The 60,349-nt window shown below is 39.0% G+C and overlaps 2 protein-coding genes across 2 annotated transcripts; both read right to left on the reverse strand.

Moving 5' to 3' along the window:
- Positions 1 to 2,595: 2,595 nt before the first annotated feature.
- LOC145787418 (ferritin heavy chain-like) lies at positions 2,596 to 16,200 on the reverse strand. The gene is made up of 8 exons (XM_082599161.1): positions 16,091 to 16,200; positions 15,786 to 15,896; positions 8,099 to 8,191; positions 7,583 to 7,729; positions 6,690 to 6,796; positions 6,269 to 6,344; positions 4,861 to 4,962; positions 2,596 to 4,190 (listed from the first exon to the last, which is right to left on the reverse strand). The coding sequence occupies exons 2-8, from the start codon at positions 15,849 to 15,851 to the stop codon at positions 4,044 to 4,046; spliced, it is 738 nt and encodes a 245-aa protein (XP_082455287.1). The 5' UTR covers positions 15,852 to 15,896; positions 16,091 to 16,200; the 3' UTR covers positions 2,596 to 4,043.
- Positions 16,201 to 20,898: 4,698 nt separating this feature from the next.
- On the reverse strand, positions 20,899 to 45,409 carry LOC145787593 (nuclear factor NF-kappa-B p105 subunit-like). The gene is made up of 27 exons (XM_082599363.1): positions 45,207 to 45,409; positions 39,006 to 39,149; positions 36,022 to 36,170; positions 35,273 to 35,409; positions 34,610 to 34,768; positions 34,332 to 34,436; positions 33,745 to 33,905; positions 33,464 to 33,536; positions 32,921 to 32,998; positions 32,299 to 32,489; positions 32,138 to 32,197; positions 31,955 to 32,008; positions 31,606 to 31,680; positions 31,028 to 31,336; positions 30,581 to 30,644; positions 30,093 to 30,379; positions 29,673 to 29,709; positions 29,266 to 29,432; positions 28,621 to 28,820; positions 27,760 to 27,925; positions 27,146 to 27,302; positions 25,181 to 25,356; positions 24,258 to 24,443; positions 23,537 to 23,612; positions 22,783 to 22,952; positions 22,232 to 22,372; positions 20,899 to 22,101 (listed from the first exon to the last, which is right to left on the reverse strand). The coding sequence occupies exons 1-27, from the start codon at positions 45,264 to 45,266 to the stop codon at positions 22,048 to 22,050; spliced, it is 3,636 nt and encodes a 1,211-aa protein (XP_082455489.1). The 5' UTR covers positions 45,267 to 45,409; the 3' UTR covers positions 20,899 to 22,047.
- Positions 45,410 to 60,349: the final 14,940 nt, after the last annotated feature.

A 60,349-nucleotide genomic window follows, 5' to 3' on the forward strand; every position in this document is an offset into this window, starting at 1 on the left:
GTTCTGATTAATGCTTGCTTGTTCAACAACAGCCCACTTATCTCACAAAAGACTTCTCAAAATTGTGATACTGTACTAAATTTTCACATCTTTGCGTTATCACTTATCACATTAAAAAATTATGGTGTATTCTTTTTATTTTTTCTAGTTTCATAAAAAACAATAAAAAAAAAATTGAAAAACAAATTGCTTTTTCGATCGTCTGTGGTGCGTCATCAAGAGTGTTGATGATCAATGTAGCCTACCGTAGATTGATTGAACATAGGGGACGCAGTAGGATGCGTGATGCGTTAGCATAGGCGTAGCCAGAAAGGGCGAAAGGGACCATGCCCTCCCCAGCAAATTTTCAAAATTAGGATTTCGAAGTTGAGCCTTTTGTTAAAAATGTAATAAAAATTTGTAGAAATTTATAGCGTTTTCCAAAACACCTGGCTATTAACACCCCAAGAACTTGTTTTAGACACACAGAAAGACACCAATGAATTTTACAAATCGCAAATCGCGCAAAATTTATGCGATTTCCGTTTCTTTTAACCAATTTGTGAAAGCAATTTCAGAATGGCTTACTCTGTTGGGTTTGTTTTGAGTTTTTGTGTAGCTGAGTTTGTGGTGTTCTGTAATTAATTTTAGCCGCAGTTTTTGCCCGTTCGTGTGTAAGAGCTACCTTTAATAAGTTAATAACTGTTTATCGACTAATAAATTTTATACAAATATTAGCCTACCCTAAAAGTGTTTCCAGAAAGCGCTATAATCCATGAGTGTAATAGTAATCCATGAGTGTAAATTAATCCATGAGTCCATATTTGGGTGTAATTTTGCAAAAAATTTTCTGGGGAGCATGCCCCCGGATCCCCCTAGAATACGCGTGCCTAACGGCACGCTCTAACCCCCCACCAGCTTTATTGCTTCCCTTGCTCAACCCACTAGGATACGCCACTGCACATCAGGTGGCGATGTCTTAAATCAAACACTTTGTCGTTCTCTTCAATTCATCAAATATCCAAATATTTGCCCCCCCAAAAAAATTTTCTTTCTGGCTACGCCACTGTGCGTTAGGTTTAGTTTCTCCAGACGTTTCTCCAAAGTAGGCTACCAAGGCAAAGAAAAGCCCACGAAAAACATCCTACCACGGGTAAAGCCGCGCTAGTGTGCGCTTGAGCAACGCATTCTAAGGAGTGTTCTCTATTCAGTTGCACCTAAGTTCTAATGGATGGAATAATTCCCCGGCAACAACCCTTCAACAATCGGAAAACTTCACTTTGTCAATCTCGATAACCGGCTTGCGTCAAAAGTCTTTACAGTAGAAGTATGCCAAACTACCAGGGATAACTTATCAAATCTTTGTCAGTCAGAAGACAAAGATTCAAAAACCAACCAAGCGAAGTGTGCTCTACTAGCCTCCAGCGGTGTAGAACGTTGGACCGTCGTGGAAGAGTTCGTATCGTTCGGCCACGCAGTTGAGATGAACCAAACAACGACGTGATGTTGTATCAAGCACTGAGAAAAAAATTGTTGGGAAAGCAAATGATGCTGTTTCCTAGAATAGGCTAAGAACAGAAATAATTGGTCATAGCCTGACTAAATTGAAAAATTCTTGCAACTAAAGGAACCAAAACCAACCTTTATTATTTGCAAGACAGCCAGAAGAACCAATAACGAACTCGTGGTTGTAAGTTAAATTTTTTGTTCAAATTTTAGAGAAGAACATTTCTGACACCAAATGATAACATGGTCGAAATATAAATCAAAGGTAGGTAATAAAACCAGTAGCATCAAAGCAATCTTAATGGTCCATCTTGCCTGGAAACCGGACTTCCAAAGAGTTCTTACTTGAACCAGAATCGATCAACCCAGGCTACTAATATCAAAATAAGACTCCACTCAATGGAGATTCCACCTCAAAGAATAACGGACCGCCAATAACAATAATTCCATTCAGTCTACTTTTTTAATTTATAATCTACAGTAACCTAAGTGTTCTGGCGGCTCGACTGCCCTCTTTTGGGTTTGGAAGTTATTTTTCCATTATCTCGCGTTTGTTTTCACGGACGTGGCAGGCATTTCTACTCTAATTATTGTATTTGTTGCCTGCCAAAGACCGTTATATGTCCAAGAAGCCATGTTTCTTTGTGCTGGTAAACAGTGGCGTAGCTAGGGAATGCTAGGGAATGTGCCGCCCGGGGCGGATTCAGATTTTGCCGCCCCTTCAAGAAAAAGCATGTGAAAATGAAATGCGTTTTTTTATCAGATTCGTCCCCGATCAGATTATAATCAAAATCAAAAATCGTAGTCTGAAAGTGCCTCCCCCAGACGTGTTGCCCGGGGCGGTCCGCCCCCCCCTCCCCCTAGCTACGCCACTGCTGGTAAGTCAGCATTTCCAAAGGATTTGTTGGAATGAGCTGCTGCCAGGACGACTTTCCGAGAAAAAAGAACTGGCCACTCTAGTCTAACTAATACTGAAAGCTTATAGTGAGAACCTGGATGGGACCTAACCTGCTGTATGTTTGAAAATTGTTCAAACGTTTGTCGATCTCTTCATGAGTTGTTTAATTTTGGAGCGACATAATTAGCAATATAAATTGCGCACCTTTCAAGACAGTTTTATTGTTTTATTTATGGACAACGTGCTCGAAAACTATCCAAATTAAAAGTTGAAATACTATCTACCCCACTGTATTCCTTTAAGCAACGTTTCTAAGTTAACCTTAAAATAACCAAGGAGCAGGGTTGGAAGTCGTTAGTCAAAAAGCAATGGCTGTTTCACTATTCGATAGTGCTCAAAAAAGCAATGACTTTCCGCTATCGATACTTTAAAAAAAACAATGAATAACAATTACTAAAAATAATTTTAAAAAAATAACAAGCAACCCGCAAACTCAAAAAAAAAATGCAAACTCGAAAAAAAACAAGCCCTAACTTGCGGGAAAACCAAAAGGTTGGCAACACTAGGGTAGCAATTGACTAGTAGACCGTATGGTCGTCTCGTTGTCTCCCTGTCGGTATGGGAACTTGTGCAACTTTAGCATTATGTATATGCATATTTCAAACATGTACTATGTTCCTGTTACTGACAAATAAACTATTGATTGATTGACTGTTAACGACTCTCACTGGCATGGTTTTTCTGAACTATGTTGCCGCAAAATTTTCCTAACTCTTTTAAAGTTCGATAACCTTTAGGGAACTAGATTGGATAGTAATTCGAAAACTAAATCTCGTAAATTCGTTTTGACGACGAAGTAAGTGAACAACAAAAAAATGATTCAGCAGTTCTCCTAAATGTCGATTAGTGAAAAACGAATAGGCCCAATGCTTTCGTTGCTTGCATAAAAAAGCAGTGAATAACGCGCATTCGATATTTATTTTTAAAAGGAATAGGTATAAGCATTCGATATTCAGAAAGCAACAAATAACGCTATCGAATAGTGACAAATAGTCGTAACTTCCAACCCTGCCAAGGAGCAAACCAAAGGCTAACTTCAAGACAGTTAGATTAAGAGCTGATCTAAGTGATCTTAATAAATAAACAGTCTTGTTGCTGCGTCGCTCAAGCGCACACCGCGAGAGTTGAGCCAGCTTGATCTTGAAGCTTCTTCGTTCACAAAGTCAAGCGCTAACCAAGTGAGCTATAGGGGCGAACAATGGATAATTTCATCTGACCTTTTTTGGGAAGCTTCTTTTAAAGCGTTTCCAAATTTTGCAACGTTAAAAAAACGATGCGTGTTTGTTGGATAGATGATCAAAGAACAATCTCATTTCATATTAAGTTGCATCACTTAAGAAAACTTTAGAAAAACTACAGATTGGTAGGCTACATTCTTACGTCTCTTCAATGGTGAGTGAATCGTCCCTCAAGGTTGCTTAAGGACTTTAAAATCTAAAATTGAAATTCTCCTTAAGCAACCTTGAGGGGCGGTCAAGTAAGAAGAGAGCAGTTTTCGACGCACAATTAAATCATACAAAATTTACTGTAGCTAAATGTCATCGTAAGGTTTTCATTTCATGTGGACGCTTTGAAGACGTCGACTATCCGTTGCAATTGTTCACAAATCAAAATTCTTATCCGCCAAGAAACTTCCCAATTTTTCATTTTCACTTCTAAATCCTTTGAGCGTAGCTTCAAAGTTTGCAAGCTCTTTAGTGTCTTCAATTTGATGTCCCAAAAACTCGTGGGATATCATCTCAGCAAGCTGAAACAAAGTGGTGATAGTTGACTCTTTGATGAATAAATAGAAAGCTCGTTTCAGGGTTGGTAGTCGTTCCCTCAATCCCCACGTAAAGGACTCATAAAATGACACGAAATTTTGATCTTACTTAAATAACCCTATTGATAAAGTAAATTGTTAGTAGCTGGTCGACTAACATATTTTGGAAGCCTAGAACATGTTTTGGCAAGCGATGCACATATGGCCGGCTTAAAAATAAACATATTCTTATATCTTGACAGATTGAACTTTTGATGAAGTGTTTACAATAGGCTATTCTCACTAGGAGTATAGTAAAACAAATACAACATAAAAAAATATAAAAAATAAAAACGATTGCTTTTTATCAGGATAGCCTACTGTGTCACCGAAAGATTGCCGCACGTAAACTGCAAAAAAGAGCTTTTATATTTTAATGTAGGCCTAATTGGTGCAAGTGCGTAGGCTACGTTGCCTAGTTTTACCGCACAATTTATCAAGTTAAAATCAAAGACGAATATCATACCGTTAGTCCACAGAAGTCAAAGTCGAAAATCATGCACCACCTTTTAAGTGTTGTGGTGGACATAGATAAGCTATTGAGCATAACGTGTTGCAGTGAAACGTGTGTACGTTCCTAAATATTACACTAACGTTGCAAATAAAAATTCCAAACCTCAACATATTCGACTTTATCGAAAGTTGGTGCAGCGCAGGAGGTTTCGTACAGATGCTCCGTAATTGTTAGCTCACCTTTTCGGTAGGTCACAACGATGGGCTGTGAAAAAAATTCTTAACATCAATCGGTTTCAGAAGGTGAAGGGTGTAATATAAACAAGACCACTGAGGAGATAATTTGGCCGGTACTAAGGAAATTCTCGGTCACACAATCAAGATCCTTTTAAGAAAACCTCACTAAGCTACATTTAAAGTACATCTAAGTCAGTGACGATCGGTGAGGGAAAGCAAGGAAAGCAGTGTTTACCTGAGCGAAAACTATGCAAAATATAATGACTGAATTCTAGGTTTAACTTCTTATTATTTTTATCACGTCTATTTTAACTTGAAAATTACTGTGTTCGTGACTAGAATTACTCGTAACGCTTGTGAGTAGTCTAAGTCCTCACCAAACCGCATGTCTTGCCTATAAATGCCAATTAACGCAAACGCTCCTGTCAGAAACAACCACTGAGGCTTCAGGGAAATCAACTTGCAAAGTTGCTTTCCCCACGTCCAAAAACGTCAAAAAACGCCTTCGTTTTATCCAATCCTCACTCGTTTTGCAAAACGTCACCAGCTGCTTAGCCAATCAGATGTGTTATGGTTAGAGTTGCTTTCCCAGTGACGTCAATGCGTTCAATCGCTAGACTAACTGGTCATACGCACAGAATGGTCTCTCGTCTCGTCACTGTACACGCACAGCATCATAATGCCAAAAAGCTTGTTGCTGTTGTTTGATGTCTCCTCGCCATGTACTTTAGCCTACTCTACTAGCTTTCATAGTCATGCCTTTGCCCTTTTTACAGCGTTGATATAACGTTACTTCGCCAATGAACGTACAGGTGCGGATGCAATATTTAGTTCGTTAAGCTTCTATACGCAAGAGGCAAACTTATCCAGCTTTTTGTACAAATTGCTTGCGGTTGTAATGTTTAGGCCTAAGCGTTAGTTTTTGTAGTGTAGGCCTAACTGAATATCTGAGAATGAACATTCATGACGAATTAAATATTTAGACAACTATTATTCCATGTCCAACACTGGATTTTGGTCCTGCAACGTTAAAATTAAGATTGTTTATGACTTCTAAACATTAAATGAATGTATGATCACGACATAGGCGAAGCACAATTTGACAGATTTTTATTTTTGATTTGTTTTGGAAATGCTCTCAGAGCGCACCAAATTGGAAGTGTTTTTCAAAAACTTCTGGGGGAGGCCCCCCAGACCCCCCACTGGAAGGCCTAGCTAGCGTTTTATATCCACTACTCTATAAATAGACAAATACAAATAAACAACTACAAAATAACAAATAACTACAAATAAACAATTCATCAAATCGAAAAACGGTATCAAAGGCAGCTAACCTGTGCTAGAATAAGGTCTCTTAGAGAATGAGAAAGATTGCTGCAGTTTTCAAGTTTGGTCACGTCAGTCACATCACTGCAAGTAAAAAGAAATTGAAGCGGACTTACTTTTAGTAGTTACATACCAACAAATTACATGATTAACTAAGCAACTTACCCTGACGGTATTTCATACGTTTTAGCATTGAATGTCAAAACTTGTTCAAATAATTTATTCAAAATAAATGATGTTTCAGAACTTTATAAATAAAAATTTTCAGAACTTTATCAAAGTAAAGTACGGCATTCCCATTCAATATGTTATGGAAAATTACAATATTGTTAAAAACCAAGGAAATATTAAATTCACGGATCAATGCCCCCTTGTTTACGCCACTGTTAGTGAGACTGGCATGCGCATACGCGGGCCACACTTTGTTACCTGAGTAACTTGGTCAAAGCTCGAGTGACGTCCATTTCAAGTTCCTTTGCACAAGAAAATCCTTGTTTTAAGGTGCGGACGTTGGAACAATGGCCATCAGTTTTTCGCTAATAGAAAATCAAGATAAATGTTGCAGACTTGGTTAAACAATACAAGTTGTAAATTTACAAAAAAAAAGATTTTATTTGCTCTGTAGCCTATTACATAATCTAATTTTGGTGAAAAAAAGTCAGTTTGAACTTTGTGACAATTATTCGGAGATAGTCAAGTGCCATGTTGAATCGTTTTCAACAATTTCGTTCAAAACAGAACAGCACTCAGATTAACAACTTACTAATATAATTCTAATCATCTTTTCATAAAAGTTGGGATATTTTTGTTGGTAGGCTATAAGCCTATAAGTAAATAACCATGGCGTACTTTATACACAGGCTATGACAAGGTGCAGCTTAAAATTTCATTAAAGGCCGATCTGTTAGTAGCCAAAATCACTAGTATAAGTTTATAGTTTGTTAGTTAATAAATATAGTTTTTGTGTAGGCTATATTTTGTGCGATTTTCAGTCACTTTAGTGCTATTGCTACGATTCAATTAACGTAGGCTACTAAGTTTTGGTACTTATGCTGGAAATCCAAAAAACGTCTGGCAGCACTGGTAATTGAGAAAAAATTTGTCATTTTTTTCAACGTTAAATTAGGAGTTTTGTAGTGATTTGAGATTCAATGATCACACTTCGGCAATTAGGATTGTCAAAACTGTCGTTTTTATAAAGTAAATTTAGCTTAGAGTTCAAAATTGAATAAGTACATCGGCCTTCAGTCAGGCAGGCTTGCAGTTCGCAGGTTGTGAAGGTCTGTGAAAATACACCGCTATGGCAATAACATTTTACTCACATCTACTGGTCCAACATCGAACGTTCCGCCTCGCTGATTTTGATACGTAATAAATCTTTCAGCATGCTGCATTTCTTCATCTGACTTTTCTCGAAAGTATTTCGATACTTTTGGGTAATATCGATCTACTTGCAAGAAACGGTACGACTGAAACAAAGGACAAACAACTTGCTTTCAATGTCATAATAAAACCATAAAGGTGTTTTTGGACAAACTCTGGTAGGTCTATTGCCCAGCAACAACTTAAAAATTAGAAGTTACGGAAATCGACTCTCTGATTTGCATTGTATTGTAGCTCAGAATTGAATTGCATTGTAGGCCACCTTAATGAGTTTACATATCAACAACATTCTCTGTTTGCTACTGAGCCTACAACTGTTTTTATTATTATTTAAAATTATTTTTATTATTAGTAATAGTGTGCATCAGACAAGATTGCCATATTGGTACAGCACCAAAAAAAAAGCATCGGTAACAAATAGCCGTAGAATAAAAGCGCTAGCATATTGCGCTTACCAAATATAGATAGGTGTAGTGACCTTTCAACTCTACTCCAATCTGATCGTTTACAAGCTTATTGACTTGATTCTCATAGCACTTGATCTTATCCTGTATGATGCATGAACCATAAATTGAGATGATAGCTGTGAAAACTAATTTGCAAAAGGTTTATGGTATTGATATAGGATCATTAGCTAGTTGACCTGAAATTATTTATAAGTTTAGTTCAGACTATGATTTTCAAAATATTGTAGGCTAGTGGGCATTTGGACAGTAGGCTATACGTATTTTCGAAGCATCATAATATAATAGTCTTCGAAGTGTAGATAGGATGACAGTGACACACAGCCAAGAATTAACATTTTTGCGTTATAAAAACTTTCGAAACACTCTATAGCAGTGCTTCCCAACCTTTTTCAGTTCGCGACCCACTATTAATGCAAGTTTTATTGTGCGACCCACAATGAGATATGACATCTTTATTATGGCATCTTTACTACTGGCGTACTTACTGAAATAGTTAATGCGACACAACACGTCTAATTGTTACATATTTGTTACCTCGTTGCATAATTATTACGTAATGATAATGCAATAATTTCCCGATCTAATAGAAAACAGGGTGCACAATTTATGAAAATGGAATGTCAACAAGTAAAGCGAAGATAAGAGTAGCGATGGCGAAAGCGCAGTGCTGTTCAAGACCAAACTGCGGCTTGTGAGATCCATAGTAATGTTGGTATTTTTTTTAGAACATCTTAACATTCATTAACATTTTAAAATGCTTCGCGACCCACCGGTTGGGAAGCACTGCTCTAGCCTCTAGAGTTTAGTTCCTATCGGACTCGGGAACCAATTGGACAGCATATAGACTATCACCAGCACCAGTGATGGGCATTATCGGCGATAATTTACCGGCGATAATTATCGGCGATAAATTTTTATCGCTTATCGTTATTGCTCAATTATTTTTTCAGTTATCGTTTATCGTTATCGCCAAAGGCAATATTTGATTATCGCCGATAATTAATCGCCGATAAATTTTATTTCGGATCAACACACAAGTGGAAAGACCATGAAAAGTAATATTTTTACTAGCCACCTAGTTAATGAAACTAAAATTAAAACCAGTTCTTCTTTAGTGCCTGAAGTGTATGTGCACAGGTCGTTGTCAAGGGAGGGGGCACGCCCCCCTGCAGCGACGGCCCTGACAACACAATAATTTTTAGAGTTGCAAATTGCAATGCAATGAAATGCATGCAACAAGTCTCTTGTGGTTTTGCTGCAATCGGCAATCGCGAGTGAATTTTACAATTGAAATGTAAGCGCACAGACAGTACAGATTCCTTTGAAGCGAAGCGAAAGAAATTGGCAAGTGGTTTGTGAAAGTGTCGCAATACGAGGCCGCTTTTACATCGGAAACACAGTCTTTCGCGCCACCTCACGATCAACTATTTTATTCTTGTGTTTTCTTTTTTCGTTAGAAGTGTTAGTTTTTAGTGATTGTCGTAAAAAAATAAAATCCCTCGCGTCAAAACATGAAACTTACTGTTTTAAGCGCATTAAATCTTTAGATGAGTAGATTAACTAAAATTACAAGAACTTGCCTTGAGACGTGCGGTTACGTCACAAACTCAGATTAAAAGACAAAATTCACACACAATAACAACACAAGATCGGTTATAGACTATAAGATCGATTTGTTTCTAGCTCGGCGATATAACTTTAATCCAAAAATAATAACCAAATTCGTAAGTGCCATTTAACTTAAAAAGTTAACCCATTTGTACCGAAAGTGAAATACTTAAAAAAATTTTCGGAAAATTTAAATATTGCATAATTATGACCTAATTATGATCACAAATGCAGAAGTTTTGAACCAAGTACATCAAGATAAGGAACTATTGAACAACATAACTCAAAGGCAACTCAAATTTCTCGGTCACATTATCAGAAAGGAAGATTTCGAAAATCTCTGTCTAAGCGGCCGCCTTCTCGGGAAACGTGCTCGTGGCAGACAAAGAACAACATTTATATCCAATTTCAATACATCAATCAGCCAACCAAGAACACTTTGGGACACTGCGCGACAAAGGGAACACTGGAAAAATTTACGAACTGAGCATCTAGTTCATCAAAGGCCGCATCGGCTATGATACTGTTGATGATGATGACCTAAAGAACATATCACAATTATTTTTTTCCTCGTTGTGTTTGTACTTTTTGAGAAAAAAAAACGTCCTATATATCAGACGCTAGGCAAATCCGTTATCAAATTTCACAAGTTTCTTGTGCGTAATGCTTAAGCGTTATTACATTTTACTTATCGCTCAAAGTGATAAATGGGAAATGTCTTGTTCATGTCGTGACAGGAAGATTGCCCGTCGGAAAATTGCCCGCCGGAAAATTGCCCGTGTGGGAATATTGCCTGCCGGAAACTTGCCCGTGTGGGAAGATTGCCGTCGAGAAAATTGCCACCCGGAAAATTGCCCGTCTTTGAGTAAGAAATAGCTGCAAAAAAATTCAGTTGTGAGTCTGTATTGAACCATTGTTCTTCAAATAGTCTAAACTTAGCACCCTTGCAACCAGATTGGTGCGACGAGATTTAATTATCACGTTTTGACACTGATCTTTGTCATGTATTAGGCGAAATTCATGAAGTAGCCTACTTTAATCTGTAGCAAACTTGAAAATGTACATTAGATAATTCGCAGTAATAAAGGCACATCACATCATAAATTTATCATTTAGACATTGAAAGTAGCAACAACTTTCATGCGGGAATGACAAGTATGGGAAAGGTTTAATTGATATCAGAAATTTACATGATTACTATTGTTGCTCATGTGTTAACCAAAGCGATCATACAGAAGGCAAATAATGAGAATACATCCATCAATTCATTTACAAGAAAGTCTTTTCCGCGCTCACTTTTTATGACGGTTACCATTTTGGGGTGACAAAATTTGAGACAATAGCTTAATCTGAAAGAAGACTGTCCTCAGAACTCAGTGTAAAGCTGTATACTTTTGTCGGTATGAGATAGAGAGTTGATATTTATATTCCCCAGAAGCATTTTTTCATTTAGTTTTGCATTTGCAGATTAAAATTTATCACGCCTTTTATCACAGCTGGGTGCTAAGTTTAAACTATTTGAGGAACAATGGTTCAATACAGGCTCCAGCTGGACTTTTTTTCGCAGCTATTTTCTTACTCAAAGACGGGCAATTTCCGGGTGGCAATTTTCCGGGTGGCAATTTTCTCGACGGCAATGTTCCCACACGAGCAATTTTCTGGCGGGCAATATTCCCACACGAGAAATTTTCCGGTAGGCAATTTTCCGGCGGGCAATTATCCGACGGGCAATTATCCGACGGGCAATTTTCCTAGTGCCTGTTCATGTATTGTCATGTCATTATTGTCATCGAGCATTTTATTAAAATAAAAGTTCAAAAAATATGAAGATGAAAATTAGCAAAGTAACACAATATCACTGAAACAAGTCATTGCGGAATATGATATTGCTTGAAGCATTTGACATGCAGACCGACATCACATTTGTTGCATCTTGTAGTAGGTTTTGCATGACAATAGGCGCATCGAGTTGCGTGGTAAAATTATGCTAAATACAGTATAACCTTTCTCATTTACCTATGCGACCTAGCCTACCTCAATCAAATATTTTTATTCCCACTAATACAGTGCCTATATTGTAATTCTTATCTCAACAACTCAGCGTTCTGCCATTGCTTTAATGATGGTGTTCACAAAGAAAACAAAAAGATTATCTAAAATTATCAGTAAATTACGATAACTATGTTATTTTTCTAAAACGAACACGACTAATTTGACAAGCTTGATGGATTTCACAGTATGCACATTTTTACTACCAATAACGCTTAAGATTACTGATAAATTTTCAAGCATTTTGCGTTTTTTGGAATTTTTTCAACTATTGCTGACTTTGCTGTAAACAGCCCTTTAAGCAGAAAGCAAAATACAAAGTTTGGAATTTTTTATGGTATTTTCATTTGATTTAATTATTTTTCCTACTGCACGTAAGCGGCAGTGTAACTCAATTGATAAAAGCATCCAACTGGTATCTGAAGGTGTAATTATAAGCACGGCGGTTACCTCAGTGGTTTGATTCTGGATCAAGAGGTTGAAGATTCGATACCTACTGCCGCTGTTGCGATTCTATTCATGCATAACTTACAAAAAGTTTTGTCCCTTTACAGTATATTATGTTCGATTTTTCGTCATGTTGATGAAAACAGTTCGTGCTGCATGGGATGGGGCAGCGCTAATCAAGAAAAAAAATTATCGTTATCGGACATTATCGGCGCTAATTTATCGCTTATCGTTATCGCTTAACTTTTTTTTGATTTATCGTTATCGCTTTAGCCATTTTTCGTTTATCGATTATCGTTATCGCTTAACTAAAAAATACACCAACGATCAGCCGATAGATCAACACACTAAGCGGTTTATATACGCCGATGATCTATGCATAACATCACAAGAAAAGACCTTTGTTGCTATAGAACAAAACCTTACAAAGTCGCTCGAGGAGTTAACACAATATCACACCAACAATCACCTCAAAGCTAACCCTTCAAAGACACAAGTATGTTCTTTCCACCTAAAAAACAGAGAAGCTACAAGGACCCTCAAAATCTCCTGGTCGGGAACAGAGCTGGAACATTGCCCTAACCCCGTCTACCTTGGAGTGACACTGGACCGTACTCTCAGCTACAAAAAGCACATTGAAAACACAAAGGCTAAGGTTAACACCAGAAACAATATCCTGAGAAAGCTTACCAACTCTGGGTGGGGCACTAATCCACAAACCCTCAGAATGACCGCATTGGCTCTGTGCTACTCCACAGCAGAATATGCATGCCCTGTTTGGAACAGGTCCTGTCACTCATCGAAGCTTAACTCTGTACTCAATCATTCTTGTCGTCTTATTACTGGGTGTCTGAAGCCCACAAATACCAACAAACTTTATCTGCTTGCTGGTATTGCACCACCATACATAAGAAGAGACGTTAGCAGTCAAGCTGAAAGGCTAAAACAAATATGTGATGAAAAACATCCTCTATATGGAAAAACTGCTGCACAAACCCGGTTGAAATCAAGAAAAAGCTTCCTAACAGACGTTCAGCCACTAACCTCAACAAAAGAAGAAACAAGACTTAAGCAATGGAAACAACAATTCGAAAACGACCCATCATACACTGAAATGAAGATCCCACCATCAGAGTCCCTCCCCCCAGGAGCAAACGCTCCTTGGGCAAAGTGGAAAACATTAAATCGACTCCGAACCGGTGTTGGACGTACTAAGTCTGCAATGGTGGAGTGGGGCTACGACACGGGCCCTGCTGTATGTATCTGTGGCACCGAGCCCCAAACAGCGGACCACCTTCTTGTTTGCCCTCGGCTTGCCACCCGGTGCAGTAGGTGGGACCTGTCAGTGTACAACTCCGTTGCGAAAGAATGTGTCAATCTGTGGTGTATCAACAAACTTTAGAAGACTCGATAGAAGAAGAACTGAAAAATGAGTTCTCGCGCCCAACACTGACCAGCACCCGTGGCTCAGTGGTTATCGTCTTCGGCTTTGGTGCTGGACTGCTGGTAGCCCTGGGTTCAATTCCAGGTCGGGTCATACCAAAGACTTAAAAAAGGGTACCGATTGTGTTCTTTCTTGCATAACGCAGTGAGGATAAATCGGGTACTAATCTGGTGATATATCACCCTCTTCCAATCTGCCTTGAGCCAGCATGGAAGCAGTACGGCTCATAAAATCACATGGAACCCTGTCAAGTAACCCATGTTGATGCGCAATCTGCTGCAAGCGGAGATAGCGAATGATTGTTAAGTGTTTCCCAAACTTTTTTTTAATAGCGCCCCCCTGGACAACGAACAGAGTATCAAACGCCCCCTTTGACAAAAAAAGTAGAACCAAAGTTATTTTCCATTCATCACAACTTAAAGTCCAACTCTGATGAGACAGATGAGGTTGGTGCAATGTCATCAGCCTCTTGATATCGAGTTTCAGTTTGGATAGGAACAATTTTAAGTCTCCCCGTCTAACTATGTCAAGACGGTTTCTTTTGTTATCCAGAAGCGTTGTCACGGCACTGAAAGCACGCTCCACCAAGTATGAGCTGGGAAAGGCAATGATAGAAACTTTGACCCGATTCTACACGTGAGCGCATTTCTCTTTGATTTGGTTCTGTAGCCAGAACAATTGATACGAGATATTGAACTTCGGTTTGAGTGCAAAATCGCTTTGCAATGTTATCAGTTCCTCCTCAAGAATTCCATGTTCGAAAATTTCACAGAATGGGTGGATTATCCAGTCATGGATTACTAACTGGAATACATCCTGGAATCGAACTCCCATGCCTTTGTGTACTTCTTGAAGATGATTGCTGTACGTCTCTACATCAACATCAGATATGCCTTTGTCAAATTCTCGTTTAGCTAAATTTCGCTGATAGGCTTACAACACGAGATTTCGTTACCCTGAAGGGATAATTTCAATTCATTAAATTTGAAAAATATGTCTGACAAGTAGGCGATATCATTTCTCACAACCAGGACGTCATTCGCAAGGCCAGGGTCACAACTTTGTAGAAATTCCACGACAGTTTCAAACAGCGAATAAAATCGTGCAAGGCAATTTCTCTTGGAAAGTCATCGTGCTTCGGTGTGGAGTAGTAAGCGCTCAAAAGCTTCATCATTCTCATTGCACAATCGTTTGAATAAGCGTATATTCAGAGCGTGCGCTTTAGTTTTATTTACTGCTTTGATGACAGACTTCAAAGATAGATTAAGACGAACGCTAAATCAAAATACTCTCAGATTGTAAGATGGAATTTGCGTAATGGGAGTGCTTCAAATTGTCATGCGTTACGTTACGACCTCAACTAACTTGTGAGGCACTGCGAAACGACGTTGCCAACATAATTGCCACAATATCTGCCACAGAGCTCTTATAACCACCGTCTTTTGTATTTTTTTGAAGCAAAACATGACAAAAAAATGCTTTGCAATGCTCTTCTCGTAACTGCCCCGATTTACTATCAGCGCCCCCGAATCGCCCACTTTATAGTTAGCGCCCCCCTCATGGTCGCAAACGCCCCCAGGGGGGCGCTGGCGCCCACTTTGGGAACCACTGTAGCCTATTAGACTATCATCTCATCGATGGTTATTTTGAGTCAATATTTTTGTCACGAAACTCAGGTTTCGCTTTTTACCAGACCACGTGTCTTTATCACAGCGGCAGGGCACGTAACCAAGTGATCCTAGATCCAAACGTTACTGACAGTGACAGAACTACAGAAGACTTCATATAAGCCCCGTGTTTTTGACTTGCTTCGAACCAAGAACCTTCAGAGTGTAGAGTGTGGGTAGAGTGTAGAGATTCAGAGTGTAGAGATTAAAACATTTGAAATAAAGGACCAATTCAATTCAATTTATTTTTCTTTATCAGAATGCAGAAGAAACGATATTGTGGAAATGAATTACAGCAAACAAAAGGAAAAGGTGGAAAACTTTAATGTTTAAAAAGAAGAATGCCTCCAAGTTAGGCCGACTTAATCGGAAAACGGCGAAAATGATTTACAAGACACAAAACACAATTCAGCTACAGCCTACAGTTAAAGTTGAACAAAAAGAAATCGTCAATACTCACGTGACAGTCAGCTGAGACGGTAGAAACCCACACAAACAGCAAAACACAGGAAAAAGCCAACTTCATCGTTGCAACTAGCGTTTTTGTAAACAATTAGCCTAGGGACGGTTCCTGCATTTAAATAAACTGTGTTTAACTTAGGCTACAAAGCTCATCAAAACCATTGCTTTTAACAATCACTTTTAACACTTTTTAGTTTTTTCGCCATAACTATGCGTTGTTGTTCTTTCCAACAAATTCATGTTTCAGTACCAATGGCTGACGCTTATTGCTATATCAGTGCTGACACTGGCAGCAAAACTTACCTCAGCAAATAGCTCACTGCTGCGGTATTGGCATGTCAAAAACAATTCAAGCGAACTTTGCGGTGGATTGATGCAGCCACTGTTTCTCAAAATTGGCGCATCACGGTCACCGCACTTGCGAAATTGCATTTCGTTCTCGCAGTCATGCAACTTACATGCTGACCAGACCACAAGTGAAAAAGGCAGATTTATTGCTGATGTCTATTGCCACCATCCGTTTGCGTTTGCGAAAAGTTTAATAACAGTTGATAAGCTTGCTGACGCCAACCCTAGCGAATAAAGTCCGTCGTTTTTACATTGATTGAACGTTTGCAGATATAAAAACGACAAATGTTTCAAGCTAGAATATCTAACACACAAGATGAGTTTTGTACATTGCACTGTGAAGCAATTTATTATTTACTCAGCAGCAATTGTTTGTTTACGACTTGCTTACACAGCGAAATGTTGCACAACAGCACAAGGATGATTGCGAAAGACTTTAATGCACAATACGCCAGCCAGGCACATAGTTAAGGATCATGTTCTTGCTAGATTAGACCAACTTTAAATCCTTTTCCTAATCAGGGGGTACTTTTAGACCCGGGGTGATTTTAGGGGGCTGTAACCTTTTCAAGGGGCCCAGAAACTTGAAGAAATCACCGCGGATTCTTTGGATTAAAGCATTTTTCAAAAGTGTCTTGATTTTAGCTGCGAGGATTTCATTGGTACCGTCCAAAATTATTCTCTCAATGGCCCTGTATGCATTGGCATCCACTATTATGATGTGTCACTAAACATTGATCTTGATTTTAGATTGAATTCCTTTGCCATATAATTCTGTGGGCTGTCTTTAAATATAGTAAGCTTAGTTATTCATAGCATCCTACACTTCATCACCAGCCAGGAAGGGAACTCCTTTCATGCTTTCCTTGCTGAGTGAAGGGCTTGATTGTAAAGAATGCGTGTTAAAAGTGCCGTCCAGCCTAAATCTTCAACTTTGGCACGGGCATTTGTTGTTGTGGTGGCCTTGCATTGCAGTGATGAATCACAATTGCCGACTAAAATCTTTTTGTTTGCAACCCGGAAGTAGGGAATGGGATTGGATAGAATGGAAAGCAGATTATGGGATGGACGATGGAAAAACTCAAGGATGGAAATTGGAAAGGGATGGAAGATTAGGATGACTGGGTGGAACAGTCTTCCATCATTAACTTTCTAACACATAGTTAAGACATAGGCTACAAAATTTGTAAAATAAGATGAGTAAAAGGTTTCTGTTTGATTACGTTTCTTAAACTGAAACAATTCGACAACGAGGAGTCGACCACATTCACGCCTTTATAAGCTACATTGCAAAAAAGTAGTAGCCTATATCAAACACATAGGCTAATTTTTATCCATATGGAATCTACACCGTGGAGGCAACGAAAGAAAAATGCGGTTACTCAAATCAAGGTGCCCCCACAAATTTCAATAAAGCTCAAGCGATAGAAGGCTTAAGCTTGCCTCGCTACAAACTCCAAAACACATGGATACAAATCAGCGCAAAAACAGAACATCCAAACGCAGCAACTCACATAAACGCAACCACTCCCACATTTCACCAACTGCAAAAATATGTCAACGATACACCCAGGGCCGGATTAAGGCGGGGGCTGATGGTGCTGCAGCCCCAAGCCCACCAAAAAAATAGGCCCATCGATAACAACTTACTAAGAGCAACTGACATGCTTATTGTCATGATCTAAAGAATAAAGGACGAGAATCATACAACGAATGCTAACTGTGTAAACCAGTGGTTCTTAACCAGGGGGCATGCCTCCCCAGGAGGTGTCAGCTAATTTCCAAGGGAGGTGCGAGACCTAACCGTTAATTTAATTGAGTTATGGTCGTGCATAATGGAACGGTTTCATAAAACTAGTCTGGCACTGCAGGATGGCAAAACTACTTTGAATAAGGCAACAAATTTTCTTCTTGATCTCCACGACTTTGTTCTAACATCAAGATCCCAATTTCAAGAATTCGAAGAAAAGGGTAGGGTATTAAGTGGTTGTCATCATTATATTGAAGAAATTTCAAGAAAGGAAAGAAGAAAAGTATGCTTGAATAGCGGAGGTGGATCTGAAGACACATCACTTGATCCATCGAGCAGATTCAAAGTTAACTCATATTTGCCAAACATAGCCCAAATTATTTTGTGTATGAAATCCCGAATTGCAGCATACGATCGTCTTCAAATAATATTTTCGTTTCTGGCGGAATTAAACACCATGTCTAACTGAAACATTGAAGAGAGTGCAAAAACATTGCTTCACAATTATCCAGATGATCTAGAAGAATCACTGCCTGGAGAGATGATTCATTTTTCTTCATTGCTAAAACAACACCATTTTAACAGCGAATGCAGGAAAGAAACTCAAGTGTTTAGATTTATCAATGAAAATGAGTTCATGTGTGCATTTCCTAACATATCTGTTGTCGTAAGATTATTGTTTAGGTTGGTTTGGAAAAGATACTTGAAACAACTCAGACACTACTACATCCTTCATCGGCACTACCAAAGAGTCTCCACCTCTCATTAGCGATACCAAAAACACTCCATCCCTCACTGATGCTATAAAAGATGATTCAACTCTTATTGGCAATACCAAAAACACGCTGCTATATATACCATCATGCTTCTTATGCTTTTACATGTGCAAGAAATTAATTTAAAAAACAAAGCTTTTTTAACTATTTTATCTTGATAATGAGCTGCCATATTGTGTATTTATTCTGCAATCTATAGGCTACTTAATATCGTTGCTGCGAACACTTTATTTCTGTATAAAATCTGTAAATAATCCATGTTTTGATAGTCCATTACCTAATTACAATATGTGTGTGTGTGTGTGTGTTAGTTTGTTTTTGTGATGTTGTTAGGTTCAGTCGTGTTCTCGTTGCTTTAAGAATTGGCGCTTCAATTGTTTCAGCAACGAGGAGGCGACTGATTCTTAACTAATTCATCTAGGCTACTTGTTTTACAGTATCAGGTTTGGTGGCCGTGCTTAACTATACTTATCGATGCAAATACCGCAATATTAGATCTTTTTATGCACGTCTTAAACCATTAAGGTTTTGCCACCTTTTCCTTTTGTTGGTTTTGTTACTGTATTTCTTTTTTACAATATCATTTCTTTTTGCGTTCTGACAAAGAAAAATAAATTGAATTGAATTGAATAGCCTACTAAGAATGTATCTTTGTCTGATGATTTCTAATTGTTCAGGTGAGCGCTCATTTTCAGTGCTTAAAAGAGTAAAGAATCAACTGCGTTCAACTGCGCTCAACCATGGGCCAGAAGAGGTTGCATTCCTTAGCTCTACTCTGCATTGAAAACAAAATTTTGGAAAAAAAAATAGACACCCATGATGTTATTACCAGCTTTGCTTTGTTTAAAACTTAGAAAACATATCATTTGAATGTGTTCAATAAGTAGGCTAAATACTGTAGTTCGGGTATAATTTTTGTTATTTTATTTTAATTGTGATTGGTACAATAAGCGGAATGAAATATAATATAGGCCTCAGATTACCATATAGCCCCAGGTTCATTAAAACCTTAATCCGGCCCTGGATACACCGGCAGGCATCGAAAAAAACATACATTTATCCAAGTCAGATGCCCCTAACGTTTCAGGATTGAAAACGAACAAAGCCACTCAAACGCATTCGATCTCGCTGCGTTCCCTGCACGAGTGTTGAAGTTGCACCAAAACAAAACTACTTTCAAGACCATAGATATATTTCTTTCTTCCACTGTAGTTGTAACTTCTAACCCAAACGGAACTTAATTTTTAGAAATAAACCACTGTTAAACTTTTAGCTCAAATTTAGCCTATAGCCAAGTCTGCTTGTGGCATATAGCCTACAACGCAAAAGCCACAAATTTGCAGATGGAAGAATTTTTTTTAGATGGGATAGAAATGGGACGGAAGAAAATCTTAGATTGGAAGATGAAAACAACGTCTGCCATTCCATACCCTAAAGTGGACTATTAAAACGTTCAACTTCCCTCGGACGATTGCAAAAATTGTAGGCTTCTTCTTCGTGTGAACCCTTCCCCGCCACAGGTCGAGGGGCTCTGCCTTTTACCACCCTTGGGCAGTGCGGCGACTGGGTCTACATGTTTGGGCAGGTGTCGAGCAACAGTATGAAAATACGAAAACTGTCGAAACCTAACCTCAACCCGAAACGTTCAAAAGACTTCACGGGAACCGCTCTTTTCAAAGCGCGGCAGTTCCACTGTTGACAAGTAGCCTACCGTCGTTCCACCATCTTACAGCTGAACACCAAGGGTATCGCATTCTGTAACTGTAGGCTAATGTTAGACTTGTTTAAATTTGTGGCAACTAATTCGTCTCAAATGGTTCTTCCATCAGGTTTAGTCGTATCCACCTGCCTGAACTGCTTCTGAGGTAGGCTACACACATCCATGACCACAGGTTTCCCTCTTATGCTTACCTTTCCCGCAATTTTATTTTTTCTTGCCTTCAATCGCACTGCAGTATATAACCTGGTGAAATTTTGTTTTGTATGTTATTCGCTCTGAGGATGCGCAATGCGCATTGTCATGGTGCGCGAAACGTCAGTGAAGCAATAAACCATCTTGTTTGTTGTTAATTTTACTTTCGATTTTATCAGATGAACGTTGCAACTAGTGCTAGAAACGATGCAGGGGCCGTCGAGGTAAAACCAACGTGTCCTAGATTTGTCTTCATTGTTATGGGACATTGCCATCCAGCCAACTTCAGGCAGATGAGGCCGAAAGAACAAAAGCAACGCCACAGTTCATGATCGCGATGCTACTGGTTTATTAATATTTATACATCATTATATGCAAATACGCGTCGTAAAAGTAAATGCCGATTAAGTTTACGCAAAAACTGCCATTTTGCGTCTTTGCAGTAAACAACAAGTTGAAATCTAATTAAATTCACCAACTAGAAGAGACGACTTCCGATAAAACAAAACTATAGGCTACCCCGTTGATTCATGAGGTACAATTCGTATAAGTAAATGCCGGTTAAGTTTACGCAAAAAATGCTATTTTGCGTATTTGAAGTAAACAACAAGTTGAAATAAAAAGTATACTCTGTTGATTCATGAGGTACAAGGCAAAAAAAGCCTTAACTTGTCGCGATCCACAAGCCATCAAACCAATGACACTTGACTTCTGTAAACAATGATATTATTATGTACAAATTAAAAAGCCATCAGATAGGCAGAAAACCAGCTGCGACCGCACGAGATGAAGCAAATGGCGACGTTTCGATTCAACGGAAGTTCTGGCTCGATATGAACGCATTAAAATTCATTTAAAAAAATAACGCTCAACAACACCGCCGCTTATTTACACGATTTAGATGCAAAAACTATTATGCATCACCAACCAGAGCCGACTTATTGGCTGAAAAGAAAACAGGAGAGCATTAAATTGCTCTGATGAAGAGTTACATGGCTTTGGAAGCTCTGCAACGCATCGAACATTTCAAATGTTTTGTCAAAGTAATGGAGAAAGTTCAAAGTAATGGTGCAATGTAAACGACTTGTTTTGACATCACGAAAGGTCGGCAATGTACAACTGCAGATATTACTTTGAATATACGTGCCAATACAGTGTTATAAACGCAAAAAGTGGCAAAATTTCACACAGGAATTTTATTTTCTCACACGTTTTTCAAAAGTTCAAATCCATACCAACTCAATAAACGTTTGTGGCGTTTCTGTCTTGTTTGTACAACTACGACACAGAATCGATAGGGAACGCCACAACGCTCCTAGCGGTTTCAGATTTAATATGAAATAACCTCTTTGCTGTCATCGCCATTGGCCGGGTAACCAGGGTAATGCGCAGGCAAATAACTGGGCATGTTGCATCGAAAAAACGTCGATTTTCAGAATTTTAATTACTAGCCGTGCACGTAAAGCTCGCCGCATCATGTCTGGACGATGGGCATGCTGCCAAAAGCGCTGTCGTTTCTGTCCAGGTCCTGAAAAAAAAAGAACTTTAGCATTGTAAACAATTGTTCAGTCAGAAACGTCATTACCCAGACAGAAAATCAGTCGTATTTTAGTCTGAGTAGCAAATACAACACATGCAATCATCCAAAACAACCTCACCTCGTAACTTGCGCCGGTTTTTTTCAAGCCCTCCTGCAGATGGTCTCCCTTGTACAAGGCTCTATTGAGCACCTGTAAGGCGTCGTGACGTCCGATGTGTATCAGTGCGGAACGTAATCCATCCACTGAACCGTGACAATCCTACAAGTATGAACAACGTTGAAGCATCCAAATTTGCCGTGATTTAAAGTGCAGACCGCATACAATGTTTTAAAGAAAGTTAATGTCTTTTACAACCACAGTAGCCTACAACTGCGCAGAGGAGCTACTACACAGTGGTCATAACCCAAAACAAGCTTTGCTCAATGTCGACAAAACATGACTTAGATAGTGATTTTCATTTTCTGGCAACCGCTTGTTGCATGGTATTACACTTATTCTACACAACGTTTATAAGTTTCGAAAGATTTTAACCATTGGAACTTAGGCTTCGAGATCGAAATAGTATAAACATTAAACAATCGATTACGCACGCACGTCGCACACGTACAACAGCGTTATATTTCCACAAACATGAAGAATATCTCAGCACAACAACAAAATCTCGTTACCATATAGCTGTCAATAAGAGAGTCCGTCGGGTTGTCGGAAGTTCTCAGAAAAGATTTAAACAAGGAAAGTTGAAGACGATCAGCCAGAGCAATCCAGTCGGAACCGGTTTTTTCATTGTTGAGAAGCTTGCAGAATTTCACGCGTAAAACAGGATCGAGAAAAATCAGGTCTAACCAATCAAAATTGACAAGTTTAAATGGTTGATAGCATGAAGCTACTACTGTAGTTAAGTTAAACTAAGGACCGCAATACCCTGAACAAAGTCCTGGTCCACCAGCAACGAGATCAGATGTCAAACTGCCAGTACAACTGACATGCGACATGACTTGCGCAAGACTCAAATTTCACACTTTCGTCTGGGGCTTCAAAATCTAATGGCAAGACGATTGGTTAAAGCATGAAATGCAGCAGGATGGCCAATGGCCATGACGTGTTTCGCGTCACGCCATGCAATTATGATACTGAGTCGTGTCTTCTCGTCCCGTTAAACTACCTCGAGAGCTGAGTCTGTGATGGTAGCAAGCATGACAGAGCTATTCGACCTGCACCCCAGCCCGATGCCATTGTTACAGGCCATACCAGACTAGGGAGTAATGGGAAGTTGAGGAACATTTCCATATTTCCCGAAAATTTACAGATTTCCGACACCATAGCCTTTCCCATCGGTGGCAGTTTACGCCATCATCAACGACCTTACGCCATTACTCAGCACAACTATCAACAAAGTATCAATATTCAATATAGCTGACTCACCATTTTCATCCTTCCAACTTTCATTTAAAAATGACTCATTATCTCGACAGGTTTTGCCATGGAGTATTTCGCGAAGCTACAAAAAGTTAAAAAAATTCTAAATATTTCACAAAACCAACAGCTACATTAAGCTACAAGTCGCAGATGGTACTACTTAACTATTCTTTTTCGATCGCAGCAAATGCACATCGTTTAGAGTAGACTTCAGGTAGATCTACTGTACCAGAGTCGGATGTGCTTACTGCTTGTAAAATACATAACAAATCAAGATGCAATGCTCCAAAAAAAATTGATGCGTTGCAAAAAAAAAACAAAAAAACGCAAGGGCATTACTGGAATTAGCATATAAACACATTCTTCAATAATTTACGAAACTGATGTTTGACTAAAACTCCTATTGAACATTCTTGTTTCGTAAAATGATCCACTACATTCAAGGCAAATTGGATCAATTTACAACCGATAAGAACGGTCTATTTATGAGTAACTTGGAAAATAAACGTTGCGGTTTTAGATCCATCGCCGTTGAAACGATGTAAAAACAACAGCGTACCCAGACAGAAAATCCATCACTTTTACATTCATTTAACGTCTGCAGACTGGGTTTGTTAGCTGAGTAGCAACAGAACTCGAAATATACTGGCAAATTAATCTTTTATGACCAAATGCGCACAGTTACGTATAACATCTGGCAATGAAATCGCTCCAAGACTTCTCATACCTCATCAGATTGAGCGAGGTCAAAAGGGCTGCTGGCATCACCTTCATTGCCAGGAGGAAGGGAGCTAGCCTCTGGGTCCGCACCACAAGCCAACAGAAGGGTGGCGATCTCGCAGCAATCGTTGGCGGCGGCAAGATGGAGGGCAGTGTAACCGTCAAATGTGCTCACATCAAGGTCGGCTTCGCACTGCGGAAAAGTTTTCCGAAGGTTTAATAAAGAAAATTTGACGTCGATTTTAGAAAAAATTATTTGCAGCATAAAAGCAACAAAGAAATTACGGCTGGAGGTTCCAACGAGAAAATATTGCCAGACCTGTGATTTTTAATCATCGACTAATGCAAGCAATTATTCGCTGGAGGGGCATCTTTCTTGTTAAATTTGTACTAAACTACGTTTGTTTTATGTTGTCGAGTCATTTTCCTTAATCGCTTTTATTATTATTTTTTTTTTTCGTTTTTTTCGTTTTTTTTTGCTTTTATTAGTTTCAACTAAGAGACATAGGCTCAAGATTTCACTAACTGGTGCTGAGTCAGATACTAGCAATCAAAAGCAAAACTGAATACTGAAAAGTTTGGGTGTTCATCAGGACAATTATCGTTTCTAGCACTAGTTGCTACGTTCATCTGATGAAATTGAAAGTAAAATTAACAACAAACAAGATGGTTTATTGCTTCACTGACGTTTCGCGCACCATGACAATAACTTGGTGAAATTTTATTTTGTATGTTATTCGCTCTGAGGATGCGCATTGTCATGGTGCGCGAAACATCAGTGAAGCAATAAACCATCTTGTTTGTTGTTAATTTTACTTTCAATTTCATCAGATGAACGTAGCAACTAGTGCTAGAAACGAATCAAAAGCAAGTTATCGGTTATTTTATGTTGATTGTACGAAGTAAAATAATTTCAACTTTTAAACTTACCTCAGAAATGAGACAACCAGCTACAACAAGGTCGTTATTTTCCACAGAAACGTGAAGTGCTGTTCTTCCGCTCATCGTGTCAGGCATATTGACGTCGAAATTTCGTGTTTTCAACAGCTTCATGCATTGCCGATTGCCCTTTTTCGCTTTCGCCGCTAGGTGGTAGCATCCCCAACCTGTGACGTGACGTACAGTTTGTCAAACATAACAAAGCAAACAGAAGGCATTTCCAGACAGCAAAACTGGTCCCTTATACATTGACTCAACGTCGGCAGACGTAAAAATAAATGTAAAATCAATGTAAAAATAAACAGTTTTGCTGGTTGGGTTCTTTCAAAGTGCACCTTGTTGTTGCTTTGCACGAAAACTAGGTCATGGACTTCTAAATAGTAGTATCTGGACTGGAAACTCAGTGGGCAACATGAGGCCAAACAGTTGGTACAACAGTTGGCCAACAGGGTTAGTTACTTGGCTGTTGGCCAACTGTTGTACCAACTGTTTGGCCTCATGTTGCCCACTGAGTTTCCAGTCCAGATACTACTATTTAGAAGTCCATGACTAGGTGGCTTTAGTGCAACGGTATATGCGGCTTTTCTCGCTCGTTCAACCATTGACAAGTTTACTGATATAAGATTCATGGACGAAGCCTCACGCCGTCTACAGTGCGCGTTTGATAAAGTCTAGGGATTTTACATCAAGGTGATGTAAAACTACATCCGCTTTTGGCTTATCCTCCACACTAGATCTACGTTTTTATCTGATTTACAAAATATTTTAGCCTACTTTTTATTGATTATACAGTTTGATTGATTGATTGAATCTTTATCCTCGGACTGGGAAAGCTTCTTGCAGAGCTTAATCCTGGCAGTCTCGCATACTTGTAGAGGCTTTAAATCACTGACGCAGGCCCGGTCACCGAGATTGACAGAGTGAAGTTTCCGATTGTTGAAGTCTTGTTGCCGGGGAACTATTCTATCCATTAGATGCCGCTGAATGGAGAGCAGTCCTTAACGTGCGTTGCTCAAGCGCACACCCCGAGAGTCGAACCAGCGCCGCTTGATCTTGAAGCTTCTTCGTTCCAGAAGTAACGCGCTAACCAATTGAGCTATCGGGGCGATATAGTGAACTTAATTTTAAAGTAATTTAGTTTTTTTTGTCGAAAGCAAGCTTGTAGAAAAAATGATAAAATTAAGAATTGACCTTTCTATTTTGGTCGAAAAAGCGAGCGTCCCTCTTTGGTGAGAGTAATTTTTCAGAAAACGAATATTCCTTTTTTACCCGCACACCAAATCCATTTTTGATTTAGCAACTATTCTACACTACACGCTAAAAAAGTAAAATACACCCTTCGTAACTTTCAGCCATGTGAACAACAGACTTAACATGACGTCAAACCATCGCTTCGAAAGCACAAAATTTGGATTGTCAGAAGTTTCCATTTATCTCAATCATAGTCTCAATCGTGCATTTTGTAAACAACCTTCTTTCAATCATGCTGTTGCCTGAACGCTTCTAGAGCAAAGGGAAATTCCGTAGTGGTGCTTTCTACAATTACAAGTCGCCAAATTAAACTGGTTAATATTTAAACTGGCTGTTTTGTTAAGTAAACTTTGGGAAGTAAGGAAACATGCTTTTTATGTGAAAAGAACGTCAAAAAGCGTTGGATCGACGCAACAGTAGACAAGTCAATAGCTGTGTTCAAAATCTCATATTACGAGAAATGAGGCTGTGACAGAACGGAAAATTACAGAAAAAGATGTTCTTTTAGTCACAACGTTACTTTGCTACATGTGATATTCTGGCTCGTAAAAATTGTGCTTTTCACATTGATTCAGCGTCTGCAGACGTCGAACCAATTCAGTGATCTGGGTAGATTTTGAGTCGGTCAATTATCTTGTAATTACAATGCTAAGCTATCAAATTCAGCCCGCGGCTGCGACAGCAGCTTCAGTGTTACGAACTCACCTTTGTGATTCCTGACGTCATAGTCTCTCCCTTTGATTTGTTTCGAACTCAAGAGCTGCGCCAGGATGTCAGCATTGCCATGACGACTGGCCACGTGGATCGAGTGATTTCCATTCTTGTCGGTCACCAGCGGGTCGGCTCCAGCTTTGAGAAGATCCTGAGGAGTTTTGAATAAACGGATTGTTCGTGCAACACCGACCCAGACACCAAAATCAATAAAAAATGGCGGGCTTTGGAATCTGGGAATCTCCTACATCAACTACCAATTTACCAGCTTTACGTTATTTCAATGTCTGGCGATGTTGTTAGCCTGGATTTGACTCCAGTTCGATTCAGTTTCATTTTGGATCTGACCATCACAGCAGTTAACGCGTCACATAGGAAGGGTCAAGGAAAGGTGGTAGAAGCGACAAAATGCAAACGCTATGACGGGCGTCACAAGAATATAAGCGAATTGATAAAATCTCAACAACTTCACCGAGTTGAAAAACAATGGAGATATTAAGTGTACACTACAGGCAGTGCAAATAATTTAATGCTTCTACTAATCAGATTTTTCAGGAAAAAATGGTGCCAGAGCTTTATTGGTTGTTGTGATTCAAAGCGACACTTACGATGACAGCTTCAACGTTATCAGTGAGTGCTGCGATGTGGAGGGCGGTTTGCTGCTGCTTGTTTACGCTGTTCAGAATCTTTGAGCAGTCGTCCAACGTCACAATGATGTCCAGGAGCGACGTCAACACCTCAAGTTGGTCGTGAATCACAGCGACGTGTACCACACTGCGGGGAAAGCATAGTGTCAGGAGTCTGAAGCGATGTGAACGTAAGTTCTTTCTTGAAAAGGAACCGAAAGCGTTATTTGGAGTCGCTGAACCGTGACGACACGCAGTTAAAAAGAGCTTGTCAGGAAAATACCAAAAGCACGCAAACAAGAAATCGGTTACTGGAATTTTCGTAGTTGCAAATCAAATATCGAGGCCGTTACATTGCACTACGGTAGTTTTATTTTGCGTCATTACACCTGGGAAGAAAGCCAAACTCATCGCGTTTTTAGCACTAAAAATTGGCACGCAGTGGAATGCTGTGAAGCGTTTACTTTGCAAATGCATGAAACGGTGTTGTTGAAACTCTTTTTTCACGCAAACAGCAAGTTATGTAAAAGCAAGTCGTGTGACTGCAATTGCAACTTATAGCTACGCTTTTTCACAGACACCAAAACACTCTTTCTGTTTCTTTTCGTTATAAAAATACGAATTAACAGCAAATCGTGCAAGCAGTCAGTCCAAACAATAACGACTTGAGATTTAATTTCTGGGCTTTCCGATACAATTCAAATTATGCAAATTTTATATATGTTCTAAAATCTAAATTGTCAATCACATTAGCCTCAGCACAACAATGCCGAATTTGTGAACAGTTACAAGTGTGATGACGTCATCAAATGCAAAAGAACGTCATAATTTCGTCACACTTACGTGTCCCCGTTCTCGTCTGTGATCGAAGTGAAATGCCTTTGCAGGACAAGCAGCATGCGAACATCCCCAGTCACGGAGTAGTCATGCATAGCACATGTCGTCCTCTTCGACCATTCTAAAAGATATGACGACAGAGTCTCGAGTGCGGTTGGATCGGCCGCTTCTTTTGTTGAGTTGCTGGTGCTGTCGGCGGCTTCAACCTGCGTATATCATAGTAAGTTGTTAGTTGTAAGTTGTATGTGAAGCAGCCGGCACTCAAACGGATTGGAAGGGGAGCGTGTCTCAGATGAGGAGATCAAAGATTTGGCTGCTCTGGTAGTCTTTTAGTGCATTCTGACAAAAATGGAATTGTAATATGATAAAGCTTAGGACCCAGAGGTTCATACGTTGTTGAGTTCTGATTGTTACTACTTCAGATATGATATAGTTGGTTAAGTTTGGGTCATTGATTGTTTTGTTGAATCAAATAAAAGACTGGCACAGTAACTTTTTTCAAACCCACAATGGGGAGACCTCTTTAAAAAGTCTTAAGTTTTACAGATATAATTAAAATAACGAAAAAATCTTTAAGGCAAGTGGTCATTTCGTTGTAAATAGTCTCTAACTAGCTTGGTAGAAAAGTAAATCCTCAACTCCAAACAGCACCTTAATTGTATCTTTGGCTTGTTGTACAAACGTTGGCTTTTGCAGAGGACTTTGGACGTTTTGCTTTGGTTTTGGTGAACGTTTCTGAGGTGATGCCGATTTGGCCGACTGGTAAGACTCGTCGGTGAGCGATAGACCAGCCAGCCTGGTAGAAGTATTGATCTCATCTGGTTGATAACAAAGGTTATGTCAATACCCAGTCGGAAAATCAGTCTTTTTTACATTGATTCAACGTCTGCAGACGGTAGATTTATCAGCGGTGAAAAACTTTAAAAAACGCGAAAAAAAACAAATAAAACACGTGAATCGTTAAAATTTTGACCGTATCAAAACGGAAAATTGATTTACGTTTAGGTGATGTTAGTAAGTTGATTCATGGTTTGAAACGTATAACCTTCACCACGTACCTGATTGGACCAACCGTAACCCGCGTGATCCAGTTTCCTGCAAATAAAAAATAACAAAATAATGGTTACATTCAGGTTCAAAAACAGTCTATGAAATCAATCATGTTCAATAACTTTATTTTATTTCAGATAAAGCTTCCATCATGGTAAAGACGGCTTTATCCGTATCCTATGCAATGAAAATATAATTATTCTTTCAACATACACACATGAACTAAAAAAGAGTGATAACTAAACAGTGACGGCAAGCATTAATTTTGTATTAAACTTTCTGGCAACGGCACGTTTGTCATACTGAAAGGAGAGAAATGCTATACTACTTGACTACTTGCTGCCGCTTTAGAGGTCCTTTGTGAAGGTCATTGTAAATGATTACAATCGTAAAAGGCAAATAAATTGAATCTTCTTTGAGGGACTTACCACAGGTTTTACGGAGCCCACCAGATCGAAAGGTTCAGTCGCATCATAATCGTAGCCGGCAGCGAAGTCGACATCGTCAATGGTGTCGTCACCGACAGGAGACAGGGTGATCTTGTTCTGAACTTGTCTTGTTACACCCAAAGCATCCGATTCGATGTCGGCAAAGAAATCGTATGGATTAAACTCGCCCACGTTACAACGAGACGATAAGGCCACGGTGGATTGCAGTCCAACAGAAGCTGTCATCAGAGGATCATAGTAACTCGACAGGCCAGAACTTCCACTCCCTGTTGGTGAATAGGCAATGATCATAATCATAGGTGTTTTGATTTTCTAAAAGACTTTGTTAAAACATTTACCACAAGAGATGAAACACTGAGTTAATGAAAATCGTATGGTAAGGCAACAAATGTAAGCAGCAACGGCAACCATTTCAGCCAGAGAATCAGTGCCTTTTTGTGTTAAATCAATGTAAAAAGAATATTTACCAGGCCCAGTTAGAGTATTGATTTCGTCTAAGATTTGGCCCATCTGATCTGGATTGTTGACAGCCTGAAAATGTTTCATTGCGAATTCAAAATAAAAATATGTAGACAAGTTAAGAAGGCACACCACAGTAAAGCAGAAATGGTGTTAAAGACAGTATTGCGGGGACCCCAACTAGTAAAAGTGGTGTTTTAACATGGAAACAACATCTGTTATCATGATTGGTACTAAGCGTCTAGCAAAAAAAAAAAGCTTTACATCACCGGACTTAACAATCTAAAATAAACAAGAATTCTTACCAGTTAAAAGATTTTATTTCCACAAAAATCAAATAGTTTTTATAGCAACAGGCTACCTCAGACCATATCACCAAGTGTTAACACAACTAAAAAGCATCAAAAAATAAGTTTAATCACTTCTCGCATTCAAATAGCAGAAGCGAAACTAACTTGAAGAGGATTGTGGTTTTGGTCGAACGACTGAGGGTTGTAATGTTGTTGGGTCGTGGCGTTTCCCTGTGCGGGTAATGAGTCTGTGAAGTCGGTCGCCATAATGATGCCGCTGTCGGTCACAGAACCAACGATGGAGTCAATGTCTTCTGCTGTGAGCTTCATCGATTGCTCCGAGCGAGTCATGGTACTCTGTTGGTTGAAGATGCGCTGCTGCTGTTGTTGTTGGAATGAGATTTCTTCTTGCAAGTGGATTTCGTATTGTTTGTTCCAAACGGGGTTGCTTTGAGTGTCAATGTGAGGCTCAACCTGTTTTGAATGACAGCGAACATCAGCGAGGGGTTGATCAACATCTCGCAGTGCCTTTGTTATTTATTGATAGCCACCAAACTATATCTTGCATTTGTGGTAAAGTAATCGGATTTTGATGCATGTGACCTTGTCACGTTTATCTAGCGTTGATTGCAGTTGTATCAGTGCAAATCCATGTAAAACATGTACAAAGCTCAAATGAAACATTTCTGAAGAGGTGCTTTGTGTGTAGCCAATGGGGAAAACATATAAAAGTTTCTACTTACTTTTGGTCTAGCATGAAATAACGTTGCATTTTTGGGCTTTGGTATTTGAGTTCCGGGAAAATAGTCGGTATCCGACTGCACAAACAACATCAACAAGTTTACTCAAGTGGAAAATTGTATGAAAATACAACATGATGCGTTAATGATATCGTCTTGGCTTGAGTCGTTTAAGTTTCGCATAAAAAAGTCTCGTAATTTTCTTTCATATGGATAAAACAATATCAACTTGTTACAAAAACACTGAAAAAAAAAACAATTGGAAAAATAGCAATGATAGCACTCTCAGAAACAATATGCAATATGATACTAGGTTATTAGTAACAGGGAGAAACGTACATCTGAAACTTACCTGAGGCGATGGCACATGAGAGGAACTCCCTTCGCTCATGGGAGACGCTGAAGCCTGAAATACATGTAGAATAGACGAGTTGTTCAAAAGGTGTAGAAAGTATGGTATTTCGTAAATACAAGTCAAAAGTGAAGGCAACTGAGAACTTTTGACGCTGCTACGAAGAAATAAGCAAGAACATACCTGAGAAGAATTAAAATACGATTGCGAACTTTGTTCTCCAAAGTGTTGTGGAGGACTTTTCTAAGGAAAAAAAGTAAATATATACAGTATAAGTTGTTGTTTACTTTCGGACCTAAGTTTTCATGATTGAAAAAAAAAATTATGAACTGATCGTGGCCTACCGGTTCGTGTTTGACCGAGTTGAACATAAGTAACAGGCTTGGATCCACAGGGCCTTTTTGAGGGTTTGCTTGTGTGACTGGAGAAAGGCGTGCTTCTTTACCTTTCCCCCCTCCGCTATTTGAATTGGGGGACCCCTGAAATCGATAGCCGCCTGACATCACACTGGAACCAGTGTTTCCAAAGTTGAAACCTGTTAAAACAACACGTCTAACTATTTGCATTTTAGTCATCTGCACGAATAAACGAAACTTATACTTTCATTGGTCCTTTCAATGCGAATTATTTAAATGCCTATTTACAGTAAATGCAAATTCTGAATTGTCTATTTAAATGCAAAGTTTTTCTACACAAGTGCTGGCCTGTAACCATATTATCTAAGGAAAAACGACAGAGTTTTATGAATGAAATTCATCGTACACCGTGGTAGGCGATTAAGAGTTTGCAGGTGTAACATTGCGGTGAACACAAGCACACTTTGATCTTAGATTCTCATTGAATACGCTCCTGCATCATAAACAACACAATGTCTTGGTTTTCTTTTACTTTTCGTACTTTCCACGGTGAATTCCAACCTATAGAAATGAAGCAACAATGCAACATACATTACAAAGCACCACTCACCCTGATTGTTGGCTCCAGAGATGTGATCTAGAAAATCTGGCATCACTTTGCGCCGCTTTCTATCAATGTAGTCTAAGTCTAAAAACAAATAGTTGTTTAAAATGAAGATATTTTATCATTTTTATGTATTTTAACACACAAACTAATCAACTCGTATTGCATTTTCATTGATAATTCCTCATCGGCCTCATCAGTACCGCGCTGACGGTGGTCACCACCGTCAGCACGGTACTGATGAGACCGATGAGACAAAGCCAGAAGCAACCGTCACCAGTTACTACAAGACGGTCTTGAATAAAAATACAGAATAATTTCTTCAAACTTGCAATTACACTAACTGCAGTCACATATGTCATTGCATTAGCATACTTGTGAGCTGAACTAGCGTATTCAAAAATAAAGTTTTCATGTCACGTACGCAAGGCTACTGACTTTATCAATTACACTTTTAATCAATCGACTACATAGGCGACAAATTCAGTCCTTTTTACACTGTAATTCAATGTAATGAAGGACTGGGTTGCTGGCAGGGCAAGGACTGACCGGTTTTATTTGGTAAATATGTGAATTGTCTTGGATCTGAAACTTCCCCATCAGACTTCCGACGGAGCTGGACCTGAGTAGAACAGAGGATTGGAATAAAAACTTTCTAAAAGTCAGATATATAGATACTTAACATTAGTTTTGAATGAGAGTATTATGTGAAAGGTGCGTGTTTGGTTGTATGTTAGATGTTTGTGTGTAGTTTCACAGCAAATAGCAAGGTTGTAAATAATATCACAGTAAAACAATCACAGGAAATTAAGACTCATCAGAACACCTACATTGACAGTGACTTGCGATTTGATGCCTTGGTCTTTGTAGGCGGGAGTGCGGAATACAATGGCGAATTGTCTGTGGACATCTGTAGGACAGAACTGGCCATAACTTTCCCATATATCTCTTCCGTCCATGTCTTCTTCTACAAATCGGACTTGAATATCGTCTGAAGAGAAAAAATATCGCCTGATAGCATCTTTGTTATCGAAACTACTGTCATTAAAAGCACAACCTAACGCCATGTGAAGTTTTAAAGAGAGTTTGGAACTTCCAACCTCGACAGAACCGGAACTTAGACAATTGGAGTTTCCAGCTATTTGTTGATAATATGTAGGAGCAGATTTCTTGTGAATTTCAAATATTTTACTTTTCAATTTTCATCTCGATGTAAGGATAATTAAACCAGAAAGAATTTGACTAGAAACGAGACTGGTCGGATTAGGGAGATCTAACTTTACCCAGTCCGAAAATTAAGCTTTGTTGTATAGGTTTAGCGTCTGAAAACGTTGAATCAATATAAAAAGGAACTGATCTGTTGGAAGGGTCATGTGTAGAATGGTAGATAAACTATTAACATATCGGGTTGTTCTACCTTTTTGCACTTTGTCGCAGAGCAGATAGACTTCATCACCTCCACCAGCGCTCCCGGCATTGCAGTCCATGCGACAAATCTTTAAAGTTGCGGCATTCGGCGCTTCTGCATCATTGATGGAAGCGGTTAAGAACTTAAACTACTAACTACCCAGACAGCACATCAGTCGTTGTAAAAACCAACTGATTTGCTGACTGGGTCAGCTTACTTCTTCGCCATTGACCAATCACAACACTTCCGGTACCAGCTTTAAAAAATAATATTCAGACGCAACTTACTGCTGTCAAAAATCGCCTCGGATATCACGGGCTTTAGCATGATCGTGAAAGCTCCGTTGCTGTCAGGGAGATAAGCGATGAACATCAACCGGACCACGGAGAGGTCGATTGATTTTGCTTCACTCTGTGCTTTCGCAGCAATCCGCTTCCGGTCTTCGTCTGCACATACGGTACGCAGTTCGCAAAATGTCCTTTTTAAATTGATTCAACACCTGCAGAGCGTTGAATCAATGTAAAAAGAACGGATTTTTGTTTGCAAGTATTAAAGGTCAGGGTACAAGCAAGCAACTTAAAATTTGCATGTGATGTAGTTTCAGAATAGAAAACAAAAGTATTGCCTGACAAATCCATTCTGAGTACTTCATTAGCCTTTAAGTAAACAATCATATAACTCATTGAATGGACTGTGGAAACATTCAACGCATCAACCATTTACCCCATATACCATTTTGGAAAAAGAAACTCTGCACTAGCCATCCCACTTAGTCAAAACATAATCAAAAAATAAATATTGTCATACAAAGAACAGCTAGCCAAATTCGTTCTTTCTGGGTTGCTTCAGCGTGTTTAGATGTTTGATAGAATAGTGCATGATGTTAGGTCATGCCACAGTGCATTGAAGAAAAATGTTAGTAAAATTAAAACGATTAGGAATGCTCGAACCTTTAATGTTTCTTTGAACTTCTTGAGGAAATCCATCATTGATTGAGCTCAGTTGCATTTCAGCAGCGATATACCTTTCCTCGAGGATAGACGCTACATTTTTCTTGGTCACGTGTTGGATCCCAAGGTTAGGAAAACTGAGAACAAAACACAATTTCAAGAAATATGGTTTGAGGCAAATTCAAGTTACAACACTCAACAGTGAGTAAAACTTAGTGCTAAGTAAGGACGGAATGGCCCGTTTCGGTGAGTCCGATCCCTTAATGGGGGATTTTTTCAATTTTTTTTTAAATTATCGGGTACCGTAGCCTAATTATCATTGCCGTTTTAGGGTTAGGGGTTAGAGGTTAAAAACTCACCGAATCGGACTCACCGAATAGTAGCAGACCCAAGTAAGGAAGATGTGGGGTAGGATGAATGCTAGGATTTCAAAGATGGTCCTTAACCCACCAACAGTTGCACACACAAGATATATAACAGTGGTTAGGTTTTACAAGCAATAGGTTGTTGTGGTGTTGGAGCAAATAACATATGGTATGTGGAAATTTTGATGGAAATCCTAAAATAGATTATTGTTCAAAGCTCAAAATTCCACCCTGCCGCATGGTCTTCTACAACCATTCTTAACTTTTAAATTGTTGAATGATTTATGACTAGAACACTGAAACAGAAAAAGCATAGTAATGTTCTAGTGCTAGTGCAAACACGTTTCAACTCGATTAAAGATTAACAAACTTGTTAAAACGTACGTCGCAGTCATATCTTTTGGTCCACACTGAACAGTGCAAATACCATTTTGGCACTGTTTACCAACCAAAGAATGAGGGTGAAGTCTGGGGTTTTCTTCGTTAGTTACCAGCTGTACTACAATTCTCGCATACCCTTGATAGTTGACAATCTGTAGAAAAATTAAGATGAAAAAAAGAATCATCAACACCTTTTCTAAAAGTTTACACATAAATGGCTCACTTAAAACTGTGAAAAGTAACATAACAACACTTCACGAAGATGATGCCCATTGTCAAGTTTGACCTAGATTTAGGTCCAAACCTAATGAGTTCCCCTTGAATAGCAAGTTATAAAAAACACGGCCTCAGTACTCACTTAGTGAACTACCATAAAAACTTTATTTAACCTTTTTAACTTTCACTTTTAACGAAAAACTTAGAAACTGAAAACTAACAATTAGTTAAACATTATGATATGTCTGTTTACAGGGTCCTGCAGCTAAATTGGGACTTTTTCATTTTTGCATAATTTTCTTTTTTACTTCTCTGATCAAGGTGAAACTTTCAGCAGATGATCTTATAAAGGTGTTCTAAAAGATAGTAAAGTAATATTTAGACAAACTTTTTAAAAATTGGCAGAATTAACAAAACGGATAATCATATGCGAATTGAAATGTGCGGAGAGCATTCCTTCGGATATGATTAAGAGCACAGGCTACTAAAAACGACTGTTTATGAAGTTGTGGCCAAGTTTGATGCCTAGGGGAAGTTGAAAGAAATATCCACAACTCTTAAAAGAATCGAAAGTGAATAAAAACTTTCTGGTGGGGCTGGAAAGGTCCATAAAGGCAGACCCAATACACTGGCAATACAGTCGATGACAAAACTGGCCAAAAGAGGCCATGTCAGTCACAGTACCATCTGCAGAGCAGTCAATGAAGACCTTAGGATGTAGTCTTAGGCGAAAACACATAACAACCTCTTCACTGCTTGCTCAAGATCAATCAGGGTTGAAAGCAGGGTGGTCGGTATTTTACCCAACCCAAAAAAAACCGGGTGGGTTTTAAAAAAAAACACTTAAAAACACCCAAAAAAACCCATAAAAAACCCAGAGCATCATATTTGTCCAATTTTTATCAGAACATTGAAAAAATGAACCAAAGTACTACAAGGTACCATACTTGAAACAAACTTCAAATTAGGACTTAAGGATGTGATTGTGAAGGAAATTTCCAAGGATAAATTGAAAACACAGCGAATATTTCTGTACACAAAAATCAAGTAATGCCATTTTGTACTACACTAAAACTCATTTATGCAAGAAGGCCTCATAGTTAAACAGCCCTAGTGCATTATTTTATTGAGTTATGCCAACTGGTATGTACTGTGAGTGAGAGGCACTTCATTGGTAAAAAGTAGTATTTGAGGTGAAATAAACATGAATCTAACTTTTTTGAATCTTTTTTTTAAATAAAACCCAAAAAAACCTGGGCTTTTTTAAAAAAACCCGGGTTTTTCTCAACCCTGGTTGAAAGATGTCTAAAGTTTTTCAATCATCTCAAGAACAAAGGAGGACATATTCAAATTTTAGCGGATGAGAAAATGTTTATTGTGGACAAGGTTGCAAATCGTCAGAACACACGAGTTATTGCCCGTGACCCTTCAGAAGTTCCTCATCTGATGCAAAGCAAAAATTCTGCTACAGTGATGGTTTTTGCAGCCGTGGCAAGTGATGGCAAAGTGATGCCTCCTCATTTCATCAAAGCTGGACTTTCAACACAACGGAGTACCGGTATCTGAAGATTCTGAATAATAGTTTACTGCCCTGGATTCATAGAAACCACGATGCTACCGAAGTCATGCTTGTTTAAGACTTTGCGCCAGTGCACTGAGCAAAAACAGTCCAGACTTATCTGAAGGAGAATCTTCCCATGTTTGTCTCGAGACATTTGGCCTACTAGCTCTCCAGATCTGAATGTTTGTGACTATTGGTTATTCAGAGTGATTGAAGGACAGTCTAACTCAATTCTACACCCTTACCTCAACTCTTTCAAAGCAGCAGTTCGAAGAACATTCCGGAATCTCGATACCGATGAAGTGAAGTTATTCACGGTTTCGCCAGAAAATATCCAAAGTTATCAAAGCAAAGGGCCATCAATATTGAATAGTTTTGTTAAATAGATTGTAAGGATTACATTAATAAAGTTAAAGTGATAATTTTACTACTTTCATCCTTGAAATCTGGAAATTACGAGAAAAATGCAATTTAAGTCCCTATTTAGCTGCAGGACCTGTACTGAATAAAAGCACTTAAACTACAACTAAGTTTTAGTGCGTTTTGACCAATTTTATTTCAAAAGGCATGCATAAATTTGTAGGCATTTTAGAAGAATCAAACTTGTAGCACAACCTTTCTTGCTACCTACTATTAAAAACACTTGCAAGCCTCTGGCCTAAAAAAAACTCCAATTTGTAAATATAAACTGCTCAATGTCTAAAATGGGTACAGGTCAAACAACCTTCTAGAAATCTAGAATCATGCATTAAAGTCCAAAACTTCTCAAAAGTATGTTGAGAATCAACACAAGATAATTTCCTAATGAAAAATATGAAAACAAGTAGAGAGTAATTTCAAAAACTTGCGTACGCAACATTCTACATTACAAACATGATCAATCATAAAGGTTATTTTATTAATTTGCTTTTAATCAGAAAACCATGTATTATACATATTTATAATTGATGACATAAAAACTTTCAATAAAAAATTTTTCTGCAAGAAAAAAACTGAGAATCCATCAGTGAATAGCATTTCCAACTGTATATTACTAATTGAGATTAGTAGATCGGAATGTTGTAAAAAAAAAATCAATACAAAAAGTTAAAAACACATGTTAGTAGGCTATACAATAGGCCTACTGTTAATCGTTAGTGAAACTAACATAACTAATTAACATATTGATTTTTTTTAAAAGTTATGACACTGCCCAAATGATATGCATTACCTTTACTGCTGGAAAAGTTTTCTTATTTTTATCACTGCTAGCCCCGGGAATTCCCCCATGGGATGGGCCCTCACATGTGTAACGAAAGCGAAAGCCACGTGACTTTGGATGTTCTATAATTTCAAGTTTAGGTTCTCCTTCATTCTGCAAACAATACAATAAATTAAAATAAGTATGAAGTGTGTTTATAAAAATAGATATCCATTTTCATCATTAACATGGCCTCAGAAGAGATAGAACAGCATAACATGCAAAATATGGGAGCAAGTCTTTTAGGCGCCGGTCAAATAGGTGCGTACACTATGGCGTCTAGATATTTAGGTGCGGAGCACTGTGGCGTCCGTTCACTTAGGTGCTATTCCTAGTAAAGTCTGCAGATTGTATCAGCTTGGCAGGTAGGGCAATGCTTTTCACACAAATGTTGTATTGAACAGAAAAATATGTCATGGCTTCCGTGAGTGAAGCTGCTTAAACCAGCAATGCTTTTCACACAAAACTTGTTATATTATATGGAACAGAAAAATATATTGTATTTTAATGCGTGTGTTCGGCATTTATTTGTTGTTAGTCCAGGTTTGCATCGGCGAAAGCTTTATCAATAAATTATTCAAGTTTCCGAACATGACTGAGTTCACTTTTAGTGAGTCAAATAATAACTACACTAAACATCAGTAAAAAATATACCGTAGCCTATATTCAAGCGGGTGGTAGGCTTGAGTGAAGAGTAACTTAGTTTTCCGTCAAAACCCCGACTAGGTTTAATAACGAGCAAAGTCGCACCATTATGCTTGCAACTTGTAGCCAGAGTTCAAATGCCCTATAGAAATGTATTCATGTAATAGAGTGTTGTCTCATACGAACTCGCCACACGACCAATTCATCCCGAGTAGAAGAAATTGCAAAAGAAAACAGATTAAGTAAGATTCCATCTGGCTGCAACCTGTGTTGAGGATGCATAGCAAATGTCTTGTGGAGATGTGCTAATATCAAGAGTAGTAGAGCGTTGTTTCGTACCTCATCTCCACTAGGGTGGCTCTTATTTGGCAAAAAATGAAAAAAAATTGAATTTTGTGTGAGACACCCTTTTAAAAGGTGAGGTTGTCAGAAAAAATAACTCCTGCAAAAAATTTTTGAATTTGAAATTGATTTAGAGGTGGCCTTCCCCCCCTAAAGTTTTGCGCCCTCCTCAAAAATACCAAATCTGCATATCTCAAAAACTGTTTGAGCTAGAGATACGGTTTTTGTGTCAAAAGATGCAGAAAGCATGATTTCCTATCTGCTTTCTGAACAGTGATTGCGTCTATCTTGAGTAGAAAAGCAGTTATTTAGAAAAAACCTGTTTTCGGTATTCTAGCACAAAACAGTGCTAAACAAGTATTGTGGCCCAAGCTATTCAATAAACAAAGTTCATAAACTAACCTGTAAAACTGGTAAATCAATAAACGATATAAGTATTCCTAAACTTTTATGCATTCATGCATAGCTAAAAATGCCCATTTTTTATCATATTCCTTGGAGAAACTCCTGAGCGTGGAATCCGCTTTCAAGCTTCAGGTGATATGCATTGCGCTTGTTGGATGGCGAAGGCGATTTATGCAAAAAGCTTGGTCTGCATTTATGGTATCTGTCCGAAGAAATGGTTGGACTAGCCTTGTTTGACTCTCGATTGTCTGTGGAAAGTAAAAAGCTAATGGTGGCAACCATGTTAGATGAAACAGGAGAACGTCCACCAAGGAGACCAAGCATCAAAGTAGATGCGTTTCTTAGCAATAAGGGTCTAGAACAGTATTGCACCTCTAATTCAAAATGGCTTTTTCAGCTGTTGGATGAAGATGAAGAAATAATTATACCTTCAAAAGATCCTGCTCATTGGACTGAAGATGGTGCATTTATTCAAGCTTTACACATGGTGAAGGGACTTTCAGTAGTGAATGACAGAGCAGAGAGAGGAGTTGCTCTAAGTCTAATCCAGGATTTTAACAAAATTTTAACTGAAGATGAGTATATACCAACTTCAGTTTTTTTTGCAAGTTGTTACTGAACACAGGAAACTGTTTTCAAATTCCAACAAGAACAATATTGTCAATTCTTCTTCGTTTAAACCTTCTTTGTTACTCCAGGGGTCAAGGGCTCTGTCTTTTACCACTCTTGGGCAGTGGCGATGCGGTTTAGATGGTTGAGCAGCAATCCTTTGATTCGTCCATTGATTCGTCATCCAGTTCAAGCAGACCACGCACACCATTTGGCGCAGTTACAGATGGTGTGGTCTGTGGTTTGTTCCTCTTCGCCACACTCACAGATTGCGGATGAAGCCATCCCCAATTTGTGCATGTTGGAGCGGAATAGTCTGACTCCAGTAGGCTAGCCCAGTACGTAGGCGGTTGAGCCGCACCCAGGCCTTCCTTGGCAAATTATGCATTCCGGTTGGATGGGGGCTGGTGTCGGAGATACAACTTTAGAGTCTTGAGGAGTTCTTCTTCCACTCTGAGCTCCATTTGTTGTCCTCCCAGGTAGCCGCGCAGATGGATTAGTCTTCAGCGGTTTTCATCAGGAGTTGTGCGTCACATACAAATGGGTGTCTCGATTTCAGTTGCCGAGGATGCTCGATTGCTCGCACACAGACTAGTAGAGACTTGAGTGGAGCAAGTGGTTGGGGTTCGTAGTGCGACGAGAAAGAGACAGGATGGTTCTTCGCGCTGAAACTCAACTGGTTGGTTTCCTGCAAGGACAGGAAAATTGTCCGATGGTGTAGGTCGCAGATATCCTGTCACGATACGCAAGGCAATATGTAAAATATTGTCGATAATATTGCTTCTTCCGGTACTGACCAGAATTACATTTTGAAATGAATACCGTTACCAGTGTTCCCTCTAAGGTGCAAAAATTAAGACAAAAAAAAGAAATTTTGTAGACGGTTTTGTGGTCACAAAAAAGGTTGTAAAATCAAGATTTGGTCAAATGCGTTTTTTCTAAATAACTGCTTTTCTACTCAAGATAGATGCATTCAATGTTCAGAAAGCAGATAGAAAACCATGTTTTCTGCATCTTTTAACACAAAAACTGTATCTCTAGCTCAAGTGGTTTTCGAGATACGCAGATTTGGTATTTCGAGGGAGGGCACAGAACTTTAGGGGGGAGGGCCACCTCTAAATCAACTTCAAATTAAAAAAAATTTTGCAAGATTTATTTTTTCTGACAACCTCACCATTTGAAAGGGTGTCCCAAGCAAAATTCAAAAACTTAATTTTAAGAGCCACCCTAATCTCCACGATACCCGGTCATTTGGTCGACAGGACGTTTGGTCGACAGACGTTTGGTCGACAGACATTTGGTCGACAAGACATTTGGTCGACAGGACATTTGGTCGACAAGACATTTGGTCGACAGGACGTTAGGTCGACAGGACATTTGGTCGACTGGAAATTTGGACGACAATACGATTCATTTTAGGGTTAGGGTTAACTAACCGGTACACGACAACTGGGCGAGACAAAGTGGGCGATACCCACTTGGGCGAGACCAGGTGGGCGACGAGACAAGTGGGCGACGGACCAGGTGGGCGACAAGTCAAGTGGGCGACGAGCCAAGTGGGCGACGGCCAAAGTGGGCGACGGAATCGAAAGTTTAGCCGTTCGGAAAAAATATGACTTTTAATTTTTACTTTAAAATACAATGGTTGATTTGTAGAAGGGAGGCAATGAGAGTTCTCACGCTGAGTTTCATGAAGCATTAGAAGCAACATTTTCATTATTTTTTGTGTAATAGCGCTTTGCATTGTGACATCATCTTGTCACATTACTTTGCAATTTGCGGCGTCAGGGTTTATCGTGAAGCTTAAGAGAAACCCCTCAGAAAAGAGACAAACGAATGGCCAAAGAGTGGTTGAAGTCAGTTATGAACGTTCCCTAACCGTTATCAAAGCTTGTCAGTATAAAATATGACTTTTAATTTTTACTTTAAAATACAATGGTTGATTTGTGGAAGGGAAGCAATGAGAGTTCTCATGCTGAGTTTCACCAAGCATTGGAAGCAACATTTTCATTATTTTTTGTAGTCTAGCAATCTAGCATAGTCTAGTGATAGCGCTTGCTGTTTGATGTTAATTTGCATTGTGACATCATCTTGACACATTATTTTGCAACACACAATCCAGTCTCTGAACATTATAAACACTTGCGGTAGGCCACTAGGTCAGCCAGTGGTGAGATCTTAACTACTAAGTAGCTGGTTTGGTAGGTACATGCATTAGACATTTGAATGTTTGTAGTGATTTTCAAGCGAAACAGAAGTTTTTGTTAGTTGTTCGAGTGTGTTATTGTTTAAAATACATGTAAAAACTTACATACGAATCATAACTACGGAGATTAGCATAAATTTGATGCTCTAAAAATAATCCATTAAAATAAATTTTTGAAAAGGGAGCAGCTTTAAGCGGTTTATGAGTAGGCCTATACCATTAAAATAAGGGGGCATTGTTTTCAGTCGTCAGAACAGGCATCCAATGCATCCGTTTAAAGTAGGGACGTAGCCGCGGGAAACTTGGTGATAATCCAGGGATTCGTAATTTTAATCCCTGGACAATTCTCAAAATTGTTATCTTGCCCTTTCAAAAAATTATGCGTAAATGTTCCACCGAATTCGACACTAAAATCCACGAGGCTTTGCTAATAAAATCATACAATCCTCGCCTCAATACACAGTTGTTTGCCTCAGGTGCTTCTTATTTACTCAACGTCTTTTCTTGATACGTCATATGATGCGTCTTTGCCTCGTGTAATTTAAATGCCATGTGATGTGCCTTTCTCCTATGCTCTGTCGTTTCATTTTGCATTTCGTTTTTTCAATTCAGAGTTAGATCAGTTATTCATTTTCAGTGTAGATATGATAAGCAGTTATTTTTTGTTACTTGATAAGGGCTAACGTGTGTATAGCCGAAAACGTTTGTAGCTTATAGTTTATGTTCAATTTTAATGGATTATGTTAAATGCCGTGTGGTTGCTTGGTTGTATATGTCTGTGGTTGAAGAAAGTAACCTCTTTACCAAAATTGTATTTTCAAAAAAAGTTTTAATACTATATAACGTTTTTATACCATTATAGCTTAACGTTTCCATATTCCCTTCCACAAATCAATCATTGTTTTTTAAAGTAAAAATTAAAAGTCATATTTTTTCCGAACGGCTAAACTTTCGCTTCCGTCGCCCACTTTGGCCGTCGCCCACTTGGCTCGTCGCCCACTTGGCTCATCGCCACTTGACTCGTCGCCCACCTGGTCCGTCGCCCACTTGTCTCGTCGCCCACCTGGTCTCGCCCATGTGGGTATCGCCCACTTTGTCTCACCCAGTTGTCGTGTACCGTAACTAACCCTAACGTCCTGTCGACCAAATGTCTTGTCGACCAAACGTCTTGTCGACCAAGCGTCCTGTTGACCAAATGTCTGTCGACAAAACGACCGGCTACGCATCTCCACATGCGTATTAACAAAACAACATATTTTTCTGTTCAATATATATATAACATTTTGTGTGAAAAGCATTGCCCTACCTGCCAAGCTGATACAATCTGCAGACTTCACTAGGAATAGCACCTAAATGAACAGGAGCCACAGTCCTCCGCACCTAAATATCCAGACGCCACAGTGTGCGCGCCTATCTGACTGGCGCCTAACTGTCTGGTGTCTGCGCCTAAAAGATGTGGACCCCAAAATATACCGTACCAATGCACTTATGAACAGGAAAAGTATGTAAAACCTTGAAGGGTTAAACTATAATTAAACATGTGTATGAATGGTTGTTGATAGTAAGACACAGATCTGTAGCTGGAAAAAAAATAAATACAAATGATACATACCGGTATCTATATTTAAATTCTATCAGTTCTTAAATACATGCATAATAAAGCCAGTATCGAAGCTAACAGTTCTAAGCAAAAAAAAAAACATCTCAAGATTTGTGATTGGGTAGCCTAAGTAATTTACTGCTCCTCTGCTTTTGAAAAGCTACCAGTTAATCATACGCAATTCAGATGACAATGACAATCAATCTTGTGTTCTTTCAAACATGTCCATGCATATTGCATATCTTGCCAAGACACGGTCCTATGTTTTCAGCAGATATTGGACTTCAACATTAGCAATGCAGTGAAAAAGGTGACTTCAACTTAATATTCATAATAAAAAAAAAACATCTAACCTATTACCTACCTCATCAGGAAACATGTTAGCTTTTGTACTGTTTTGCAAGGTTGTGGATGATATACTCATAACCAAATATATAGGTATTTTCTAAGTATTTTTCTATTATCTTTTATTACTGTCGTTGATAGTGTTGTTGCCAAGACTAATCAAACCAGAAATTTTAAAGTATGCCACCTTACGTTGATCAGAACATGAAGCTTAAAACTATCTGAAACAATAACTGTGAAGTATTTTTGATTAATTTCTATTATATTATCAATGTATACTGTAGCACTATTTATTGTTAACATTTAAACATAATGATTTAAGTTACTGAATTGACACCATTGATGCTAAAGTAGATGACGTTTATATACGTTATCATCAAAACCCTTTTTTGTGTTTTGGTTTTAATATGGACAACCTTGTCTGATACAAATAAATAATAATAATAATATATATAATCAATGATACACCTCAGTCAAAAATACAAATGACTGCAGACATCAGAATCAACTAATGAAAACAAAACAATTATATATTATATCATATACAAGATAAAAATAAATAGAAACTGGAAACAACTGCAAATTATTAATTACGTGAAATTCCCAAAAGGATTCAATTAAAAATCTAGATAATTTTAATATAAAGAAAATGGTTTGAGTTCTGTGAACGTATGATGACACTCGAATCATTGAGCAAACAAAAGGCTGAATTAGGATATCAGAATGCACTTGCAGAGACATACATACAATCACTTTCATGTAGAATTTTACACTTTTGCGCGGTTGATAGTTATGCATGCAATGAACAATACCACTGTTTGAACAAGACCATCACAGACCACACTATCAACTGTGTCATCAATTACATGTCAAATCGTGGGCATGGCCTGCTGGCCTGGTCAACATGGATGCACCCAAACTCGTAATGAACAGTTCAGTTTATTGTTTTACTGGCGATAAACAAAACTAATTTCGTACCCTGAAAATATCGAGAGAAAAAATTAAAAAAAGCCGAAGTCGCTGATCGGAGTTTCCGCAAACAAACAAAAACTCTTAGGATCCTTACCAGAAATTTTAAAATGTTGGCGGAAACTCCGATCAACCCTAACCCTTTTAAAATGTTTACAAAAACTCCGATCAACCCTAACCCTACAACCCTTTTAAAGTGTTTGTGGAAACTGCGATCAGCGACTTCGACAAACTCTTAGGATCATTACCGGAAATTTTAAAATGTTTGCGGAAACTGCAGAAAAACGGAAACTGCAATCAGCGACTTTGGCTTTGTTCTATTTTTTTCTCTTGATCTTTTCAGTTTGTTTGTTTGCGGAAACACCCTAACCCTTTTAAAACGTTTGCGGAAACTCCGATCAACCATAACCCTTTTAAAATGTTTGCGGAAACTGTGATCAGCAATGTTCTATTTTTTTCTCTCGATCTTTTCAGTTTGTTTGTTTGCGAATACCGATACCCAACCGATACTCCGTTACCCTAAGGCTAACCTTAACTCTTTTAAAATGTTTGCGGAAACTGCCATCAGCGACTTCGGCTTTTTTAATTTTTTCTCTCTCATCTTTTCAAGGTACGAACTGACGGTACGAATTGTTCATGGTACGAATTAAGTTGCACCCTGTCCTCGGAATGGCCCGTTTCGGTGAGTCCGATCTCTTAACGGGGGATTTGTTTATTTTTTTTTTTAATTGTCGGGTACCGTAGCCTAACCGTTTTAGGGTTAGGGGTTAGAGGTTAAGAACTCACCGAATCGGACTTACCGAATAGTAGCAGACCCCCTGTCCTGCCAGGTCGATGTCCTCTCTTGTAAGCAGTGTTGCCAGATGTTCAACTTTTTTTGTCCATTTAAATGTAGGTAGAAATTAGGGTTGTTCGAAATAAACTTTTTCAAGTTGAAGCAAACTTTGGAGCTGGTAGCCTATACAAGTCCCTCCCCCTTGGTAACTCATGACAAAGACAGGACTCAACCAAACATATAGGGTGAAACTACTTTACCTTTGCTTTACTGTTCACACACTTCAATCGACATGTTTTGGTCAATTCTTCTTTGTCATGAGTTGCCAAGGGGGACTTGTATACCAGCTCCTAAACTTTTTGCCACCTTTTCCTTTTTTAGCGAACATTTAGATAAAAACAATTAGCCTAGAAATGAATCTCGAGCTGAAATGCAACGGCCCACTGCATATGAAGTCTATTTGGCAACGTTACTCATAATTACTTACCGGGGACAATATGGGCATTGACGCTCAAGCTGAAATCTAACAGCCCGCTGCATATGAAGCTTCTTCTGGCAGCGTAAATAATTGCGCAAGACAATGTATGAGGGGACGACATCGGGGGTACGATATCGTCAAGGGACGACATCGTTACCAAAGGCTTTTGATACACAGGAGATTATCGAGATTGGTAGAGTGAAGTTTTTGATTGTTAAAGTGTTGTTGCCGGGGAGTTATTCCATCTATATCTATTACTTAGGTGCCACTGATCAGAGAGCAGACCTTAGAATGCGTTGCTCAAGTGTACACCGCAAGAGTCAAACCAGCGCTGCTTGATCTTCAAGCTTCTTCGTTTACAAAGTCACGCACTAACCAATTGAGCTATCTGGCTGGTGTAAGCTTTCTATCACAGAACATATCAGAAGAAAGTAAAGCTCTAATAACCTGGTTTTATTACGATACAGCTGGATTAAATCGGTTTTTCACTCTTATGGTGTGATTTCAAACCAATAGTGAATAACTGATTTTTCTTTGACAGCCCTAACCTAAAAAAGGGAATTGTAGAGTGCACTTAAAACTTAGCGCAGTGTATGGTACTTAATTAGCTACCAATGTTGGCCTAAGTGATCCTGCTGAACTCTTCTCCTGCTCAATTTCTCTTGTCCTCATTACAGTTTATCTTTTTATATTTCGGACTGACTGTCTTGAGTAAAAATTCTGTACAATTGCATGTGCGATATTCTGCTTGTGATTTTCCAAATAATGACGAAAGCACATCACTCAAACGAATAGTCACCTGGACATGCTGCAACCAAAAAAAAACAACAAAAATTAGGTGCATTACCGATTTCGATCACAAATTTTGATAAGTATGGCGGTGCCTCACCATGGGCATTCCCCATTCTCATAGAAGAAAAATGATTGGTCGAGTTACATCACATGATCAATGTATTTTTAGTAACGCGGAAAACACCAAGACGTCATCGAAAAACAGCGCTCTTGAGCTAACGGATAGATTGGTACTTTTCACTATTGTGATTGGAAGATTCCAGCTGGTACGCCAAGCACTTTCTGCTTTTGTTTCACTATTCAAAGCTCTCCAGTTAGAAGTTTAGTTTCATGAATTCATTTTTCAACATCACAGTGAAAAATATTAGGCTACTTAGGTGAAACCAACAGGGTCTGAAAAAGAGTCTTTTTTCATTGTCGCAGTTTCATTTCCTTTTATTTTTCGTCATTCACGTCCGGGACAAAAAAGATACTATCAACTACTGTACAATAGTCGATATAGGCCTACCAGCACGTTAATGAACGGAAAAAAGGTGGCAAAGCCTTGAAGGGTTTAAAACGTGCCTGAATAGTAGCCTAAATCATGTAGTAAAGGTAAGGTCCCATACTCGGAATACGGATAGGCCTACTAATGAGAAGATAAGGTTCTCATTATACTAAGCCTTCGGCACTAAGGAGAGTAGGGTGGCCAGTTCCTTTCTCTCGGCCGCCTTTACTTCAGCAACTACGCCCACCCAATTTATTACACCCTGGGTAGAGGTGAGCGGTGTTTTTCAACAATCATGTAGCCTAGTAGAGTGTCAAATGATGCTGCAACAGAGAGAAAGAGAGAGAGAAACCTTTTATTTCGTCTGTTGCGACAATAGTACGGTACAATTATAAACAATACGAATAAAATAGTACCATAGCTATCTAAATACCACAACAGACAGGAAGCAGCGAAAGACTATATCAGTCATCGAGTCAGCTGCTTCCCAGTTCTTAATGTGACAAATGTCAAGCATCGGCAAATTACGTTAAAACAAGATAGGCTGATGTTCAGTAATATTAATGAAAGAAAAAAAAATCATGTGCTGCTGCGATCCTTAAGTGAAGTCCTGTGGTTTTATTCAAATATAAACTTTATTCCGGGTGATTAAAAATAGGAAAAACTTTTGAAATCAATAAACTCTTGTAGCAAGGGCGTTTAAACTGTCATAAAAGAAATGGCTGAGTGACTCTCAGTGGTACCTGTTAGGCTGCATGAAACTAGCGCAATGTGACCATATAATTTGACAAACAAATTGAATAGAATGTAAATGAGAAATAATTGAGTGTAACCGAATAACACAATAGGTCAATAATGTTTTCTTCAGACGAAATTTAACAAAAATCAAATCCAGACGACGTATCATTACAAAGTTTGAGCCCAAAATAACAATTTATGACAATTTTTGTCACTTTTCCACTGACATAAAGCAACAAAATTTAAATTCAATTAAAAAAATCAAACACTTCGCATTGAAATAAAAGCAAGAAAAAAAAAGCATTTTTGTCGATTTAGGCTAAGTGCGATTGATCCAAACTTGTCTGGCAGCCCTGCTTAAAAACTGACTAGGCTTGATTGCTGGCCAACGTTCGATTTTTATGTCAAAAACTAAGTAAATTATCATTAAAAACTCTTGCGCTGGTTTAATTAAATTGATTTATACCGATACAAAACACACTAATCCAGAAAAGTTTAAAAAACAACTGAATTTAAAACAAACAATTTTAGGACAAACTTTGAACCGATTTGATAATGGGCAGCAAACAAGATGTTACACAATAGAATGTAAAACAATTAATCCACATGGTTGTTTGATAAATTTTCTACCGTACTGTACTTCAATTGCTTCACTGGATAATTATTTACTTTCCTCATCCCTATTCTTTCAAAGCTGAGGCTGGCGTCCTATTCTATTGCGCCATAATCTAACCAACAGTTGTACAATGCATTGTTTTGACAATTACATTTTACTCTGATTATTTGTTAATATATGGCGCTGTTAAAACAAAATAAATTGACTTGACTTGGCGAGTCAATTGCTTGTTTGTCACATATGGGTTTCTTTGAATTGTTCTGTCTTTGCGAATTCTTTATCGATTTCGAAAATTTTTGGACTGAAATGACCACAATTAAATTCCTTTCTAAATTTGACTAAAATTTGCTATTCTCCAGGCCTAAGTTTTTCTTTAATCCAATTTATATATTTAGACCTGGAAAGCAAAATCTTTGCTGCTTACTTTGTAAAAGCGCGGAAAAAGGAGAGAGCAAAGGTTTTATTTAAGTTACATAAACCCAAAACAACCATATGGTTTTATTCTGTTTATTTGCGAGACCTGAAACTCAATGAATGAATGATTTGTCAGAGACTGTAGGAATGTTCAAAACATGCAAGTTTTACATACCCTGCAAAAGTGGCACAAGTCCCCACACTGACAGGGAGACAAAGAAACGACCATACGGTCTACTAATCAACTGGCACCCAACAAAAACAGTTTCCCCCTGTTACGCCCCTGCACGCAAGTGTTGAAATTAACTATTTAAATTTTGTAATTTGATTGTAAACATTTTGTGAAATATTAGGCTACCGGTACTGTAAAATAGGAATTGTTGGTCAAAAAATAATTAAGTAACATCATTTAAAAATTAGCAAATTTTACGTTATTACCGTACCAATTGAAAATTTCTCCAAATATGCAGACTATGTTTAGGTGTTTTTTAATAGGCTAAGTTATAGGCCTACGTGGTTCATCTTAAATTTTGAGGCCCTAAGGTTTCAGCCTTTCTAGTCTAATGATAAATCCGCACTGCCTATCGTGAAATTGTAGATCATCAATTTATTGTCCTTGGTTATTTGTTGTTTTGTTTGCCAATGACGATGCTGGTTGAATTACTGATGCTAATTTGTTACTGCAAAAAATTTTTTTTATGATGCTGGTTATTATTTAACAGTAGCCTATGACATCAACGATCGAAACGCTCCATCAACAAGGGCGTACGACTGTAAGACATTTTCAAAAGTTAATAACACCATTGAACTACTTTGTTCCAGCCCAGAGTAAAAGCAAATCACTACAACAAGTAGTGTGATGTAATCTTATCGTTACCAGTAGCCTACTCCCAGGAAATTTGTTTTTGTAGGCTACTCTGCAGAAAAAACCGTAAAACATGGCTTACGATAGGTTATTTGTGGAGTGTGGACAGTGAATTACATTAACAGCCCATACCCTACCCTACATTGTTCACTAAGTCACAAACTGTAGCCTACTAATATCTTAAACAAAAAACGCACATTGGTTTATTTTTGTCTGTTATGAGTCTTTTTCGTGTTAGGATAGACCATGGATAGGTCTAAGTATCTTATTATTATTTCAAAATTGCATTAATTAGAAGAGGGAAAATTGCCAGGGCTTATTACAAATGCATTTATTGGATAATGGGTAAAATTTGGAATGTTACAGATCCAAAATTGCTTGTCGCTAAACTTTCATGTAGGCCTAAAGTTAAATATTTGTGATTCTGGAGTGCCCTCCCCCCAATCAAATGAGTCACGCTACGCCACTGAATTCAACGTGTTGAATTTTGATAAAAAAAAGATATTTAAACGTCCCTTGATACTCAAATAAACTTTATCTCAAACGTTTTCCGTCAAATAACTGTTTGACTGATCGATTGATTGATGGAACCTTTATTCTCGGAGATTGAAAAAGCGTTTACTTAGAGCTTAATCCTAGAAATTTCTTGCAGAGACTTCTTCTTCTTGCGTTTGAGGCCGCCGCAGATCACGTTGTTACATCCAGGCGCAGCAGCCAATGGATTGTGTGTTCATCGAGCTTGTGAGGTCCACTTATCTGTCCTGAAGTCGATATACATGACAATGGTAGATAATCAAGGCCGGATTTAGCTGATGGGGGGCCCGGGGCACTTTTAGATCGGGGGGCCCCCTGCAAAAAAAATTTTCGCGCATACGCCGCGAAAAACCACCTCTGCGGCCATAGTAGCATCAATCCAGCACTGCACAGCATTTTGCAGAAACTTCAAAGGCTGAAAGGAAGAAAAAATAACACAAAATCACATTTTTTCCACAGGGGGGCCCTTCAAAAGTCGGGGGGCTCGGGGCACCTGCCCCCTCTGCCCCCCCTAAATCCGGGCCTGTAGATAATGTGATGTGCGGTCTGAGAATCTGAGCCACACGCTCAAGATGGTGAATCGGCGAGGCCCCATTGAAACATGTTGCTTTTGAAACGGACTACTCCAGTCCGCAGGCGATTGAGCTTCACCCATTCCTTCCGAGGTAGTTCTGCTCCGGGCAGGGGCTCCAAGAGAGGGGAGAAGTCGGGCAACTTTCCCCCCTAGCATAGCATTGTAAAGGAAAAACGAGTAGTTTTTCGTTTTTTCACGTTTGAGGGAGGCCCATTTTGCCACTAAGATATAGTGTAGGCTACCAACTTAAAAAATTAACAAACTTTTGAATGAAATAGGCAGTTCCAAGCATTTTTTGAGCATGGTAGATACTTGAGATGTTTCTCATCAAGAACAAATCATTCTTGTATTAAAGTAGGCTATGTTAAACTGCTTCAAGAAGTAAAATTTGATGCTGTTAAGCCTACTGATTTCTGTATCATTATAGGGTTTCTATTGTTTAGTGTTGTCTAGATGTCATATCATTTTTGGAGTAATTAATCAACTGTAAGCTATGCTTGCGTCATTTTCAATTGTAACCCGGCCAGGTAGGAAATTCTAATGAAAGCTGTCTCATCCAAGCAGTCTGTTACGGACAATTTTCAAATCAAACGTTACATAAAACCGTTGTCTACTGAACCTGACGTCTTGCGTCATATGGACTATTGCTAGAAATAAGCAAAGATTGCATCACCTTTGTTACACCTGTTGAAACATTACATCATCGTTAAATCTTGAATTACGAGATATGGTGTAAGCCAAACTTAACAGGTGCTGGAATAGCTTCATAATGCTTATCATTATTACGTCACATAAGATGGTTACGTGCGTTTGGAAGATTGCAATCTATTCTTGTCATTTTAAAATTGTTGCTTGAAAGGTTGATCGCATATTTAACTGTTTTGCTTAGTGCTTGCCAGCTGGACGAAATTTCCGTCTTTATCTCAGTAATTTGTATTGTGGTGACAAGTTTTAGTGGCGTACGGTATTGCGTCCCAATTTCGACAGCCTTGAGGCTAATTTTACAGAAATACAATTCTTGAATAGACGTTTTCAGAAGAGTGTTTCTTTCGGTCATTACATATACAGACGAACGGATCCGGGAACTTTAAGTTACAATTTTCCCACAAAGAGATTATGGTTTGCCGTTGTGACCACAGCCTACTTGAACAGTTTCAAATCTATGCTTCTCTGCATTTTGTAGATTACAGTTTTAAACAATATTCACTCGACTAACCAATTCATACAGCGATAAAGAACTGTGTTCAATGGATAGCTAGATATTCAATGGATAGATGTCCGCCCCGATAGCTCAGTTGGTTAGCGTGTGTGACTTCGTGAACGAAGAAGCTTCAAGATCAAGCGGCGCCAGTCCGACTCTCTGAGTGTGCGCTTGAGCAACGCATTCTGACGACTGCTTTCCATACAGCGGCATCTAATGGATGGAATAATTCCCCGGCAACAGCACTTCAATAATCGGAAACTTCACTCTGTCAATCTCGATAATCGGCCCTGCGTCAAAAGCCTCTACAAGTGTTTTGAAACTACAAGAAAAAATCTATTCAAGGCTTTGTCAGTCCAAGGATAAAGATTCAAAACCTAATTTTAGGGCACAGAAATTTGTAAAGAATTGTTTACTATTCAATATGACTCAAAACCGTGGCTACGCTCAAAACCTATTGAACAGCGTATGCATGATGTGCAAATCAGACGTTGCAAAATCTTTATTAGCCTACTTGTCGCTGTGACCCGCAACTTAGCATTGCAAAAGGTCCGGAATGGATTGAATGCTTTGTTGAGCTATTTTCATTGCCTGTATTGTGTGCTTATAAATTTTTCTCCACTTAGCCTATACTAAAATTACCAGCTACTATAAGTTCGATTTGCATCATGATTGGAACAAATAGGCTGCTGGTACGCAGACTTGTCAAGAAGAGGAAACGTCATCACCGACCCTACAACAGCTTTTCCAAAATTCCACTCAACAAACAGACAAGAGTGGATAACAGGATCATCAGCAAACACCCCCGCACTGTCAAGTGCTCAAACACTACATAGGCTGGGCACTTTCAGCAGTCCTGGTCTCCTGGATGCCCACACGGCGAATCCATCATTCAGGACGTCGATCACCTGGTCAAGGATTGCCTAGTCACCAAAATCAGTGTCGGATATGGAGCAGTATGTGGAGATGTTGATATATGACAGTTTAAAGACTGGTTAAATGTGCCAAAGGCACCGCGTATGAGATGTGCAAACCATAATACGACTCTACAATCTTTTCTAGACGAAATAGTGATCAACCTCAGCAATTTTGCTGCAAGTGTAGTCGAGTGATTTTTGTTGATTTTTACAGTAGCCTATATTGAAAGAAGTTTTTTTCATATTGATAGGTTGTTAAAATCTAAACTTAAAAGGAATTCAATTTTGCGCTGAGGAAAGTAGCCCAAGTTCAGCTTAAAACATATGATACAACGTGTGATGGAACTTTACTTTATTGAAAGCTTTAACTAACTTAGAAGTGAAGCATCTAAAAACACAAAGAGTTACTGAAAATAAACCACATAACTGAGAATAGAATTAGGCATCTGACTGGCAACTAAACACTTGTACAACTGATCGGGTTTGTAACGAACTGATTAGTCAACGCACAAGGAACACAGGCACAATACAGAGTAAGTGAAACAAACGTGTCAATCAACGAATACAAATGAACTCAGGCAAGTTTTAAGGCAATTGACAACATTCACCCCCGCTCAATGTGAAACTGCGTCACCGTATCTGGCAGGAGGGACCCCACGAGTAGATCGAGTTGATCTGCGTAAGACAGGTTCAATGTTTTCTTCGGATGAAGTACTGTGAGTAGGCTCACCGCCATCAACTTCCTCATGAATCCGGGCGATTGGCTGGGTCTCTTCGTCGAGCGGCGAACAAGGAGCCAGATCGCTGATTGAGACGTGACTCTCTCTCCCATCAGGATACCGGATACTTGCAAAGTTAGGGTTGGCTTCCAGCAAGTGAACTTCTCGGACCAGGTCATCGTTTTTGTGTGCTTTTACAAAGTTACGTAGCAATAGTGGGCCGAAATGTGTAAGCCACGTTGGTATGGATTTTCCTGAGCAAGAGCGTCTGTTAAATCGAAAGAATAATTCGTGTGGAGTTGCGGTAGTCGAGGTATTTAAAAGAGAGCGGGTTGCGTGAAGCGCATTTGGGAGCATTGCTTCCGAACAAGAGATAGGAAGGTCGTTTGATTTCAGAGCCAGACGAATTGACTTCCATATTATGCCGATGTAGCGTTCGACTTGTGAATTTCCGGTTGGGTGATACGGCGATGATGTGCTAGAAGCAATGCCCCGCTTCAACAGATAATCCTTAACGCTCCCAGATGTAAAACACTTAGCGTTGTCGGAATGAACATAGTTGGGTACTTCACAAAGCGTAAATAATTTATTTAAACAACTAATGACAGTACAAGCATGCATATCGCGACATGGAAAGGCGAAGGGAAATCTGGAATATTCGTCAGTTATAACAAGCAAGTATTTATTATTCGACGTAGACGGTAAGGGGCCTTTGAAGTCGATACTGATCCTGTCTAGGGGACGAGTCGCTTTGATGAGTTGGCTCTCTTCAGGTTTGTAAAATGATGGTTTAAGCTCCGAGCATGTCGGACAAGCAGAACAAACTTTGCGAACATCTTCTGCAGAGTAGGGTAAGTTTTTAGAACGCACGAAGTGCAGCAATCGTGTCATTCCGAGGTGGCAGAGAGCTGAGTGTATGCTCGCTAGATCAAGCTCTGACGATATCGAAGTACAGAAAGCCCGAGTCAATGAATCAGGGGCGACGTTATTTTTCCCCGGCCTATATTTGATTGTGTAACTATACGACGATAGTTCAAGCCACCAGCACTGGATTTTATTGTTTTTAGTCTTTGTTCGTTTACGGTTGTCTAGCATGACCGCTACGGACCTCTGATCAGTAATCAAAGTGAAGTGTTGACGGGAAAGAAAGTGACTCCATTTTCGCACCGCTTCCACGATGGCAGTACGGTAGCCTCCTTCTCCACAGCCGGATAGTGTAATTCACCACCTTGGAATGATCTAGACATAAACGCTACAGGTCGATCGGCTTGATTTAAGGTTGCTGAGACTGCGACCTCTGACGCATCGCATTCCACAACGAACGGTAAATCCTCATCTGTGGAACGCAGTGAAGCTCTTTCGATGCCTCTCTTCAGATCCTCGAAATCTTCTAACTCGATATCATTTAACGGGAACGACTTCACTTGTTTCAAACGGGAGATTTTATCAGAAAATCGGTATATCCATTTAGCATAGTAAGTAAATAACCTTAGGACCCTCTTTAACGACTTCGCATTTCCAGGGGGTGGAAGTTCTTTTAAGGGTCGCAATCATTCTGAATCAGGTTTTATTATACCATTCCCCACTAAATAATCGAGAATATTAACACTGCGATCGATGAAATAGTTTTCTTTTCGTTTAGAGTCCAGTTCCGGAGTGTGAGTGCTTGGAGTAGATGCTTGACATTGTTGTCGTGCTCTGTCTGATCACGACCAGCAACAGTGGTATTGTCCAAGTATGGAAATGTATCGACCAGATCCTCTTCTTGGACCAGCTTATCCATTTCTCTCTGAAAGGCCGGTACCCCATTGGTTACTCCGAAGGGGATTCTGGTGAACTCCCACAATTTCCCACATGCTTCAAATGCCGTAAAAATGTAATCTTTTCTAGCAATTGGGACTTGGTGGTAGGCACTACGGAGATCAAATTAATGTAAAAAATATGTGATGATTTGCCATTTCGTTAATTAAAGTATCGATTTTAGGTAAAGGGTAAGCATCGAGCTCCGTAAACAGGTTGATAGTTTGCGAATAGTCAACACATAGACGGCGTTTATCATTTTCTACATCTTTTACAACTACCGTACTATTTGTGCACGCCATGGGGAAATGCTTGGTCGAATTATACCTTCAGTACAAAGACGAGTAATTTCTTTATTTATGAACTCTTGGTTGTTGGCAGAAGCTGAGGCCAGCGCACACGTACTTTGCGAAATAATAAAGTCATCTTTTTTACCGCCATATTGAAAAACTACCTGGTTATGTTGTGATTGAAAATCTTGCCCCAACAATATATCGCTACACAAATGGTTAAGTACTTTAAAACGCACGTCAAGATATATGCATTGCAATCATTAATACTAAGATCGACAGTACAACTGCCGTGAACATTACTTTTCAGATTTGATGAAGCCATTGATACACTGCTGCAGCAAGGAGTGACATGTAGGTTTAACCGCTTTGCGGTATCTTTGTTGATAAAACTGCACGAGCTACCGGTATTACCGGTATCAATCAATGCAGAAACTTTAGTACCACACACTACCGCGGTAGTACTCGCTTGCCTTAAGCACGTTGGCGCTTCATGGATTGCACACATCGTTGCACCGGTGCTTGCTCCTTGCTGGACTTTCGATCGGCAAACATTAGCGAAATGTCCTTTTCTCGAGCACTTAAAACAAACAGAATTCCTAGCGGGACACACAGTTCTTTCGTGATACTGGCGCCCGCAAAAAAAGCACAGTTTACTCACACTTCCTGAGACAGTCCCTTCACTTGCTTCTTCTTTAGTCACTTCTTCGGCTACCGCTGTTGCAGATAATCCAAGACCTGTCGTGTGTGCTTGCGAATAGAGCTCGGAGTGCTTTCGAGCCCGTGCTTGTTCAACAGCCGTTTCGATGCTTAATTGGCGATTTTCTAGCAACCGTTGTCGAAGGGGATAGGATCCCGTTGATAAAATAGTCTCGAATCATTTCATTCCGGTACTCTTCGATCGACACTGCCCGGAAATTACAATCTCTTGAGAGCTTTTGAAGCGTCAGTAAGAATTCGTCTAGCGACTGTCCAGGTTCTTGCTTTAAAGTCGCGAACAGGTGTCTGGCGAAGATCTCGCTAGGAGTTTTAGAATATAGGTTCTTCAACGTAGTAACAGCCGCTTCGTAAGTTTCGCACTCTTTAATGTGCTCAAAAGTACCGTGCGCGGACATTTTGCCGAAAGACATTTTGCCGAAACCCATTTTACCGAAAGACATTTTGCCGAAAGACATTTTGCCGAAAGACATTTTGCCGAAAGGACATTATGCCGAAGGACATTTTGCCGAATGGACAAATTGCTTAAAGGACTAATTGCCGAACGGACTAATTGCCGAAAGGACTAATTGCCGAATGGACAAATTGCCGAAACAATTTGGAAAAAAATTACTTTGAAGTGACGCAAAGTCTCGTTACTATGCAAGCAGTGCTTTTGAAATAGAATCACTTTGCTACTGTTTGTTTGCCTAAAAATTACTTTGAAGCAACGCTGCAACACCAAGTCTCGTTACTATGCAAGCAGTGCCTTTGAACTGGTAATTATTTTGAAGTGACACCAAGTCGCAAGTCTCATTGCTATGCAAGCAATGCCTTTGAACTGATAATTATTTTGAAGTGACACCAAGTCTCGTTACCATGCAAGCAGTGGCTTTGAAATACTGTAGTAATTACTTTGCTACTGTTGTTTGCCTAAAAATTGCTTTATATACAGTATCCACAGTTTTTGGAAATCAGTATTAGTTTGAAGTGACACCAAGTCTCATCTATAAGTATAGGCTATAGGCTATGCAGTCTCCACAGGTTTTGGAGATCAGTATTAGACGTTCGCTTATACATATAACACTTCTGTCGGATACTTACGCGCTGTCGCACATAATTTGTGAGTGAAATCTGTTTGTGAATGACATTTATGTGTTATTAGGTTATGATAATACATAAAATGCATTTGTATAATTTCGGCAATTTGTCCATTCGGCATTTAGTCCTTTCGGCAATTAGTCCTTTCTGCAAAATGAGTTTCGGCAAAATGTCCATTCGGCAAAATGTCTTTCGGCAAAATGGGTTTCGGCAAAATGGGTTTCGGCAAAATGTCTTTCGGCAAAATGTCTTTCGGCAAAATGTCTTTCGGCAAAATGTCTGGGTACCCAAAAGTACCATGCGAGACACAGTTTGTGAGGATCTTAAGCTTGTCCACCCTCTGCCTTTGCTCTTCAGGGAGTGCTTGGGTTAGGGCTTCGATATGGTAACGCCTAGAACATCACACAACTAAGGCGAAAGAGTCATGTCCATTGAGTCCTGTCTTTGTCATGAGTTACCGAGGGGGTGGGGGAGACTTCTATACCTGGGACTGGTATATAAGTCCCCCCACCCCCCTTGGTAACTCATGACAACGACAGGACTCAATTCAATTTTCTCTTTCGCCTTAGTTGTGTGATGTTCTAGGTTTTTCCCTTAGATATAGTTGTCGAAGGTTCTTGACCAGTGTCGCCATTGCTTTGAAGCCGCAGGTGAATTAACGTCGATGTCTAATCGTGACGGCTGCATCAACCGTTTCATCGTACATGACAACTAAGTTAGTTAAATTGTGATGAAACTTTACTTTATTGAATGCTTTAACTAACTTAGAAGTGAAGCATCTAAAAACACAAAGAGTTAGGGGAAGGTGTAGTTAGTTGAGCCAGAAATCGATTTTTCTGCAATAAAAATTTAACGACAAACTTTACCAAAAATCCGAATCCATCATGATAAATTTCAGTCTTATGCGGTTCTTGTGAACATGTTTGTGTTTGCGACTGACCCCGATTTATATCATTTATCGGCATTTTAAAATTGAAATTTAGCCGGCTCAAATGATACCCTAAATTTCACGGTTGAGCCACCCGTTGTTCACGGTTGATCCACCATTATTTCACTTCCAAAAGATATCCCAAAACAGAGCTCAATCTGCATCAAACACAATAAACTCTTCTCTTGAACATCTTGCAAATAAACAATCAAAAAAACTTTAAACTGTGTATTGTGTCTAGTGTCTTAAAATGAAAGAACAGTGAACA

Source organism: Aplidium turbinatum, chromosome 18, assembly GCF_918807975.1.
Source record: "Aplidium turbinatum chromosome 18, kaAplTurb1.1, whole genome shotgun sequence".
NCBI classification, from domain to species: Eukaryota; Metazoa; Chordata; class Ascidiacea; order Aplousobranchia; family Polyclinidae; genus Aplidium; species Aplidium turbinatum.

Excerpts from the sequence above, each read along its gene's own strand:
- LOC145787418 (XM_082599161.1), bottom strand. The coding sequence starts at position 15,851 with ATGAAGTTGGCTTTTTCCTGTGTTTTGCTGTTTGTGTGGGTTTCTACC. Across the intron at positions 4,963-6,268 it reads GAGACCTTATTCTAGCACAG|CCCATCGTTGTGACCTACCG; the intron begins GTTAGCTGCCTT and ends TTTTTTTCACAG. Across the intron at positions 4,191-4,860 it reads ATAAAGTCGAATATGTTGAG|CTTGCTGAGATGATATCCCA; the intron begins GTTTGGAATTTT and ends ACTTTGTTTCAG.
- LOC145787593 (XM_082599363.1), bottom strand. The coding sequence starts at position 45,266 with ATGAGTATATCATCCACAACCTTGCAAAACAGTACAAAAGCTAACATG. Across the intron at positions 36,171-39,005 it reads AAACTTTTCCAGCAGTAAAG|ATTGTCAACTATCAAGGGTA; the intron begins GTAATGCATATC and ends ATTTTTCTACAG. Across the intron at positions 30,645-31,027 it reads AAAACCACAATCCTCTTCAA|GCTGTCAACAATCCAGATCA; the intron begins GTTAGTTTCGCT and ends AAACATTTTCAG.